Source organism: Lactuca virosa, chromosome 7 (assembly GCF_052849685.1).
Source record: "Lactuca virosa cultivar CGN04683 chromosome 7, Lactuca_virosa_CGN04683_v6, whole genome shotgun sequence".
Classification (NCBI taxonomy): domain Eukaryota; kingdom Viridiplantae; phylum Streptophyta; class Magnoliopsida; order Asterales; family Asteraceae; genus Lactuca; species Lactuca virosa.
Window position 1 is genome coordinate 212,187,152 of NC_136432.1, and position 72,089 is coordinate 212,259,240.

Genomic DNA, 72,089 nt, shown 5'->3' on the forward strand with positions numbered 1-72,089 from the left:
TTCCTTAATGGGAAGTTGGCTGAGGATGTTTACATGGCTCAGCCAGAGGGTTTTGTCAATGCGAAACATCCCAATAGAGTGTGTAAGCTTGAGAAGTCCATTTATGGACTTAAGCAAGCATCTCGCAGATGGAATCTTTGCTTCAATGAGAAAGTCAAAGAGTTTGGTTTTGTACGAAGTGAAGATGAATCATGTGTATATGTCAAAGCCAGTGGGAGTATAATAAGCTTCCTCGTTTTGTATGTCGATGACATACTGCTCATGGGAAACGACATCCCGACTCTGCAGGAGGTTAAGTCCTGGCTCGGGAAGTGTTTCGCTATGAAGGACCTCGGAGAGGCTTCCTATATTTTAGGGATAAGGATAGTGAGAGAACGAAGTAAGAGACTAATGAGACTTAGTCAGAATACTTACTTGGATAAAGTACTAAAACGTTTTTGTATGGAAAACTCAAAGAAGGGAGAACTACCGATACAGAGTAATACCAAATTGAGTAAGACTCAAAGCCCTAGTACAGAAGCCGAGATAGCTGAGATGAGCCGAGTACCATATGCTTCCGCAGTTGGCTCAATCATGTACGCTATGACTTGTACTCGCCCTGATGTGGCCTTTGCTTTGAGCATGGTCAGTAGATATCAGGGGAACCCAGGTAGAGCTCATTGGATTGCAGTCAAGAATATACTTAAGTACCTTCGGAGGACCAAGGAATGGTTTTTAGTCCTCGGAGGGAGTGATGACTTAAAGGTACGAGGGTATAGTCACGCCAGCTTTCAGACCGACAGGGACAACTACCGTTCGCAGTCGGGCTGGGTCTTTACCCTTAATGGGGGAGCGGTGACTTGGAAAAGTTCCAAGCAAGAAACAGTAGCTGATTCAACGTGCGAATCAGAGTACATTGCAGCGAGCGAAGCGTCAAAGGAGGCTATGTGGTTGAAGAACTTCATTGGTGATCTTGGAGTTGTGCCTACCATAAAGGAGCCTATGGAAATTTTCTGTGATAATGAAGGAGCGGTTGCCTTGACCAAGGAACCGAGGGATCATGGTAGATCTCGACATATCGACAGAAAATATCATTTTATTAGACATCGAGTAGAAGAAGGACACCTCGTCGTAAAGAGGGTATCGTCAGAGGATAACCCAGCAGATCCGCTTACGAAGGGACTTAGCAGGGTTAAGCATTTGCAGCATGCTAGGAGCATTGGGCTAAAGGACGATATTAGTTTAGATTAGATAGTTTGGAAACGTGTAATAGATAAATGTAATTGACATTTGATGATTAAATAAAGGAGTATTATTTATAAGTAAAGCTACTGTCTTATGTTAATTGTTTAACTATTGTTTCATTTTGCATGTTTTGACTTCCTGAGTAATTAATTATTTGATAATAATCGAATTATTTGAATAGTCCATAGTCGTTCATATGTTGGAAGTAGGTATGAATGAAGACTGTCATGAATTGGTGTGTAGATTGTCTAAAGTGTATTAGACATTGCAAAGGTTAGCTGCAACGTTCATGAGTGCTTATGAACTTGATTTGAGCATTGGAATAAACACGCACTTGTTGGAATCACTTCATGGAATTTATCACGAGTGATCACAAGATGGTAATATCATATAGTCTTAAAACCTAGATATATGGTTTATTGTTTGTTAATTGGTTATGCATTGATAATGCGCAAACGCATCAGTAACTTGATGTTATAAAACGTATTGTTGTGTGTAATTTGATTAGTGGATAATAAATGCATATAAGTCGAAGTTTATCTGTTCCTTTTATCCTAAGAGGGTAAAAGCGATATCAGGGCCCCTCGATGATTTGATTTGACTTATGTGTCGGGCCCGGTCAGAATTAAATTGATGTGTTCGATTAAGTTCTATGTCAAATGAATCTGAGATCGAGAAACAAATTGCAGGACAATAAGTATGACCATGTTCCATGTAATTGTCCGCACGATATCTAGAACAGAGGATTATACGATCCCTTATCTAAAGGACAGGATACCGATAAGATCAGAGTTGACAGCATCTTTGAGAGCTACGATTGCTAATCGGATTGTGTTTGCATATATAGTTACTAGACTTATCCAAGTGGGAGACTGTTGGATTAGTGTCTAAGGCTGTAACTATATTTGGTAAGTACTTGACCCGGTTATGCATGGTCCTTTTGGGTTGCCTTCACCATAGCAACTTGACAGGATGATTTGTTAAGAGAGAAGAGATATTATTAATATATTATGAGAATAATATATATTTAAGGAATAATAATATTATTTGATTAATATAAGTCATATATTAATTGAGAATTAATTTGGTGACTTAAAGAGGTTAATTGAATAAAGGGCATAAACTGTCAAATGTGTGATAGTTGTATTTTGGGTTATGTATCCTTATGGATATTGGGGTGGACGAAATTTAGGGTTTGGGAACCTTAAATTCGTCCAAGCCTTGTATCTAGAAGGATCTTGGATTGCTTAGGGCCTAAGTCATTCAATTAGGGTTAAAGGAGAAACCCTAATAGCTCATAGTATAAATAGAACCCTTGGGGTGGAGAAATCGGCACTCTTGCAAGCCAAGGAACCCTAGGGCCGATTTCTATCCCTCCTCCCTCTCTCTCAAGATCATCTTCTTGCTAGTTGGTGTTTGTAAGCCATTAGAGGAGTGACAATTGTGACTCTAAGCTCCAAGAAGAAGAAGTATCAAGCAAGTAATTCAAGGTATTCTTTCAGATCTGATTTCATATGATTAGATTCAATATATTACATTTGATCTAGTATTGCAAGTCTTGGATTCAATGCATGTTCAATTAGAGAAACCTAGATCCAAGCAATTAGGGTTTGCATGTGCACATAGGAAAGTTCTTATGGCTCAAATCCATCAAGAATAACCCTTTGCAACCAGTCGTGCCTTATAAGTGTGTACATTACCATCCATGTCGGTCTTCTTCTTGAAGATCCATTTGCACCCAACTATCTTACGATCAGGTACATTGTCAACCAAGTTCCAAACTTGATTGTCATACATGGACTGTATCTCGCTATCCATAGCCTCTTTCCATTTAGCAGCCTCAGGGCCTGCCATGGCTTCTGTGTAGCTGTTAGGCTCATCCAGATTTACCAGTGTGTTATCACTGATAAGTGTCTCACCTTCTGCAGTAATATGAAAACCATAATAATGCTCAGGTGCATTCCTAACTCTGGTGGAATGCCTCAGAGGTATAGATTCTTCAGTCGGCTCAACAGGAGTTTCCTCCTCAGGTTGAGGGCTAGGGTTTGAGGTTCCTTCACCACTTGACTCTTGAATTTCCTCAAGGTCAATTTTCCTCCCACTGTCTCCTTGGCTCATGAATTCTCTCTCTCGAAAGAATCATCTTCTTGCTACAAAGACCACATTATCACTGGGTCTGTAGAAGATGTAACCAAAGGATTTTTGTGGGTAGCCGATGAAAATACACCTTTCGCTTCGGGGTTCGAGCTTATCGTGAGTCTCGCGTCTCACGAAAGCCTCGCAACCCCAAATCTTGATGTGGTCTAGATTGGGAACTTTTCCAGTCCACACCTCATGAGGTGTTTTGGCAACCTTCTTTGTAGGGACTAGATTAAGGATATGGGCGGCAGTCTCTAAGGCATACCCCCAAAATGAGATTGGTAGCGAAGCTCGACTCATCATGGAATGAACCATGTCCAACAAGGTCCGATTGCGCCTCTCAGCTACACCATTCAACTGTGGTGTCCTAGGAGGTGTCAATTGTGAGACAATCCCACATTCCTTAAGATAGTCAAGGAACTCAGTACTAAGATACTCACCACCACGATCGGATCGAAGCATCTTAATGTTCCTGCCCAACTGATTCTCCACTTCTTGCTTAAACTCTTTGAATTTCTCAAAGGTTTCTGACTTATGCTTGATTAGGTAGACATATCCATATCTACTAAAATCATCAGTAAAAGTCACATAGAACCGATTAGCATCTCTTGTGGCGGTTCTGAAGGGTCCACACACATCCGTGTGTATGAGGTCCAACAAACCTTCACCCCTGGCACAAGTGCCAGTAAAAGGTGACTTTGTCATTTTACCAAGCAAACAAGATTCACAATTATCATCTGACTTTAGGTCAAATGACTCCATGACTCCATCATTTTGGAGTTGGCCTATGCGTTTCTTGCTTACATGTCCAAGACGACAATGCCATAAGGATGCTTTATCTAAGCTAGTGGAAGAGTTAAGACACAATATATTATTTCCTAGACTATCTACAACAGATACAGTTTCATACACGCCATCACAAGGTAATGCTTTAAAATAAAGAACATTATTAAAGAACGCATCAATACTACCATTATTATTATCAAAATAAAAGGTAAAACCTTGTTTATACAATGCATGAAAGGAAATAACATTTCTTGCCATTTCTGGCGAATAATAACATTTATTCAAATCTAATGTAAACCCACTATTTAGCACTAAGGAATAAACTCCTATCTTGGTGACAGGTGAAGCTTTCCTGTTTCCCATGATCAAGTTTATCTTTCCCTGCTCCACATTCTCACTTCTTTTTAGTCCCTGCAAATCACAACATATGTGAATACCACAACCTGTATCAAGGACCCAAGACTTAGAATGATGTGAGTTATTAGACAATATAGTGTATATACCTGCATGGTTGGGTTTTACTTTCCCATCCTTCAAATCTTGCTGGTACTTTGGGCAGTTTCGCTTCCAGTGCGACTTTTCATGGCAATAGAAGCATTCAGCCTCATTAGGGTTAGCAGAAGGAGTGACAAAACCTTTCTTGGTTTTGCTTGAAGAGGAGCCTTCAAGGGTCTTACCCTTGGTACCCTTAGAAGGGTTCTTTCTCTTCTTTCCTTTGCCATGCCCAATTGCCAAGACATTGGCCGCAGTTGGAGTAGGAGTAGGAGTAGTAACAACCGACTTACCCTTTAGACCACTTTTGGCGGTCTTCAAGAGTCCTTGAAGTTTGCTGAGGGTGACTTCTTCCTTGTTCATGTGATATGTCATGCGGAATTGATCATAACACGATGACAAGGAGTGCAAAATGATGTCTATTGCTAACTCCTCAGGGAAGTTCACATTCAGCTTCAGTAAACGGTCCACATACCTTTGCATTTTCTGCATGTGGCCCGTGATGGGTTCACCATCCTTCATTCGGGTTGTTATCATGGAGGAGATTATTTCATATCGCTCTTGACGAGCACTTTGATGGTAGCAGTTCATCAAGTCCTGGTGCATCTCAAAAGGATAATAGTCCTCATAGGATTTTTGGAGCTCGGCTGTCATGGTGGCCATCATGATGCATGCCACTTTTGTAGCATCTCTTTCATGTACCTTATATTCATCAAGCTCTTCAGGAGTAGCAGTTGGCTCGGGTACCTTCAGCTCCTTGTCGAGAACATATTCTTTGTTCTTATACCGAGTGAGCATCCTGATGTTTCTGATCCAATCTGTAAAGTTGGACCCATCAAATATGACTCTCCCACAAAGATTCATGAGAGAGAAGGAGCTAGTAGGGTTTGAGCCAGAAGCATTTTTATTGGAAGACATCTTGTAAAGAAGAGGGAATATATTAGATTAGATATAGAGATAGTCCTTAACAAAACACCCAAATGTAATATTAAGGCTAGGACCCAACACAATATTTTATAACTTAGAAGAGGGATGCCGTAATCTAAGCTATAAGATATTTGAAGGTAGGTGAATGACGATTCACCAATTTCCACCATGAAAAACGAAATATTTAATTAGGTTTTAATTGGTTTAGAAACTCCTAGATTCTTTGAGATTCATTGAACTTTCTTCAATGGCATGTTTCAATCTCGAGTGTGCCCTTCATGTTTTGTGACTGGGATGCCGAGGATCACAAAACAAGGTGTGAAGTAACCATGCAAATTACTTGGTACCCTTAATGTATTACCCCTCAATCGATGTGCCGGTTAACCACACACGCTCCATCGATACTATGATAAACATTAAGTCACCCTTTACCTACCTTGTTAAGTTCAAGTTGGTGTGCCGGTTAACCACACACGCTCCACTAACGACTTAAACAAAGTGTAAAGTGTAATTTCATGGATTAGCACCTTATTCACATTTTCCTAAAATAACTAAGATTGGGAATTCAATAAAGTTTAGTTACTTTAGTATTATCATTATACTTTTAATGAGAATTTATAAGTCCTTGTCCTACCCGTTCGGCTAACGACCCTCCACCGATCAAGGAAGCGGTGGGTGAGAGTGGACACCCATTAAGTTGTCATTTTATAGGCAACAACCTTATACCCCCCTTATAGACCGGCTTCGTGAATGAGGCGTACTAGCGGTAAGACGACTTGATCTAATACATATATAAATATTATTAAACTTATAATATTATAAAGTATAAGGGTTGAATTTTAACTTTTAAAATTCTAGGGGTTGGAACTAAAGTTTTTAATATGACTTTACATGTTCCAAAACTTGAGGGCAAGTTTTGTAAACTTTCAAAACTTTTCATTTCTCATAACTTATGAGTTAATGGTTATTAAAAATGAAGACTCTTCATTTTTTGTAACCTATGTGTTCTTTTAATGGTTATTTATAAATGTGACTTTTGGTTATCCATAACTAAAGAACTAGTTATGGACTCCATTAAAACACATAAAGATCAAGAATTAATCTAATCAATTATTAGCACATAATTTCTATGATCTTCTAAACTCATATGTTTATGAATGTTCATATCAAAAATTTCAAGAATCGTAAGTACATATACAAAACTTGAAATTTTGATACGAGCTTTTGAACAAAACTTCGATTTTCAAGTTTTTTTTTTTTTTTTTTTTTTTTTTTTTTTTTTTTTTGCATCAAGTATCAAATAAACAAACCAGGCTCTGATACCACTGATGGGTTTTGAGCATTCTAACACTCCTATGGTGTACATGCAACCCTAGAAACCTTGGATCTATGTTCAACTAAGATACATGCAAATAATTATTTTTCCAAGGTTCTTATCCTAACTAGCATGGCATGAGATACTTGAATCAAATAAAACTAGTAGAATTACTTACCTTGTAGTAGTAGTTGATTGCTTGGAGTTTGAGAGCCTAGCACCAATAATGTGGATGCCTCAAATGGAAGTCACAAATCACCACAAACTTGGAAACTTGAGAGAATAGTCACAAACTTCTTGAAATCGGCCCTCTTGGTTTACACACACCAACTAGTGCAATTTCAAGAACCAAAAGCCTCCTTTATATAGTGTGGTGGATTAGGGTTACATCCATGTAAACCCTAATACCCATGTCTTTTCATTTCCATGAGATCCATGGGTTAAAGCTCCATGGAGTATCCATGGACTTTCCATGCAAGCCTAGCCCATTCAAAATAAGCATTAGCCCACACTATATAATTACAAGAGCCCATATTTAATTAGTCATACTTTTGATCTCTAAATTAATTCTAAATTAATTATAGATCAATAGTAATTAAATAATATGATTTTATATTAATATATTAGGACTTATAATATATTAATAAATCATAACTTATACTATTCTCAAACGATTATCCATAAATTGTTCGGGTGAAGTGCAACCCAAATGGACCATGCCGGGTCGCGTCAAGTACATACCAAATATAATTATGGACTTAGACACTATATCCAACAGAATTAGCTACAGTCTCCTGCTTGGAACGTTTCCAAGTCACTGCTCCTCCATTTAGGGTAAACACCCAGCCCGACTGAGAGCGGAAATTATCTCGGGCGGTCTGAAAACTGGCGTCACTATACCCTCGCACTCTCAAGTCAACACTCCCACCAAGGATAAGGAACCCGTCCTTAGTCCTTCGTAGGTACTTAAGAATGTTCTTTACCGCAGTCCAATGAGCTTTACCAGGATTCCCATGATATCTGTTGACCATGCTCAAAACAAAGGCCACATCAGGTCAAGTACACATCATAGCATACATGATCGAGCCAACGGCGGACGCATAAGGTACTCGACTCATTTCTGCTATCTCAACATTGGTACTCGGACTCTGAGTCTTACTTAGTTTGGTATTGATTTGGATTGGTAACTCCCCTTTCTTGGAATTCTCCATGCTAAAACGTTTCAACACTTTATCCAAGTAAGTACTTTGACTAAGTCCTTTTAGTCTTTTACTCCTATTTCTCAATATCCTTATCCCTAGAATATAAGCAGCTTCTCCGAAGTCCTTTATAGCAAAGCACTTCCCAAGCCATGACTTAACTTCCTGCAAGGTTGGGATGTCGTTTCCTATAAGCACTATGTCATCCACAAACAAAATGAGAAAACTAACTATACTCCCACTGGCTTTGACATATACACATGACTCATCCTCGCTTCTCAAAAAACCAAACTCTTTGACTTTCTCATCGAAACAAAGATTCCATCTGCGAGACGCTTGTTTTAATCCATAGATGGATTTCTCTAGCTTAAACACTCTATTAGGGTGCTTCGCATTGACAAAACCCTCTGGCTGACTCATGTAAACATCTTCAGCTAACTTTCCATTTAGGAAAGCGGTTTTGACATCCATCTGCCATATTTCATAATCATGAAACGCAGCTATGGCTAGCATAACCCTTATAGATTTAATCTTAGCTACTGACGAGAAGGTCTCATCATAGTCAACTCCGGGAGTTTGAGTAAATCCCTTCGCAACCAATCGTGCCTTATATGTGTGTAGTTTCCCATCCATGTCGGTCTTCTTCTTGAAGATCAATTTGCATCCGACCGTCTTACGACCTGGCACATTGTCAACCAAGTTCCAAACTTGATTGTCATACATGGACTGAATCTCGCAGTCCATAGCCTCTTTCCATTTCGCAGACTCTGGGCCTTCCATAGCTTCCTTGTAGTTGTTAAGTTCATCCATATTTATTAGTGTACTATCACTAATAAACATATCACCCTCAGCAGTTATATGGAAACCATATAATACGGGTGGAACACTAACTCTACTGGAACGTCTAAGAGGTAATGACTCGTCAATCGGTTCAACAGGAGTTTCCTCCTCGGGTTGAGTGTCAGTGTTAGAGGTTCCTTCATCGTTTGTTTATTGAAACTCTTCAAGATCAATTTTCCTCCCACTATCCTCTTGGCATATGAGTTCTCTCTCTCTCTCTCGAAAAACCCCTCTCCTCGCAACTAAGACAACATTGTCACTCGGTCTATAGAAGAGATATCCAAAGGACTTCTGCGGGTATCCGATGAAAATACATCACCCACTACGAGGTTCAAGCTTGTCGTGAGTCTCTCGTCTTACGAAAGCCTCGCAACCCTAAACCTTGATATGTGCCAATGAGGGAACCTTCCCTGTCCACATCTCGTGAGGTGTTTTGGAAACCTTCTTAGTTGGGACTAGATTAAGGATATGGGCGGAAGTCTCTAAGGCATACCCCCAAAATAAGATAGGTAACAAAGCTCGACTCATCATGGAACGAACCATGCCCACAAAGTTTCGATTGCGCCTCTCAGCCATACCATTCAACTGCGGTGTCCTAGGCGGCGTCAATTGCGAAGTAATTCCACATTCCTTGAGATAGTCGTGGAACTCGATACTAAGATACTCACCACCTCGATCGAATCGGAGCATCTTTATCTTCCTACCCAGCTAATTCTCCACTTCTTGCTTAAACTCCTTGAACTTTTCAAAGGTTTCTGACTTGTGCTTGATTAAGAAGATATACCCATATATGCTATAATCATCGGTAAAAGTCACATAGAAGCGGTTCACATCCCTTGTGGTGGATCTAAAGGGCCCACATACATCCGTTTGTATGAGATCCAATAAACCCTCACCCTTTCACAAGTACCAGTGAAGTGTGACTTGTTCATCTTTCCAAGTAAACAAGATTCGCACATGTCATCGTACCTAAGGTCAAATGACTCCAAGACTCCATCCTTTCGGAGTTGGGCTATGCGCTTCATGTTGACATGTCCAAGACGACAATGCCACAAGCATACTTTGTCCAAACCATTGGAAGAATCGATATGCAACACATTATTTTCTAAGTCGTCTACAACCATCACAGTTTCATATATACCATTACAAGGCAATGCTTCAAAATAGAAATTACCATTCAAAAAAGCATTAATAGAACCAATTTCATTGTTAAATGAAAATCTAAAACCTTGTTTATACAAACCATGAAAAGAAATAATGTTTCGTGTCATTTCTGACGAGTAGCAACAATTATTCAACTCTAAACCTAACCGACTACTAAGCACTAAAGAATAAACTCCAATCTTGGTGACAGGCGACACTTTCCTATTCCCCATGATAGTGTTCATCTCCCATGCTCCACATCCCTACTTCTTCTTAGACCCTGCAAATCAAAACAAATGTGAAAACCACATCCTGTATCAAGGACCCAAGAAATTGTTGGATTAGGTGTCTAAGCCCATAACTATAATTGGGATGTACTTGACCCAATAGTAGCATGGTCCTTTTGAGTTGCCTACACCAGTGCAATTTGATAGGATGGACTTTTGAGAATAAGGTTATTTATGATTTATTAATATATTACAAGTATAATATATTAATATGAAATCATATTATTTAATTAGTATTGATCAAGAATTAGTTTGGAATTAATTTTGTGATCAAAGGAGACTAATTAAATATGTGAGGATTGATTGCGTAAAACAATGATTCTCATAGTGTGGGCTAATGATCCATGGTTATTTAGGATGGGATAAACCAATGAGATAGTCCATGGAGGTTTAACTCATGGAGCCTAAGTAATATGAAAGGTCATTAGGGTTTACAAGGTGTAACCCTAGCATTTGCTACACAATAAAGGCACACCCTAGAACCAAAATCGGTTACACCATCATTCTAAGAAGTTTGATATTGGTTTTGTGCTAAGTAACTTATTCTCTCAAGCCTCCTCTTGCATTTGGTGTTTGTGACACATTAGAGGCATCACACTTGAGGTGCTCAAGCTTTCAAAGGTCAACAACTACAAGTCCTTGTAAGAGGTAAGTTATCTAACTAGTTGTATTGCTCAATTGTCAATTTGTATGCTAGTTAGGATGTATGCTTTGGAAAATTGAAAATATGCATGTATAATTAGGGAAAACATAGATCCAAATCATCTAGGGTTGCATGTGCACCATAGGAGTGTTATAGTGCTCAAAACCCAACAGTGGTATCAGAGCCTAGGATTGTTTTCTGTGATACTTGATGCTTGTTAGTTTTCCAAGTTGAAAAATCGATTTTCTGGCCACTGACTGATGAACTCGCCGAGTCCACTGGCTGACTCAACGAGTCCACTCAGTAAATGACCAACTCGACGAGTCATGTTCATGCACTCGCCAAGTTGAAGGCTCTGGGTGTAGAATTTCGAGTTTTTGGCCAAAATTGGATTACGATCATTACCACAAACTGTTTTTTGAAACATAAAATCTATTTTTTTGATATGGTAGTGATCATGCTCATCCAATTAAAAGATAATTGTCAAAATTTCAAGATTTGTATTAGTTTATATGATTAGGCTAATTTCTTGCAAATTGTTGATATGAATTGTCTTGAGTTATGTTTTTAGTAGATCACAGATAAATTACTTCATAATTTTTGTTAGTTAAAATGTTGATCTTAATGCTTTGAATGACCTCCATAACTTGTCCTCAAGTTATGGAAAATGAAAGGTCTCATCCATTAAAATGCAATTAAACTCATAAGTTATAGAAATGAAGAGTTTTGACAAGTTTCAAAACTTGCCCACAAGTTTTGGCATTTGTAAAGTCCCACTAATGAAACTTTAATTCCAAACCCTAGAGTTTTAAAAGTTAAAATTCAACCCTTATACTTTATAATATTATAAGTTTTATATATATATATATATATATATATATATATATATATATATATATATATATATATATATATATATATATATGTGTGTGTGTCTGTGTGTGTGTGTGTGTGTTTGTGTGTGTATAAGACAAGTCAGTCTTGCCGTTTGTAGGTCTCATTCACGAAGCCCGTCTATAAGGTGGGTATAAGGTTACTGCCCATAAAATGGTGGTTTAATGGGTGTCCACTCTCACCCACCGCTTCCTTGACTGGTGGAGGGTCGTTAGCCGAATGGGTAGGATAGGACATTAATTATCATTAAAAAGTATAATGATAGATATAAAGTAACTAAACATTTATTAAATTCCCAATCTTAGTTACTTTAGGAAAATTTGAAAATGGTGCTAATCCATGAAATTACACTTTGCACCTTGTTAAGTCATTAGTGGAGCGTGTGTGGTTAACCGACACACTAATTTGGGATTGACAATGTGTGGCAAAGGGTAGCTTTATGTTAATCATAGATCAATGGAGCGTGTGTGGTTAACCGGCACATTGATTAGGTGATTTGTAACATTGAGTGTACCAAGCTAATTTGCATGGTTATTCACACCTTGTTTGTGATCCTCGGCATCCCAGTCACAAACTTGAAGGGCACGATCGAGATTTAAACATGTCATTAAAGTTTAATGAATCTCAAAGTATCTAGGAATTTCAATCCAATTAAAACTTAATAATTTATTTCGTTTTTCATGGTGGAAATTGGTGAATCGTCATTTACCTACCTTCAAATATTTTACAATTGGATTACGACATCCCTTTTCACAATTGTAGAATATTGTGTTGGGTCCTAGCCTTAATATTTAATTTGGGTGTAATATTAAGGATTATCATCTAACCTAAACTTTGTTCTTCTTCTTTTTTAGATGTCTATCCCAAACAATGCTTCCAACCCAATCCCTTAATGCTCTTTCTCCCTCATGAACCTATATAGGAGGGTCATTTTCGATGGCTCGCACTTCAATGACTGGATTCGAAACATCCGATGGCTATTCGCTATGAGGACAAAGAATATGTCCTAGATAAAGAGCTTAAGGAGATTTATGTAACCACTGCTACTCCCGAACAGATCGTTGAACACACTACTCATGAGAGGGATGCGACAAAGGTGTCGTGTCTTATAATTGCAACCATGACTACAGAGCTACAGAAGTCCTATGAGGACTACTATCCCTATAAAATGTATCATGATTTGATGGAAAGATAACATCAAAGTGCTCGGCAGGATAGGTATGAGATCATTGCCTCCATGATCACAACCAAGATGAAGGATGGAGAACCCATCACGGCCCACTTGCAAAAGATGTAGAGATATGTGGACCGCTTGCTTAAATTGAATGTCAATTTTGATGAAGAGTTGGCCATAGATATTATTCTACACTCTTTACCTTCTTGTTATGATCAGTTTCGTATGACTTATCATATGAACAAGGAGGAGGTCACTCTTAGCAAGCTTCAAGGCCTTCTAAGAACTGCAGAAAGCAACTTGAATGGCAAGTTGGTTGTGTCTACTCCTACTACTACTACTTTTGCCCCTGTTCTGGCAATTGGACATGGGAAGGGAAAGAAGAGGAAGGCTCCCTAGAAGAGCTGCAAGGGAAGGTCTCTTGATGGATCCTCTTCTAGTGGGACCAAAGTTGGTTCTGCTAATCCCTCTTCCAATCCGAAGGATACAAAGTGCTTCCAGTGTCATGAAAAAGGGCACTGGAAACGAAGCTGCCCCAAGTACTTGCAGGACATAAAGGATGGCAAGATCAAGCCCTCCTTTGCAGGTATTTACACTATTCAATCTAATACTTCATCACATGCTTATTCATGGGTCCTTGATACAGGTTGTGGATTTCACATTTGTTCTGATTTTCAGGGACTAAAAAGAAGTAGGGATGTGGAGCACGGGAAGATAAACTTAATCATGGGAAACAGGAAAGTGTCATCTGTAACCAAGATTGGAGTTCATTCTTTATTTCTTAGTAATGGTTTAAATTTAGATTTGAATAATTGTTGTTACTCGGCCGATATGGTGAGAAACATTATTTCCTTTCATAGTTTGTAAAAAAAACGTTTTACCTTTTCTGTTAATAATGAAGTTGGTAGTATTAATGATTATTATAATGATGTATTTTATTTTGAAGCATTACCTTGCAATGGTATATATGAAACTGTGATGGTTGTAGATAACCTAGGAAATAATGTGTTGAATATTTATTCGTCCAATATTTTGGACAAGGCATGCTTGTGGCATTGTCGTCTTGGACATGTCAACAACAAGCGCATAACCCAACTCCAAAAGGATGGACTCTTGGAGTCATTCGACTTGAAGTCGGATGACACTTGAGAATCTAGTTTACTTGGAAAGATGACCAAGTCACCCTTCCGCGAGAACAAGATCGATCTGATGCGTAGGGACAAGGTTTGAGAACTCAAACCTTGAGTGAATGCTTAAGATCAATGTCTGCTTGCTAATAAATTTTCAAGTCAAGCCTGGAAAGACCAGTCAAGTCTTAGATAATGGATTCAACAAAATGATCAAGTCATTTAATGAGCAATGTGAATAAATGATCAAGGTAAATCTAATAAATGATGAACAAGAAGAATGTTTGAAAGAGGTTTGAAATATCTTAGTAAATGCCAAAAGTTGAGTGAAAGATTCGTGGTTGACTTGAATTGAATGCTCCTATAAATAGGAGTGAAGGATACAACGAATTAACTAGAATACTTACATAGGACTGGACAATAGAAATGTTTCTGACATTCTGATTGTCTAATACAACAAAAGACTAAGTCCTATGAAATGTCACATCAATACAAAGAAAAACTAAATAAATGCGCAAAGACAAAATAGAGTTGCTCCGGATCAGCATCCATTCCGGACATGAGAGTCATTCCGGAATGCCTTCAGCTTCGCATCTTCTTCTTTCCTAGTCCGGACAGATTCCGGACCACTCTTCACATTTCACTCTGGACCACATGTTCCGGAATGCAAGTACTTCCGAATCCAGACTCAGGATTGCTAGAGGTTCACTTTCAGGTTCCAACAATCTCCCCCTATATGAACTTAGCACTCCATCCAATTACATTGCTTCTTCCTTGATAAAGGTGAAAGCTCGGAACAGTCATTCTCTGACTTTAATGTACCAGGTCAGTTGACTTACAAACGTTGCTTTGACCTGTTCCGGAGCTTTAGACTTTGATGCTCGAGAGATGAACTTCCAGAGTGCTTTGGTCGGGACTAGGTGTTTTTCAAGGACACGTAAAAAGTCCTTCTTGTTTGTCTTCTTGGTTGTGTAGACAAACCCTAGAACCGGGTCATCAATTGGACCATCTTCAAGCAGATCAGCTTCCGGAAGAACGTAGGTGATCTTAGCAACGTAGTCTTCAGTTCCGTAGAGATGAGCCAGCTCATAGTCGCATCTGCAAAATTCTGCGACGTAATCCTTGAGGAAGCTTAGAGCAGCATGGAAAGCACCCATGCTGATATCGTTGTTTTGCATTCCTCGAAAGTGAGCAGCTAGAGTCAGAATGTCGTTCGGATTCATGGAAGGGAAGTCCGCATCAGTTATGGTTCGGTAGTTAGGCTTGTTCCGGAAGACGTGAAATCGAAATAGTGGGCAGTTGAGTTCGAATTTCACTAGGATTTTTCTTGCAAATCCATGGACTTTGGTGATTCTCTTTCTAGTCTATAATTCCTTGAACGGTTGAGCATTCTTGGAGTAGAATGTCTTAAGCCTTTCTCTTTCAGTCCGGAGGATCACTTCTGGATCATCGTTTGGGTGAAGAGGAGCCAATTTGATGTAATACTTGCTGTATGGAGAGAGAGAGGAAGATCGAGCTGTTCGGAATCTTTGGTAGGAACATCGTAGTATATATACAGAATGATTTCTTGATCCCGGAGAATGCCTTCACGGCAAAGAGGAGAGATTCCACGCATCGGATCAGGATTGTCCTTAAGAGCTTGGATCCGGATGCTGTCCTCTAACGCCTTGTTGATTTTCTCCTGAGACCATCCTTGCTTTTGCTTGAGAGGATGTCCGGAGTGGAAGGCTTGTTGTTCAGCAGTCATTGGCATTTTGCCTTTGTTTCTTTTTAATGTATCCATGATGAGCTTCATGTTTTCATCCACCACAAATTCCGGAGTGGGGTTCAGAAGAGGGTCTTCCGGAATGTCATCAGGGATCCGGAGTGGAGAGCCCTCGTCTATTGGAGCAATTTTTGGAGCCGGAATTGGTGGGAGCATAGACGGAGTGGCTCGGAAGGCTTCAGTTGTGAGGGAGGATTTGGCTTTGGCCATTTGAATGGCCTTTTGAAAAGCATTTGGTAAAGAGGATGGCCAAGAGGTTGCAGACCATATCCTCTTCTCTTCCTCAGTCAACACCTTTGGAAATATTTTCTTTGGAGCTTCGAAGTGACATATTTTTCTTCGTCACTGTCTTCTTCATCATCAGCAGAGGAACTTCCTAGAAGTCCGGACACAATTTGGACTTCATCGTCGGAATTCAAGTCTTCATCTCGGAGTGTGAACTCCGAGGCAGGTTTCCATGGTTTGCTTGGACCTTCTCCCCCTCTGCATCGGTGGATCTTGGAACCGGTGAAAGTACTAATGCATCCTTGAGATCATCAAACCCGGAGAAGACTTTCTGAAGGCCCGTATTGAGTTGAAGAGTGAGAGTATCGTATGCTTCGAAAGTGGGGGCTTGAGCAGCAAGGTGATCGAACATGTGACCGAGAACAGCTAGCATCTCATCAAACTTTCGATTCGGAACATCAACGATGTTCCAAGTGGATCGAAGTAGCTTGATGAGGACTTGTTGAAATATAAGGTTCATCTCGTCCTTCTTCTTGATATCCTTCTCCAGCCTTTAAATTTGTTTCTCATGACGAATGTGGGTCTTTTTAATGAGATTGTTGATTGCAGACACCAAGTCGTCATGTAGTTTGATCATAGAGGTGATTGTGTCGAGATAGTGGTCGACCGAAGCATCATATCGGGCTTCAACTTCTTCTATTGAATGCTTGAGCCGGAGAGAAATTAATTGATCAAGTTGGACTTCTCGTTCCGCAACTGAAGGTCCGGACTGTTGAGAGAGAGAGACTGAATAATGGCATCGAGTTTGGAATCAAGTCCGGAAACCTTTTGATCCATTTTTGTGTTGAGCTCTGTTACGGATGTTTCGATTGAGGAGACCTTCTTCATCATATCTGACACATTGGTTTGAATGTCAAGGTGAGCAAAGGGGTCAATGTGATCACCAGCAGAGGATTCAGAGTCAGAATCTGAATGTTGCGGAGGATCTTGATGTGATGAAGTATGTGTGGAGGGACCAGGTTTGGTGATAGCATCATCTTCATGTAGTTTGGAGCTGGGTTCACCATCCGGAGTGGTTGAAGAAGATGATCTGAAGTCAAAAGCAGACGTGGAGGTTGATGGATTGGATTGAAAACGGATGGATGACATGAAGTTGGGGTCCGAAACAGAGTTGCCTTCATCAGTGATCATTATTTCTTCGGAGATTTCTTCATCCGAATCAGTTTGGAATACGTTGGTATGAGTGGTGATTAGAGGTTATTCCGAAGCAAGTTCCCAATTGGCATCATCATCTGTAGGAGGAACATACGGATGATTGCTTTGATGAGCTCTGTTGTACATTGAAGTGAGAGTGGCCTCTACTTGAGCTCTAGTCAGATCCGGACGTCTGGAAACAGCCATGTTAACATAATCTTCCCGTTGAGGATCATTAGCACCTGGTCGTCCTGTACACCTTCCGGGTATCAGACCAGTTGGGGAATCCGGATTCGGAGTGACTGCTCCAGCTCCGGAGTGCTTAGGGTCCGGAACAAGGGTTCCGGAGTGTGTGCTTGTGTGAGAAACGATAGGGATATCAAATGAGACTCGTGGGTGTGTTCCAGGGGGCTTAAAGGAACTATTGTCAACACCGGCTTCACCTTTTTGGGAAGGTGAGGGTGGATTATGTGGAGACTCCCCGTGAGTGTGTGCAGGTGATGTTGAAACATTGAGGGGTACCTCAGATGAGTGGGTAGGAGGGGTGTTCGGACGGCCAGAGTCAGCCTGAATGTCATGAGCATCTTCCTTTGGAGAGGAAGAGCTAACTTTGGTTCTCTTTTTAGGCTTTGGCTTGGTGGGAGAACTCTTTTGTTTGGCATATTTCTTAACCTTAGGTCCGGACGTGGTAGGATTGGCCTCTTCCGAAGTGGGCTCAACTGAGACTGGGGCAGGTTGTGTTGGGTCAAACACAACCGAAGTCTCTAAGTATTGTTTCAGATAAATGGAATCGGAAGGGATTAAGGCCATCATGTGGTCCGGACGTCGTCTAACCGGACCAAAGGCAGATTGGTTCGGAATTCTATAGGCCTTGACAACTTTGAAGGAAACACATACCTCCGGAGGAATTATGGAGACCGGAATTGGTTTGGAAAGCTCGTTGAATATTTGTTGAATCGTCAGTGCCCAGAATCTAGGGCTCGAAATTCCGTTGTCCTTCCTTTTGATGGCAAACTTGCAGAAATATTGCCATAAGACCTCCAGAAGATCAACCGCGTTGTCACGTCCGGAGTAGATGCTATAGACAACATAAAGCCAGTCCTTGCTAAGTGTATCGGTTCCTCCGTGCTTGCCAGATAGCCCGCGAATGATGAAGTGCATCAGCACAGTCCAGAGTCCTGAGACGGCTAATTTCTTGAAGTCTTTGGCCATGTAATCTTGATTGTAGCCAATGTGATTCAGAAAGGTCTGAAACTCTTTAGTGGTTGGTTCTTGGACTGTGAATCCTTTGCGGTTTGGTTTAACACCGATTGCTTTGAGAAAGGTTGATTTGTAGATGGGAACGATTCGATCTCCAATGATTTGCGTCTCCAACGCACCGTCGACTTCTTTGATTCTTGTGAAAGCCCTGTGAAGATGATGAAGAGGAAGAGGTGGCTCAGGAACTTTAGTGATAGAGATGGAGATGGGATGATTTGCGATGAACTCCACCATAACACAGACATATTCATCATAATCTTCAGGGTTTAGGGAAAACAGTTTCGTCGTGTCCCTTAGAAACGGTTCAAGGGAGGATGATGAAGATGAACCTTTTGATCGTTTCTTCTTGGCAATGGACTTCTTGGGAGTTGAAGCGGTTGGAGCAGTTTTTGGTGGTGAAGGAGGGGAAGCCATTGTTGCAGAGTGATGAGTGCTTGATGAACACGAAGAACTCAGAGAGAAATTAAGTGTTTTGGAAGTATTGGGCACGTAAAAAGGTAAAAGGGGGTGTTAATTGGTATTTATAGGTAAGGGAAGTGGGTCGGGTCGGTGGATGTAATGATGAGGATCCGAGTTCGAAACGGGTTGCATTAAATGAGGTACTAGATTAGGAGGCTGAATTGACCTGGGAGGTGAAGGTGTTTTGTAGCTTGAAATGGAAAACCCTAACCGGCGATTCGATGGTTGCTTTATGGGGGCGTGCAATGGTGTCACGCAATTTGAGGAGTATAGGATAAGGATCTTCCTAAAAAGTAACCGTTGAGAAAAACGTTTCACCTTATTATCCTTTGGAATTCCGGAAGAACGGTTCCGGACAGAGTATGATCCGGAGGATAAGAGGTTGTGTTCCGGAACATGCTTGTTTTGAAAAGAGATCCGGAATGAGAAATAATCCGGAGAGAGTTTCGATTCCAGAGTCAAAAATTTAGTGTCATTTTGGAAAAGATGTGTGATTCCGGAACAGAAATTCAGGCCGATTTTGGAAAGGTTAGTGATTCTGGAGCAGAAATTTCGGAATAGTGATTTTCAAGAATTTCCGGAGTGAATTTGAAAAAGCTTCCGGAACATAATTGGGAAAGCATTCCGGAGTGAGAGTTTAAATAAAATTCCGGAGAAAGATTTGCAAAACATTCCGGGGTGAGATATAAGAAACCTTCCGGAGTGAATTTTGAAATTCCGGAGTGCAGAATGTAATACCTTTCCGGAGTGGAATTCCGGGATGCCATTATGAAGTATATTCCGAGATGAGAATTTGAGCACTATGACAATGTGGACTTCAGATAACAAATAATCAGGATGAACTGTACAGCTTAAAAACTCAAGTAATGGTCAGAAATAAAGACAAGTAAAATGATCCTATGTATTCAGAAAGAAAGTAGTTCCGAGATGAAAAATTTAGTTCGGAACTAATTTTCTTTTGAGTACGTCTATCAAAGAGAACAAGTCTCTTAAAAGAGCTAAGGATCTGGTATCATCATACCCATCTTGTTCAGAAAACCATTGAATTTGGTTTCGTCTAATACCTTGGTAAAGACATCAGCAATCTCATCGTCAGATGGAACAAAAATGAGTTCAATGTTACCATTTAGTACATGATCTTTTATGAAATGGTACCTTATATCGATGTGCTTAGTCATTGAGTGCTGAATTGGATTGTGGGAAATCGCAATGGCACTTTGAGAATCACAATAGATAGGAATGCGTTGGAAACGGTAACCATAATCCAAGAGTTGAGATTTCATCCACAAAACCTGAGATGTACAACTGGCAGCAGCAATGTATTCGGCTTCGGCTGTAGATAGTGCAATGCAGTTCTGTTTCTTGGATGACCAACTGACCAATCGACCACCTAAGAATTGACAGCCACCTGAAGTGCTTTTTCTATCAAGTTGGAGACCACCATAGTTTGAATCTAAATAGGCTTGAAGTAGAAAGCTCTAGTTTGCTGGGTACCAGATTCCGAGACTCTTTGTACCTTTGAGGTATCGGAAAATTTGTTTCACAGCCAAGAGATGAGACATCTTTGGGTTGACTTGAAATCTGGCACATAAACATCTGGAAAACATGATATCAGGACGACTTGCTGTGAGATAGAGTAGGGATCCAATCAGTTCGCGGTACTTCTTTTCATCAACTGAAACACCTGAAGGGTCGGCAAAGATCTTGTGTCCGAAGCCCATGGGTACCTTGGCTGAGGCACAGGTGTCCATTGAGTATTTCTTGAGGAGTTCCGAAATGTACTTCTATTGGTGAATAAAGATTCCCCTGTTAGTCTGTTTGACTTGAAGGCCAAGAAAGAAGCTTAACTCCCGATTCATGCTCATTTGGAATCGATTGATCATAAGTTTAGCAAAGTCAGCAACCATAGATGAATCCGTAGATCCAAAAATGATGTCGTCCACATAAATTTGTACCAGCATGAGATGCTTTCATTAGATCTTCGGAATAGGGTAGGATCTAGAATTCCTCTTTGGAAACCGGATCGTTTGACGAAATCAGTGAGGGTCTCGTACCAAGCCCGAGGAGCCTTCTTGAGTCCGTAGACAGCCTTCCGGAGTTTGTAACAGTAGTTCGGAAAGGAGAGATTAACAAAATCGGGGGGCTGTTGAAGGTACAATTCAGTGTCAAGTTCACCGTTAAGAAAGGGACTCTTAACATCCATTTGGTAAACTTTGAAGCCTTTATGAGCAGCATAAGCAAGAAAGATTCTGATGACTTCAAGACGTGCAACGGGAGCAAAGGTCTCATCGTAGTCGAGCCCTTCGATCTGTGTAAATCCTTTTGCCACCAATCTTGCTTTATTTCGAATAATAACTCCTGCGTCATCTAGTTTGTTGTGAAATACCCATCTCGTACCGACAATGGGATGATTCTGAGGAGGAGGCACAAGAGTCCAAACTTCATTTCGGTCAAATTCTGCCAGTTCTTCTTGCATGGCTGTAATCCAGTCAGCATACTCCAATGCGTCCTTAATGGATTTGGGTTCAACCATGGATATAAATGCTGAAAAATGGCATTCATTTTGGATACTTGTAGCTGAACGAGTCTGTACACCAGCATTGGGGTTTCCGGTTACTTGGTTTGGAGGATGATCCTTTGTCCAAACATGTAACCTTGGGAGTTCTTGTGCAGCCGTCGATACGATATCAATAGTGGAATTGATTTGCTCCCCCTGAATGGTTTGAATGTGAGGATGATGCTCCTCCTGAACTTCTGAACCAGAGAGATTGACATCATCGTCAGAAGGGAACTCAAAGAAGTTTTCATTTTCATCAATGTTGAGAGGATTGGAGTCGTCGAAATCAGCAGCTGCATCTTGGAAGCCATCCACATTTGATTCTAGAGAGGGATGAGCATTCTCCCCCTCAACCTAAGAAGGTTGAAATGGTTCGGAATCAAATGGAGGGAGGCTAGGGATCGGACCGGAGACGTTTTGCGAGACAGGAGCTTCCGAAGGAGAGATTGGAATGAGAGTTGGCCTTGATCGAGATTCCGAATCAAGAGTGGTTTCGGAAGGACCAAAGAGAGTTTCAAAATCAACTTCAAGAATTGTTTGATGGTTCGTACATCCTGGCGGAGGACCATCGGACTCCATAATGTGAGTTGTAATATGGGTTGGGCCAGAATTTCGAACGTAGTTGTCATCGAAAGTAATGTCAAAGCTTTCTTCCAGAACACGAGTTCTCCGGTTAAGAACTCTGTAAGCTTTCGATTTATAGGAGTACCCAAGGAAGATGGCTTCATCACGGTTGTTAAGCTTTAGGTTGTTCTTGATGAAGCATCTGCATCAGCTTTAGGTTGGAACTTGGTAAGCTGATCACAATTTTTCTTGATGAAGCATCTGCATCCGAAAACATGCAAAAAAGAGATTGTTGGCTTCCGACCATTCATTGCTTCGTACGGTGTCATGTTGAGGCGTCGATTTATGATACTTCGATTTTGAGTGAAACATGCATTAGATACGGCTTCAGCCTAAAGGTAGAGTGGTAGATTTGCGAAGTTCATCATGGATCGAGCGGCTTCAACGAGAGTTCTGTTGCGTCTGTCGACTACACCATTTTGTTGTGGAGTATAAGGAGCAGAGAAGTTGTGGTCGATCCCTTTTTCAGTGAGAAATTTCTCAATTGTGGAATTAGTGAATTCCAATCCATTATCACTTCGGATTCTCCTAACTGGGAGTTTAATAATAACTTCTATTCCTTTGATAAAATTGATGAGCTCTGAGGCTGTTTCGGATTTCAGCCTTAGAAAGAATACCCAAGTGAACCTTGTAAAATCATCAACAATCACAAGAATGTATTTCCTATGATGAAGACTTTCAACAGTGGATGGTCCACAAAGATCAATGTCTAGAAGCTCCAATGGTTCCGAAATGGATTTTTCGATGATAACAGGATGACCCTTTTTCGATTGCTTACCACACTCACAAAGAGCACACAAGTGATCATTTAAGAAGAGGTAAACCTCTCACCATTTCGCCTGATACGAGATCATTCATGTACCGAAAGTTTAGATGAGCGAGCCTTCGGTGCCATAACCAACTGACGTCAGGAACAACTTTGGATAGAAGGCAGAGTTGTGGTTTGCCAACAATCATGTTAATGTCGAGTGGGTACATGTTCTTGTTGCGAAGCGACTTGATTAAACACTCTTGCCGGTCTTCAGTCATTACGTAGCTGTACTTTTTGCAAAATTTCACACGTCGATTTGAATCAGTGAGTTGAGCAACACTTATCAAATTATGTTTTAGATCAGCTACATAAGCCACATGTGAGATAGAGAAGTTTCCATTGGTGAGGATCCCATAACCACGTATTTGAGAGTTGGAGTTGTTTCCATATGTTACGTAACCAGCGTTTGGAGAAAGCTTTAGATATCGCAGAAAATCTTTATGCCCCGTCATGTGCATGGAGCAAGCACTATCAATATACCATATTGTTTCTTGCTCTGAAGCACAGAGTGCCTGCAAAATTAGTGAGTAATGGAGTTTATAGGCTCCGAATTAGATTTTGGGACGTAGCCACGGGCTATGGACTTTGTGTTTCTGGGTGGTATTCTTCGAATTCTTTGGAAATAGACAGAAGGCTAATGTCTTTTCATCTATCCAGTAGTCATATTCAATGACTAGGAGGTGCCGAACGGTCTTCTTCGGAACTTTGACTTCCGGAGTGTTGGTAACATTTGTAACCTCCGGAATTGTTGTTTCATCGATGGGAGATTTGATTTTCCACACAAGATTTTTCTTTGAAGATTTAGAAAAAGTTGTTTTCTTTGCATTTGTGGATTTGCTTGATGACACATTGGTTTTTGAAAGATTGGGTTTAAAAAGTGTGCCATCAGATTTTGCAATAAAAACATATGAAATAGTCTGAGGAGAAGTATTTTGGACTGTTGTGGCATTCACACGAGATTTAGGCTGAGTAGAACTGTCTACTTTCTTGGGTTCTACACGCTTAGGAGATTCAGAAGGTCTTTTGAGGATCTTAGTAGGAACAAAGGAGTTTTGACTATGCGTTGAAGCATGAGAATTCCGAGATATAATCCGTTTGGAGTTTTCAATGAACTTGGAATTTTGTCTAGTCTTAACTTCCTTTTTATATGCATTTCGAGCTTCTACTTTGGGATCTACAATATCCTTCCTATTTAGCATTGGTTTTCTCTTAGGATGAGACGAGGATTTTGAGGTTTCTCCTACGGATGGATTACTAAACTCAGGAGTAATGGGAACCAATTTAGTTTTTGAGACGATTAAGGAATCCGATTCGCAAGAATCAGAGGACACACAACTTGAGACTTCAACTTTATCATCTAAGGATGCCCATATAAACTCAGGGGAAACAGTTTCAGTTGTTAGTGAAGGAATTTCTTCAACAACACAGTTGTTGGGAGGGTTACTCCTAGGAACGTAATCTATGCAATTTGAAACACTGTGATGAAATTCCATGGTACGATTCAGGTCCAGGTTTATCAGAGGCAGAAGAGGCGTGGAATCGGGACATTTGACAACAATTGGTTGAAACTCAGAAATTAAGGATTCAAAATGGTCTGTGGTCTTATGAAGAGGAGACAAGGGAGAAACGGGGGTGTCCGAATGTTTGATGTTCGGAACCTCTCCCATGAAGGTCAAATTTTGTAATTCTTTTAAGGGACGAGCAATAGGTTTCGGATACTCGCTTCCGAGACCTGGTGCTTTTGACCATGGATGACGAAAATTATGACTCATCTGAAGATTTGATTCAAGAATGTCAATTGAATTATGCAAAGCATCCATCTTAGCATTGAGACATTTGTTATCAGTGATCAAAATATTTCTTTCAGAATAGGTGATTTCGCATTTGTCTTTCAAAATGATACATTCATCTTTTGACATTACAAGCTCATGTTCTAATCTCGATTTTCAATTTTTTTTATCCTCAAAACGTAGCCTAAGACGATTTAGTTCACAGTCCTTCTTCTCACCGGCTTCTATGGCAGACTCATAGGCTTTATAAATGGTGCTCATATCTGTTTGGATTTGGGTCAGATAAGGTTCACAAAGAGATAAATCAAAATTATTATCAGTAATCATAGATTTTACCTACTGAACAATGCTTCGACCGGGTGGATCATTGGTGGCCATGTAGCAGTAGTGAGGTTCAGCAACATCATCTTCATCTTCTGACCCAGAAGACCAATACCCTTCATCACATTCAACCGTTTGTCTTTCCATCAAGCACATGTTCCTCCCAGTTACCATGTCATCATCATCTCCGGATGACCAATATCCTTCAACATCTCTTGAAACCGTTGTTACAACGGCTTTTTCGCTTTCAGCCATCTCTTGGGCTCTTCGGACGTAGTAAGCAGAATCCTTGATTTTTGGTTTCTGCGGAGCATCAGCCAAGCAATCTTTACCAAAGTGATTTGCATGTCCACACTTATGACACACAATTTTTGGTTTGTCCGATTTGGAACTCTGAGAGGGTTCCAGAGTAGAGTTTGGCTTGGTGATATTTGGTTTGTATGCAGGAGGATTTTCCGAAGTTGGTTTAGGTTCCGGAGCTGAGTATGGTTGAGGATTGTTCTGGTGGGGAGCATGGAATCGGTTTTGGTATGCTTTGTAAGAAGGATAGAAAGGACATTTGTATTTCATTGAGAGTAGAGCAAACTCCTGTTGGAAACAGAGTTCAGAGTCCATGGCTTCAGAATCATCAACAGGATAGGTTTGAGTGGGTAAGATGGGTGCGGAAGTTTGAACGGATGGAACAATGGGTTTAAAGGGATCCGAGGTAGATGAGTTCGGAATGGCTGATTTGAAAGAACTGACAAGGGCAAGAGGACCTCCGGAGAGTTCCCTTATGGTTTGAGCAACATTAGACTCATGTCCTTGAAGTTCATCAAAAAGTTGATAGAGCTTCAACTTTTTCAAGGAACCATTGCTTTGGAGACAAGATTTTACATTTCCCCATCCTTTGCCGAGACTGTTTATGAATTTGAGATTGTACTCCAAAGGAGTTCGGACAATCCCATGAGCATTCATGTTGTTGACCATTATTCGGTAACGGTTAGAGGCTGAGGCCACTGATTCACCAGGAGTGGTAATGAAGGTGTCGAAGTCGTTGACAACTGAGGTGAGGCACTTGTCTTTCATATTTTCAGAGCCTTCAATCAGGTCTTGAAGAGTGTCCCAAATCTCTTTGGCTGATTTTCGTAGCTTGATGTGCTCGAAGAATGAAGGAGGAACACCAAACACCATTTCTGAGAAAGCAACTTGATTAGCATGCAGCTTCTCGATATCATCTGCAGTTAGAGGAGCTGGGCGAGTTTCATCTTCTCGCATGAGCTGAGCAGCTGCATCTCTTACAACTGTTCTTACAGGAACATGTGGACCTTCTTTGACGAATCTCCAGATTTCTTCACCTTTATCCTTGGCAAGTAAAAATCTTTCCATTCTAACTTTCCAGTGATCATATTCTTCCACAACTAGTAATGGGGCACGTATAGGGCCACCCACACTATTTGCGATTTGCATTGAAATAATTTGTTGAGGATTAGAAGCTTCCATTGAAGTTAAGATATCTTCAAGCTAAAGTGGTATATAGAAGAACTTTTATCCTCAACACAGAAATGGTTGAAATACCAAGGTAATTTCAAACAAGCTATAATCTGATCTTATGGATTCAAAGGACAACCACTCAAGCTCTGATACCAATTATGAGAACAAGATCGATCTGATGCGCAGGGACAAGGTTTGAGAACTCAAACCTTGAGTGAATGCTTAAGATCAATGTCTGCTTGCTAATAAATGTTCAAGTCAAGCCTGGAAAGACCAGTCAAGTCTTAGATAATGGATTCAGCAAAATGATCAAGTCATTTAATGAGCAATGTGAATAAATGATCAAGGTAAAGCTAATAAATGATGAACAAGAAGAATGTTTGAAAGTGGTTTGAAATATCTTAGTAAATGCCAAAAGTTGAGTGAAAGATCCGTGGTTGACTTGAATTGAATGCTCCTATAAATAGGAGTGAAGGATACAGCGAATTAACTAGAATACTTACATAGGACTGGAAAATAGAAATATTTCTGACATTTTGATTGTCTAATACATCAAAAGACTAAGTCCTATGAAATGTCACATCAATACAAAGACAAACTAAATAAATGCACAAAGACAAAATAGAGTTGCTCCGGATCAGCATCCATTCCGGACATGAGAGTCATTCCAGAATGCCTTCAGCTTCGCATCTTCTTCTTTCCTGGTCCGGACATATTCCGGACCACTCATCACATTTCACTCCGGACACGTGTTCCGGAATGCAAGTACTTCCGAATCCGGACTCAAGATTGCTAGAGTTTCACTTTCAGGTTCCAACACCTTCACTGGTACTTGTGAAAGGGGTGAAGGTTTGTTGGATCTCATACACACTGATATGTGTGTGGACCATTCAGAACCGCCACAAGGGATGCTAACCTCTTCTATGTGACTTTCATTGAGGATTACAGTAGGTATGGCTATATCTACTTAATCAAGCATAATGCGGAAACTTTTGAAAAGTTCAAGGAGTTTAAGCAAGAAGTGGAGAATCAATTGGGCAGGAAGATAAAGATGTTGCGATTCGATCGAGGAGGAGAGTATCTTAGTATCGAGTTCCTAGACTATCTTAAGGAATGTGGAATTGTTTCGCAATTGACACCACCTAGGACACCACAGCTTAATGGTGTGGCTGAAAGGCGCAATCGAACCTTGCTACACATGGTTCGTTCCATGATGAGTCGAGCTTCGTTACCTATCTCATTCTGGGGGTATGCCTTAGAGACTTCCGCCATATCCTTAATCTAGTCCCTACCAAAAAGGTTTCCAAAACACCTCACGAAATGTGGATAGGGAAGGTTCCCTCGTTAGATCACATCAAATTTTGGGGTTGCGAGGCTTTCGTGAGACGTGAGACTCACGACAAGCTCAAACCTCGGAGTGAGCAATGTATTTTCATCGGCTACCCATAGAAGTCCTTTGGATATCTCTTCTATAGACCGAGTGACAATGTTGTCTTTGTTGCGAGGAGAGGAGTCTTTCGCGAGAGAGAACTCATATGCTAAGAGGACAGTAGGAGGCAAATTGACCTTGAAGATCTTCAAGAGTTAAGCGGTGAAGGAACCTCAAACACTAGCACTCAACCTGAGAAGGAAACTCCGGTTGAAGACGAGTTCGTACCTCTGAGGCGTTCCAGTAGAGTTAGTGTTCCACCTGTGTTATATGGTTTTCATATAACAGCTGAAGGTGATACATTTATCAGTGATAGCACACTGGTAAATCTGGACGAACTTAATAACTACAAGGAAGCCATGCCAGGCCCCAAGTCTACAAAATGGAAAGAGGATATGGACAGCGAGATTCAGTCCATGTATGACAATCAAGTTTGGAACTTGGTTGACAATGTACCGGGTCGTAAGACAGTCGGGTGCAAATGGATCTTCAAGAACAAGACCGACATAGATGGGAAAGTACACACATATAAGGTGCGACTGGTTCTGAATGGCTTTACTCAAACTCATGGAGTTGACTATGATGAGACCTTCTCACCAGTAGCGAATATTAAATCTATAAGGGTTATGCTAGCCATAGCTGCATTTCATGACTATGAAATATGGCAAATAGATGTCAAAACCGCTTTCCTTAATGGAAAGTTGGTTGAAGATGTTTACATGAGTCAGCCAGAGGATTTTGTCAATTCATAGTACCCTAATAGAGTGTGTAAGCTTGAAAAACCCATCTATGGATTAAAACAAGCATCTCGCAGATGGAATCTTTGTTTTGATGAGAAAGTCAAAAAGTTTGGATTTTCGAGAAGCGAGGATGAGTCCTGTGTATATGTCAAAGCTAGTGGAAGTATAGTGAGCTTTTTGGTATTGTATGTAGATGACATACTGCTCATAGGAAACGACATCCCAACCTTGCAGGAGGTTAAGTCCTGGCTTGGGAAGTGTTTTGCTATGAAGGACCTTGGGGAAGCTGCTTACATCCTAGGGATAAGGATATTGAGAAACAGGAGTAAAAGACTAATAGGACCTAGTCAAAGTACCTACTTGGACAAGGTGTTGAAGCGTTTCAGCATGGAGAACTCCAAGAAACGTGACTTACCTTTACAAGGAAATGCCAAACTGAGTAAGACTCAGAGTCCGAGTACAGAGGCTGAGATAGCAGAGATGAGTCGAATACCATATGCTTCCGCAGTTGGCTCGATCATGTATTCTATGACTTGTACTTGCCCTGGTGTGGCATTTGCTATGAGCATGGTCAGCAGATATCAAGGGAATCCTGGTAAAGCTCATTGGACTGCGATTAAGAACATTCCTAAGTACCTGCGGAGGACTAAGGATTGGGTCCTTACCCTCGGTGGGAGTGATGACTTGAGAGTGACAGGGTATAGCGACGCCAGCTTTCAAACCGATAGAGATAATTTCGGCTCTCAGTCGGGCTGGTTGTTTACCCTGAATGGAGGAGCAGTAACATGGAAAAGTTCCAAGCAGGAGACTATAGCTGATTCAATGTGTGAATCAGAGTACATAGCAGCAAGCGAAGCATCGAAGGAGGCGATATGGTTGAAAAACTTCATCGGAGACCTTGGAATCATACAATCCATAAAGGAGCCTGTGGAGATCTTCTGCGATAATGAAGGGGCGGTTGCCTTAACCAAGGAACCGAGAGATCATGGTAGATCCAGGCATATCGACAGAAAGTACCACTTCATAAGACATCAAGTAGAAGAAGGACACCTAGTGGTGAAGAGGATATCGTCAGAGGACAACCCAACAGATCCCCTTACGAAGGCAGTGACTAGGGTTAAGCACTTGCAGCATGCAAGGGGCATTGGGCTAACAGACGATATTAGTTTTAGTGTTTAGATAAATAGAAACTTGTAATAGCTAAATTGTAATTGAAATTTGATGATTAAATAAAAGGAGTTTTTATTTATAAGTAAAGTTAATGTCTTGTGTCAATTATTTACTATTGTTTCACTTTGCATGTTTTGACTTCCAGAATAATAAGATTATTCAAACCATCCACAGTCGATCATACTTTGGAAGTAGGTAATGAGACTAGACTGTCATGAGTTGGATTGTAGACTGTCTAAGGCGTTAGACATAGCAAAAGTTTGCTGCACCATTCATAAGTACTCCTGAAATAGGGATTTGAGTATTGGATTCAACCCGCGCCCACCTGAATTACTTCATGGAATTTATCACGATTAATTATGAGACGATAATATCATATAATCTTCAAACCAAGATATATGAGTTGTTGACTACGAGTTGGTTTTGCATTGATGGCATGAAAACGCATCAGTAACTTGATGTTATAAAACGTGTCGTTGTGCATGATTTGATGAGTAGCTAGTACAAGCATATAATGTCGAAGTTTATATGTTCCTTTTATCCTTAGAGGATTAAAAGCGACATCTTGGGCCCCTCGATGATTCTGTTTTGACTATGTGTTGGGCCTGGTCAGAACTAAATTGATGTGATCAGTTATGTTCTATGTCAGACGAATCAGAAATCGGGAAACAAATTGCAGGACAATAAGTATGACTATGTTCCATGTATTTATCCGCATAGATATCATGAGAATAGAGGAATATATGATCCCTTATCTAAAGGATGTGTCACTGACTGGGTCAGAGTTCGACAACGGCTTTTGAGAGCTACGATTGCTAATCGGATTTTGAAGTTGCATTGGCAGTTATAGTTATTAGACTTATCCAAGTGGGAGACTGTTGGATTAGGTGTCTAAGCCCATAACTATAACTGGGATGTACTTGACCCGATGGTAGCATGGTCCTTTTGGGTTGCCTTCACCAATGTAATTTGATAGGATGGACTTTTAAGAATAAGGTTATTTATGATTTATTAATATATTACAAGTATAATATATTAATATGAAATCATATTATTTAATTAGTATTGATCAAGAATTAATTTGGAATTAATTTGTGATCAAAAGAGACTAATTAAATATATGGGGATTGATTGTGTAAATCAATGATTCTTATATTGTGGGCTAATGATCCATGGTTATTTAGGATGGGCAAAACCAATGAGATAGTCCATGGAGGTTTAACCCATGGAGCCTAAGTAATATGAAAGGTCATTAGGGTTTACAAGGTGTAACCCTAGCATTTGCTACACTATAAAAGCACACCCCTAGAACCAAAATCGGTTACACCATCATTCTAAGAAGTTTGATATTGATTTTGTGTTACGTAACTTATTCTCTCAAGCCTCCTCTTGCATTTGGTGTTTGTGACACATTAGAGGCATCACACTTGAGGTGCTCAAGCTTTCAAAGGTCAAGAACTACAAGTCCTTGTAAGAGGTAAGTTATCTAACTAGTTGTATTTCTCAATTGTCAATTTGTATGCTAGTTAGGATGTATGCTTTGGAAAATTGAAAATATGCATGTATAATTAGAGAAAACATAGATCCAAAGCATATAGGGTTGCATGTGCACCATAGGAGTGTTATAGTGCTCAAAACCCAACATAAATAGCATGTGATGAGTTATTAGATTGAATAGTATAAATACCTGCGAAGGTGAGCTTTATCTTCCCATCCTTGATGTCTTGCAAATACTTCGGGTAGCTTCATATCCAATGCCCTTTTTCGTGACAGTGGAAGCACTCTGCATCCTTCGGATTGGAAGAGGGAGCAGCGGAACCACATTTGGTCCTACTAGAAGAGGATCCATCATGAGACTTTTCCTTGTGGCTCTTAGAAGGAGCCTTTCTCTTCTTCCCTTTCCCTTGTCCAATAGCCAATACAGGGGCATCATCAGTAGGAGTAGATGCAACAGATTTTCCTTTCAAAGTAATCTCAACATTTCGTAGAAGGCCTTGGAGCTTGCTTAGAGTGACCTCCTCGTTGTTCATATGATAAATCATACGAAATTGATCATAACAAGGAGGTAAAGAGTGTAGAATAATATCTATGGCCAACTGTTCGTCGAAGTTGACATTCAACTTCAGCAAGCGGTCCACAAATCTCTGCATCTTCTGTAAGTGAGTCGTGATGGACTCTCCATCCTTCATCTTCGTAGTGATCATGGAGGCGATGATCTCGTACCTTTCCTGCCTCGCACTTTGATGGTACCTTTCCATCAAATCTTGGTGCATCTCATAAGGATAGTAGTCCTCGTAGGACTTTTGGAGTTCGACAGTCATGGTCGCAAGCATGATACACGACACCTTTGTCGCGTCCCTCTCATGAGCATCATATTGAGCGATTTGCTCAGGAGTAGCAGTATTATGGTCAATCTCCTTCAGCTCATTGTCGAGAACATACTCCTTGTCCTCGTAGCAGGTGACCATGTGAATGTTGCGAATCCAGTCGTTAGAATTGGATCCATCAAAGATCACCCTCCCACATAAGTTCATGAGGGAGAAAGAGCCAGAAGGATTGGAGCCAGAAGTGTTATGGTTTGAGGTAGACGTCTGAAAAATAAAAGAGACAAAGTTTAGATTAGATAAGAATCCCCAATTTAACACCCAAATGAAAAATTAGGGCTAGGACCCAACACAATTTTTTACAATTCAGAAAAGGGATACCGTAATCTAATTGCAAATAATTTGAAGGTAGGTAAATGACGATTTACCAATTTCCACCATGAAAAACGAAAAATAATATTAAGTTTTAAATGAACTGAAATTCCTAGATTCTTTTGAGATTCATTGAACTTTTCAATGACATGTTTAAATCTCGATTATGTCCTTCAAGTTTGTGACTGGGATACCGAGGATCACATACAAGGTGTGAATAACCATGAAAATGTGCTTGGTACTCACGATGTCATTTATCACCTAATCAATGTGTCGGTTAACCACACACGCTCCATTGATCTATGATAAACATCGAGCTACCCTTTGCCACCATTGCTAGTCCCAAATTAGTGTGTCGATTAGCCACACACGCTCCACTAATGACTTGGCAAGGTGTAAACTCCAATTTCATGGAATAGCATCATTTTCACATGTTTCCTAAAGTAACTAAGATTGGGAATTTTATGAAAACATTTAGTTACTTTATAATTCATTATACTTATTAATGAGGAATTAGTTTGTCCTATCCTACCCGTTTGGCTAACGACTCTCCACTAGTCAAGAGTGCAGTGGGTAAGAATGGATACCCAATGGCGGTCATTTTATAGGTCGCTTCCTTAAACACCCCTTATAGACCAACTTCGTGAATGAGGCCTATTAACGGTAAGACTGACTCGTCTTATACATATACATATATATATATATATATATATATATATATAATTATTAACCTTTTAATATTATAATAGTATAAGGGTTGAATTTTAAACTTTTAAAACCCTAGGGTTTAGAATTTAAATATTTCAAAATTAAAAATTTTTAATTAAAATTTAAATTCCAAAACTTGAGGGAAAATTTTGAAACTTTTCAAAATATCTTTTAGATCAAATTTAAAAAATAATTAAATAATCATATAATTAATATTTATCACATAATTTGACCTAATCTACTTTCAAGACAGGATAATTCAAATCAAATAATACAAATAATTAATTGTATCATATAAACTAGTAATTATCTTATAGTTTGACAATTATCTTCTAATTGGATGAGGATAATCAAAACCATATAATAAAATTCGAATTTTATTAGTCAAAAACGTTTTTGGTAATTATCCTAATCCAATTCTGGTCAAAATCCCGAAAAATCTGCCAACTGACAAGCCGACTCGCCGAGTCAAACTTTGGACTCGTCGAGTTCATTAGAGGACTCGACGAGTTCATCAACAGATTACAGAATTTCGAATTTTTCAGCTAAGAACAATTAAGCAATAACATCAAGTACAAATAGAAAAACGACCTAGGCTCTGATACCACTGATGGGTTTTGAGCATTACATCAATCCTATGGTGCACATGCAACCCTAAAGCTTTGGATCTAGGTTTTCTCTAATTGTATATGCAATAATAATCATCCAAAGCTACAGCCCTAATCTAGCATGCAAAAATCGAAATTTATATCTAAAACAAAGTTAGAACCTTACCTTTCAATTATAGCTAGCTTGATCTTCAACCTTTGAGAACTTAGCACCTCAAATGTGATGCCTCTAATAGATCACAAACACCACAAGCAATGGAAGAATATTAGAGAGAGAGGGATAGGCACAAAATCGGCTCAAGATCCTTCTAGGGTTTCTAGTGTCCGATTTCTGTATGCCCAAGGGTTCCTTATATAGTTGAGCAACTAGGGTTTCAGTCAAAACCCTAATCCAGTTGCTTAGTCCTTAAGCAGCCCATAGGATCCTTCCAGAAGGCCCCTTGGATGAATTCTATGAGGACTCCTACATAAATTTCATCCATTCCTTCCTTATGGACCCTAAGCCCAACTTTGTAACTATCTTATAATTACAGTACCAGTCCCCTTAATTTAATTAATATCTTTTAACCACAAAATTAGTTCTAAATTAATTCTTGACCAATATTAATTAAATAATATGATTTCTCTTTTAATATATTATTCCTATAATATATTAATAAATCATAATTAACCTCTTTCTCCATAATACATCCAGTCAAGTTGCTATGGTGAAGGCAACCCAAAAGGACCATGCTACTATCGGGTCAAGTACATACCAATTATAGTTATAGGCTTAGACACCTAATCCAACAGAAGGCACCAAGGTCGGCCCATTGGTTTGATAACCTGTTATATTGATTGATGATATGTTCCGTATGTGGTAGATTTGTATGATTATATGATAGTTGATGATACGTGTTAGACTGGTAGATCTGTAGGACCACCTGTGATTACTGGCTGTATGAGTATCTGTTTGTTGAGTATGTTTGTTGTTTGTTATATGTCGACATGTTATGTTGGGTTTGAAACTACTGCTTTGTGATGTCAGTCAACAGACCGGGGCAATCCAACCGTAAGGTTGTGGGTCGCGGCATTTCAACCTAAAGGTTGTGGGCCAGGGGTAATCCACCCAGGAGGTTGTGGACCCGTTATGTATTGGGTATTCCAACCGTAAGGTTGTGGGTTGGGGCATTCCAACCAAAAGGTTGTTGGCCAGGGGTAATACAACCGGGAGGTTGTAGACCCGATATTTGTTTGATTATATGTTTGTGTGGTGATACTTTGGGGGAACTCACTAAGCTTCGTGCTTATAGTTTTAGTTTATTGTTTCAAGTACTCCAGATGATCGTGGCAAGACCAAGGTGTGATCATGCACATCCTTTGGTTTTATGTTGTTTGGATTTTGGGATACTCTGATTACTAAATTACACTTTTGAAACAATGCTTTTGTAAACATTTATGGTTATGGGTTGTTTTTGAAAAGTTAAAATTTATTGTGATTTTTTGGATGGTACAACGAGTATTAACAGAAATCAGAGATTGATTTTGGAGAATTGTTGAATAAGAATGTGAAGAAACGGAAGTTGAAGGAACGGTGTGTGTGTGTGTGTATGTGTGTGTGAGTGTGTGTGTGAGAGAGAGAGAGAGGTGGGGCCCTTATTTTATTTCTAATTAATTAACAATATTAATATAAATATAAAATTATAAAATTAAAAATATAAGGGGTATAATAGTCTTTTTAAGTTGATAGGGACCAAAACCAATAAAAATATCTAACGTTGGACCATTGGTGCACCACCAAAACGTTTTGGACTCAACCATATAATTTTGCCAACCATAGAAACCATTTTTGCAATTTTGTCATCTATGAGATATCACTTTTACATATTAGAAATGGAAATGCTAAGGTATACTCATTGTTCATGTGATAGCAATAGTGAAATCAACAGGGTTAGTTTGCAAATTATCACCATTTTCTTCATTTCTTTTTCATGTCAATGGTGTATCAATCAAAATAAGAATGGAAATAGTGTATCCTCTTATAACTTGATTAGAATGGAAAGTGTCGAAGTAAGTAATGATCAACAACCTCCACCCATAAGAACCTCATTCCGTTATATAATTGAATTATATTTTGTGGAGAAAAACATTATCTTCATTACAAATTCTAGAATTGTTGGGTTAAACCTAATTATTTAATGAGTCAACTGTTATCAATTAGCTGTAATATTAGCAAAGTTGGCTGCTTTAGTGTGTGTCTATGATGACAACCTCATCATGAAGATTTGAAGATTCTATAGCATGGCTAAGGAAACTTGTACATCAAGTGTTTGATCCTAAGTTTTATGATAACTATTAGATCTAATTCAATTGAGGTTAGAGTTTCCCTATATAAGGAAGTGTCTTTGATTCTTGGAGATTGCTTATGAAGATTGGACCTACTATTAATTTAATACAGGGTTTATTGGTAGATAGTCTTTTTTATATTTGTATTAAGATAACTTTTTCTGTGAAAATATTCTACATAGTATGTTCTTTAATCATAATACGCTTGTAGCATCCCTACTCCCAGGTATTACATTTATTTATTTATTTGGTTTTGGGATTTAATGAGTGACTCGACGAGTTGTGTGTCCGACTCGTCGAGTAGAGTTGGATGCGTCATGTGGGTTTAATGACCGACTCGACGAGTCAGAGAGCCGACTTGCCGAGTTGGCGCTATGTTAGGAAACCCTAAATCCCCGGGTTTGTGACCTATTTAAGGGGCCTTAAGCCCTCATTTCTGCCTCACCAGTCACCTTACACCCTTGAGAGAAACCCTAGTCGTCCACTTGAGCTAGAGAGTGAGAGAGGAGCTAATCTTGTGGGTATTAGTGCACTTTTGAAGGAGAAGAGGAGAGTATCAAAGCTTGGATCAAGAGGAGCCTTTGAATCTAGAGGTTCATTAGAGTTTTGCTTCAGTTGGAGGTAAAAAGATGCAAACTTGATCATTTCCTTATGAGATCTTGGGTTAGGGAGTATCTAGGGTTTTCTCCCATACCTTTTGTGTCATTTGAGTCCTTTGAGCATGATTTGAGGTTGAAACCTCAAATCTAGAGTGTAGGAGATCTTGTGATTCCAAAGACCCGAACTTTATTGAGCTAGAGATAAGATCTTGTGCATCTAACCCTTGTTGGAGCTTGAATTGGAATTATGGAGCAAATATGCCATGCATGAACGTAAAGATTGAAACTTTACGTCATAATCGAGCCTTAGGAATTCAGATTTGGAGTATGGGGCATGGGTTCTTCCTTAAAATGTCTGAATGAGAATTTGACTTAAGGGACTCGACGAGTTAAGGAGCTGACTCGACGAGTCGGCTAGGGTTTTCCCCAATGAGTCTGGACAAGGGTAACTTGGCGAGTTGATGAGACAACTCGACGAGTTAAGTTGGGTTTTCGCGATGTTCTGAGGAACAATGGGGACTCGGCGAGTCACACAGGTGCACTCGGCGAGTCAGGTCAACATGGACAGTTGACTCGAGTGTTGACTTATGTTGACTTTAGGGTATGGTCAAGGCAGGGATTATGGGGACCATAGAGGGGTAAAATGGTCTTTTACCCATCCCAAGAGTTAGAGAGGGATTAGCATGAGTTTATATAAAGTTGTGATCATTAAATGTTAATTAGAGATGCTTATTGCGTGTAGGCAGAGATTAGGATGTTCGAGGGGTATCCAGTTTCCTTACTTGCTTACGAGGTGAGTCTTCTCACTATACTTACCCGAGTGGTAATACTTAGTGACCGTAGGGTCTTAAATGAGTTATCGACCGGAGGGTCATATGTGCTTATATTGAGTTATGTGATATTATGCATTTTGTCTTTGTGATATATGCTATGATACTCTGTGTTTTACTGAGATCGGACCGGAGGGTCCAAACCGAGTTGTGAGACTGGAGGGTCTTCACTAAGATATAGGACTGGAGGGTCCAACCCGAGCTGTGAGATCGGAGGGTCCTCGCTGAGACACATGACCGGAGGGTCCACACTGATCCGTGAGACTGGAGGGTCTCACCGAGACGTATGAGACCGGAGGCTCCATGCCGAGTTATATCCATGAGAGGCTTATTATTTGTGTATGTGGTATTTTGGGGAACTCACTAAGCTTTGTGATTACTGTGTTGTGTGATATGTGTTTCAGGTACTTCTCAGGATCGCGGAAAGGCGTCGGCTTGATTGTACACACCGATTCGAGACTATGTGGATGATTCTGGGATAGTGACATTTTTATGTGGATTTGTGTTGAGACTTGAAACAATTATGTTTTTGAGAAATATATTATGAGTTTTTATGTGTTTTAAAAATGAAAATTTTGGTTTGAAAATTTACGGTGTTACAAGTTGGTATCAGAGCCTTGGTTTGAGGGATTCGGATGTACCTTCGGGTGTGTCTGGACTCAAACTGAGGATTTAAGAAAAAATTTCAAAAGAAATGATATTTTTTCAAAATAAGAAAGAGTTTTAAGAGAAAAACGAGTTGGAGCAGTGTGTACAATCAGCCAGAGCCCGAACGGTGATTTCCTAAAATACCCTTACTTATTTGTGTTATGAGATATTCATGAGATATTAGGGATGCATGCTAGAGGATAGGCTAGGTATTTCATATCTTAGGGCTAGAGTTGCCTGATTTGTGATGCCTTAGCCTAGGGAATGCTATTGATTGATATTATTTGCTATTTGCTCTTTGTATGTGCTAAGTAAGAGTACCTAGCAAGAATCTGTTAGAGAGAGCTTAAGTAGAGGAGTAATCTAGGAGAGATACCTAGATGTGCATTTGAGGAATCTACTAAGAGAGTAGTGAGATACCCATGAAAGGTAGGGTTACCTGAGTTTGGTAATGACTTTTTGAGTCGCGAATAGAGCGAGTGGAGTTGTGTGCTAGAGGGGTTTTAGGTGTTAGTTGAGGTTATTCGATGCCCGAATGCTGCTTGCTTTGTGCTTTGTGGGACTCTAGATGATGGGAGACAACTACTAAGTGAATATGAAGATATTCAGGAGGTAGATGGTTGGCATCATGAGGAGTTCTTCAGTAGCTAATGGCATAGAAGTGTGAGAACCTAGGAAGAGCCTAGGGAGATACCTTAGTCAGATGAGTACGCTGATAAAGGAGAGTATTCACTGTAGAGCGATCATGTGTGATGGGATTGGTGATCGAGAAGGTTGAGCAGCTACTTAGGAAATTTGGGACGATCTGTGTGGAAAGTATGAGTAGATGTGGCAGGTAGTATGGGCCCATACTACTAAAAGCAGAGGACCCATACTCGAAACGAGGACGATTCCAGAGGTTCTATATAGCGGGTAGTAGGGAGATAACATGGTTCGAGTACCATGATTCGTAGCAGAGTGTGTTTCCATTTTTACCAGTTATCTGACGATGGGTGTTCAGACTGAGAATGGATATGGTAAACTGTGGGGCCAGGGGGCCATGTCGGTTGAGCTTCGATAGAGTGTACCTTGTGAGGAGACTGAGTTTAGATCCCGGGGAGTTGACTGGTGGGCTACCAGTTAGAGACACAGAACTTGAGGAAAAGTGGAGGTGATACGCTGAGGAGGATTGCGGACTGAGTCGAGTGATGGACCGATGTTTGAGATGCCACATCCTGTTATGAGAATTACACTATTCCACTTCTCGTGTGAAGCGAACGAGATAACGAGTTGCCGGTTCCAGAGTTTGGAGGTAACCCCGATGGGTAGCACATAACTGCAATACTTTCACCAGAGTAATTGTGGTATGTTTGCTGCAAGGTATTTCCTATTCCGTGAGAGAGTCATCCGTGAGAACCGAGATGGATGATGACAAGGAGATGCCTTAGTTGAGTGAGGCATACTTTTTAGTAGCAGCTCTAGGTGATCAAGAGGAGTATATTGGGGCGGCGGCCCTCATTGTCGCATTGTGTATCGACTGTGAGAGTGAGGTCTCTTGCTTCTATGATGATCCACGCGATGGAATGTTGGTTGAGAGATCGGAGACGAGGTGTGTTATAGTGCATTATTTCCAGATCGAGAGTCGTGAGTAATTCGGGACAGTTGGGATGTCCGGCGATGTGTCGGCATGAGATTTCGAGATGACTAGAGACAGTCACGTGGGGAGGATTCCAAGAATTTCATCTGAGGTTCGGGGTATTTGGAGTTGTTTAGTCTCTATCGGGAAGAACATCGAGCGTTACAGTGTACGTTCTAAGAGTCAAGTGTGATGTACCTAGTGAAACAGTCAGTGGAGTAGACTGTTGGTATGCCAATTAGTGATACTTCGAACCCTGAGTGGGGGAGAACTGGGTATTCTATTGAGAAAGATCAGCAGTATGTTCAAGTGCGGTTAGAGAACTGGCTATGGAGATCTGTGGTACGGACACATGAGAGTTGGGTTATGGGTGGATGAGGCAAGGTGGAGAGCGAGATGATGCATGTTGTATGCGTTCAGGAAAAGATGATTGTATCCGCAGCATGTAACCGTTGGTCAGGGACCTTTTTGTCGTTAGGAATTCTTCCAGTTTGTAGTGGTTGAGTTCGAGGTGGTTGGCTCGTGAGGTCCAGATTCGACTGTAGAGAATTTCTAGTTCGATGCATGGATTGTTATATGCACTCCGGGAAGGGGAAACGGTTGATTTTGAAACCAACGTCAGAGTCGGTATAAGTATTCTGCATGAGTTTTGAGCAGTAGAGGATGTGTTTTGGATTGTCGTCAACGTGTTCTTAGTCATTGGCGACTCCTCCGTGTTTCAAATCGTGGGTTGGAGTATTTCGAGGTTATGAGTTGTACGAGAGGGAAATCAGTGATCGTATCTAGACATCATGATATTTTGAAATGTTGTATCGGAGTATCCAAGTATGATGCCCTAGATTGTTGGATCATTATGAAATCTGGGTTGTCAGACGGTAAGTGGAACCTCTGGTGACTATATTTCCGAGTAAGAGGTCGTCAGTTAATTGTCGCCAGATGGGGATTGTCCAAGGGTGTGACTGTGCTGAGAAAAGTGCCTTGTCTACGGGAATTTACATCAAGATTGGTGGTGCATAATCTGGGGAAGTGTGTGCACCTATCTATGTTGGCCACGAAGTATGAGTTAGTGAACGCAGTGTGGTGATGACCTGAGGATGAGATGGTGGAGTGATAAGAGAATATTGTAAGACTACGGGGAGCTGTAGCATCCATGAGTCGTGAGAGGGAGTCTTGTAAGACTATGGGGAGCCGTAGCATCCATGAGTCCGTAAGAGAGAGTACTGTAATATTTCGGGGAGCCGTAGTACTCACTAGTCACCGAGAGAGTGTCGTGATACTGCGAGCAGCCGTAGTATTCACTAGTCAGCGAGAGAATGACGTGATACTGCGGGGAGCCGTAGTAATCTCTAGTCAGCGAGAGAGTGTCATGATACTGCGGGTAGCCATAGTACTCACTAGTCAGCGAGGGAGTGTCGTGATACTGCGGGGAGCCGTAGTAATCACTAGTCAGCGAGGGAGTGTCATGATACTGCGGCGAGCCGTAGTACTCACTAGTCAGCGAGGGAGTGTAGTGATACTGCGGGGAGCCGTAGTACTCACTAGTCAGCGAGAGAGTGTCGTGATACTGCGTGGAGTCGTTGTATTCACTGGTTAGCGAGAGGGTGTCGTAAGTCTGCGGGGAGCCATAACATTCACGAGTTAGTGAGAGGGTGTCGTAAGTCTGCGGGGAGCCGTAGCATTCATGAGTCAATGAAGGAGTGTCTTAAGACTACGGGCAAATCGTAGCACTGAGTAGTCGATAAGAGAGAATATTGTCACTACGGGGAGCTGTAGTATTCACTAGTCAGAGCATGATGCAGAGGAGTTCTTAGGCTTGGGTAGCCTTACCACTTGAGTCTTCGGGAACCGGGTAGCCGGACCAGGGGTGAGATTGGGGTCTCCGTGACGGTCGGGAATCATTATATCCCGAGTTGAGGAGGGGTTATCGCAATTGGAAGGAATTAGAGAGATGGTGTGTGCATGAATTCGTCAATCTCGGGTCATGGGTTGAGTATCAGATTGGAAATGAGTGGTTCCAATTCTACTGTTGAATCACACTCTCGAGTTTGAGTTTGGGCCAATTTGAGTATTGACTAGGTAGGATAAGATTCTGGATTCATAGATGGGATTCATTTTGAGGGGTATTGATTTCCATCTGATGTCTTAGACCTGAGTGGGTCAGTTCGTTGGTATGGGAAGGAAGCCTGTAAAGTCGTTTTATTGGGAGTGCAATGGTAACCTTGGAGGTTCGACTGCTAGGTCGGGAGCCGACCTGGTGCTCAGTGTTGGAAGGGATATGTGAGAGGGAGCTGGGGCTAATGTTCATAGAGGTCTGAGGATACTTCTAAGCGGGCACGATCATTTTCTTGTGTTGAGAACAGAGTATTGGGGTTCGTTTTGTTCAGATGGGTTCTGATAGCAGTTCAGTTGATGGGTCTCTGGTGAGATGTGACCCTTTCGTTCCTTTGTTGTACGATCTGGATCGATTGGTATGTCAGGTATGAGTGTTCGGCAGATGTTATGGTTAATGATCTGATTTCATCAGTCGCATAAAGATAATTAGAACTGGAGGTATGATTTTGAGATCGGTCATTCGATGAGCGAGTGACGTGATGATATCTTGCATGGGCGGTCATGCAGGGAGTCAGACTACTAGAGTTTCCAAGTTCTGAAGAGTCAGAACTGTCAGGTTTTAGTATACTACAACATCCTATGGTGCACATACAACCCTAAATGCTTTGGATCTATGTTTTCTCTAATTATACATGCAATATTGTTTCCAAAGCATTAAGCCTACAACTAGCATACAATTGAAATAAACAACATAAAATACTAGTTAGGAGTTTACCTCTTTATGTAGCTTGTAGAACTTGTTGTATTTGGCCTTTAAGAACTTAGCACCCCAAGTGTAATGCCTCAAATGGTTCACAACACACCTAGGACAAAGGAGAACTTGACAGAGATGTTGCTAGCTCCAAAATCGGCTCTAATGAACTCCAAGAACTCTAGTGTACAATTTTGGGTGCTAAGGGAGTCCTTTTATAGTGTGGCAAAGTCTAGGATTACATCCATGCAAACCCTAATGCCCATGACCTTTCTTATTACTTAGGATCCATGGGTTAAACCTCCATGGACTATCCATGGACTACCATATTGGTTTAGCCCATCGTAAATAACAATTGGCCCACATTATAAGAATCATTGATTTACCAAATCAATCCCCATATATTTAATTAGTCTCTTTTGATCACATAATTAATTTCAAATTAATTCTTGATCAATACTAATTAAATTGTCACACCCCCGAACCTGGACGGCGGAAACGTCCGGGGGTTGACGACTCGTGTACAGTATCATAACAATTGAATATGAATGAAACATAGCAACCAAACATCATACATTGGAAATACACACTTACATAGTTTACATATTGAATCTTGTTCATCAGTTACACAAAAGTAAGAAAGTAAAATTTCTTGAAGTCGCACCACTTGATCTTATAGTCGAACTTATTACCTGCTACTGGAATTCCTGAGAATACAAGTCGTTTTGAAAAGCGTCAACTAAAAAGTTGGTGAGTTCATAAGCAGTTTTGAATAAAAATGGTTTTTGTACTTGTTTAGAATCGTTTTCAAAGTGCTTTCAAAAATATCTGATACTTTCTAAAAAGAAATGGTTTGAAATATTTGTGTTTGATCTTATATTAATGCATGTGTGTTAATGTTTACGAAAATAGAAAGAGAATGATTTCCAGACAACCCGATGTTGTCTGCAATAGATAATGCTGAAATCTCAACCCCGGTGGTTGAGTACCGATGCTTATAGATTGTCGTTTTATCAAAAGAAGGTTTCCCGTTTTATCCCAAAAAGAAAATAGAATGCTTTCCTGTTTTATCCCAAAAAGAAAATAGAATGGTTTCCTGTAAATCTTATAACGTTAATTCCTCTAAATGAGTCGTTATAACCATACTAAATAATGACAATTTCGCCTGTCTTTGCGTCTTTGGGACGCCGACGGAATAGAATAAGGTTTTTGTCACCCTAGACTGGCCTAGTCTAACTGTAGTGAATAGCTCAGGTGTGGGTGTCACCCCCGTATAGATCTATACACAAACTCCCGCTTTCCCTCCAGGAAACTCTGGTTATAACTACAGGCTACGATTGTACACTCAAAGGTGCCAACCGACAGGTCTCACTAGATCCTTAATCGAAAATTTACACGGAAAAGAAAGAAGAACACATATAAAACTCATTCCCAGGCCCAATAAACATGTAAGTGGACCACTAAGGCCCACTATACGTATCTATTATTTCCAGGCACAAAAGGAATGTGAATGTCTACCCTGAGCCCAATATACATGTAAAAGGACACTAAGGCCCACTAAACATGTATATTATTTCCAGGCCCAAATAAGGATAAGAATATCGTTTTTAACCCGTTTGTTATTGTTTTGTTTATTTTAACTCGATTATTTACAAAATTGATATAAAAAGCCCACTTTTTGTAAAAATGACGTTCTTGGCCATATAAGCCACAAAGTTTTCAATTAAGGCCCAATTATAGTAAAAATAACACTTTAGCCCCCATTTTGTTCGAAACTTGTGTTTTTGACTAGTTTGTGGTAAAAATAACATTTTTAAACTCATTTTTGTCGAAAATATCAGTTTTGGCTTGATTTTTGTGAAATACATATTTTTCTGGTTTTTGGCTTTTCTGACCTAGTTGTTGGAAAATTTCTAGAAAAATTATCGTAAGTCGAAATTTGGATCCGTAAATTTTGGAAGTTTGGAAATTGTGTCTACTTTGTTCACAATTTTTCTCATAATTTTTATTGGCATCTAACAAGTGTGAAATTGCTCACCTTCACAGGTTGGTCCGAAATTATTTCAAATCTGATAGGCAGTTTTGTACAATTCGCCAAAAATAGTAGAAAAATCGTATGAAAACGTGAGAGTAGTCATTGTAAAGGTAATAACCTGAACTTTTTGCATGTAAAACAGTTTTGAAAAATATTACCATTAAGGAGACAGTTCGATATTGGACTAAAACTTTTCTGTCAAGGGCTGATTTTTGAGTTTAAGTTATCTAAGTTTGTTCACAACACTTGTTTTTGCTATTTTAAGTGGATAAATCCCAGATCTAAAAGTTTACAAGTATTATATGTGAGGACACATACTTTTCTCAAGGTTTATATGAAGATCCAAGTGTTAATCTTCATTTTCAAGTAAAGATCTAAAAGTTAAACACATAAACATGCATATATACATAGATCTAACACAAAAGCACTTGTATTCTCCCCCAAAAACATTATAAAACCGAAAACAAGGGGGTATGAACTCACCTTGGGGGGTTTTGAGATGTAGAAGAAGAAGATGATGAAACGTTGAACCTAGCTTCAGTTTTTGGTGAGATCTTGAGATGGAGGTGGTTCTAAGGTCCAAAATCACGAAAATGAAGTTGTAAGAGGAAGGATCTTAGCATAGACTTGAAATATAACATCTAGAGATGAATATGAACTTACCAAGTTATGATACTTGAGGAAAATCTTGAGGATGGCACCCCACCCACGAATTTTGAGAGAAATGAAGGAGATTTGAGAGGAAAAGGAGTTATATGCAACTTTGAAATGAGAGTGGTGATGGAGAGGTGGTATGGATGAGTTTTAAGGAGATAAGGGAGGGTGGATGGTGCTTGGAAGTATGATGGACAAATACTCCCTTCCTAAAAGTATGTAAGATAATTACCATGGATACATGTTGGGTAATTTTGATGTGGCGACAATTTGTGAACTCTTTTTTTTTTTAATAAATGGGCTAACCAACCCAAAAGGAGTTTTTGGGCCCAATATAAAAGGATTTTCGGTTTTTTTTTAAAGCCCAAAGATAGGAGGTTTCAGCTCAATGATGTTCTAGGAATGGTATTGGCCCAAACGAGGTTGTTGGATTGAGTATTTGTGTTTAAGGCCCAAAAATGATTGGACTTGGCTTTATAGATCGAGTTTCGGGTTTATATGAGATTGTTTTGACCTAAATGTCAATGTATAAAGGTAGAATTTTAATGGCATTGAAGTTTTGAAGTTCGCTAGATGAGATGTTGTAAGGTTACACAAGGAGGTTATATTGTACATGAATTTTCACATTTTAACCTAATTTTTCCAGTTGTGACATCATCCCCCCGTTAGAGGGAATTTCGTCCCGAAATTCATTCTAAAGCAGCATCTCAAGTACTAAGGAAAAGGTGCGGATATCTCAGGTTCGCTTTCCTATGTTCTTTCCAAAGCTTATTATCTCTTTCCAAATAGGGTTTTTAGTAGTACATGGTCACTAACTTGGGATTCCAAAGACTTCTATCGCTCACTTGCGTAGTTCTTTTGTCAGTTTCTAGATGACTCTTGTCGTGCTTGAATTTGGGTAATCTCTTCGGTTGTCTCCCTGATGATTTCGGGGCTGGTGACAGCGTCGTAGGGTACTTGCCCTTTGGCTAGCTGGGTGTTGATCATCTCAGCCCAACACAGAGGTATTCTGACCTTGCGTCCTGTATGGTGAAGTGAAAATGGGTGGTTATGGCTATTGATAATTTGTGTACTTGACGTCCCAACAGTAGTGTCTCTAAACCTTAGGGCGAACACGTTTGTTACCAGAGTTAAAGTTTTGTGCGGTATGGTTGGCCTCATACTTCTTAAGTTGCCATGGGAGTTTCTTACTAAGAGATTTTGAACTAGTGGGAGGTTGATCTTTGCTTGTTTCTAGGAGTAGGTCGAGTAAATCTTCGATTCGGGATAAGGGATATCGATCCTTGAGGATGGTTTCGTTTGATCCGTAGTAGTCAGTGGTCCTATGGACACTTAGCCTTTCCTATTTATGAGTTGGATAGACGTTCTCTAAGGCTCAAGTCTTGGTTTGATAACCTCATACTTACTGGGTCGTTCCATTGACTGGATACCTTCGGTGTTTATGTTGGTGCTAAGTGGTCTTGGTGGTCTGGCTACGAGAATGGCTCCATGAGTTGAGTCGATCTCCGAACTCAACTTGGCATGTAGGTGATTTTTTCGAAAGGACTTTGGAGAAATCTTAGGGGTGTTATAAATCTCTAGGTTACCCTCGGTGGCCTTTGCTTCTTGTTTCCTTATCCCTATTAAGGGCTAGGAAAGAGTGTGGTATTACTTGCACGGGTACCTAAGGGTCTAGATGCCCGAGATAATTCGAGTATTGTCGTTACAAATTGTAAGGGTTCCGTTAATTGATTGGTTAAGTTGAAGAGTCTCGTTGGTACATGAATTTCGTATGGTGAGGATCAAGTCAGCCCATGTCAATTGACACCGTTGGGCTCCTTATTGTAATAGATGTTGGATTGATCTGAAAGGGGTGGTTTTTCAAAATGTACACGTTTGTAATGCTACCCATTTCGTTCTTGGTATTACTACTGTGGTTGTCTCGGTCTGAATCTTTGGGTGCCCTAGCAACACGAGTTCCTTGGTATAAACGATGTGATTTCATAGTCTGATTTATATTAGACCTCTCTATGATGGTTTGATGTAGCTTAGTTGTACGTAATTCAAGATTGAAAAGGTTGTAGACTGAGTGGTTATGCCCTAAATCCACAGTCAACCAAGGAATAAGAATTAAGGCGGGTCTACGCACTCTAAGTTTTTAGAATCTTAATTACACACTGCCTTACGTTTACACTAAGTTATCATAACTTTTGCAAGGATCTTTAGTTTCTCTATGAATGATATGATAAGTTCGGATGAGGGAGTACTTTATGATTATGAATTTTAATTGGCAAAAAGTTTGTGAAAAATGCAATGCTTAACTTTTGTTGTTTTGAAACGTACCGGTAATCCCAGTAGGGTTCCTTGTTGCTTCATCATGTCCCGTTGTTAAACTCCTCCCGGTCCTCCGTCATTCTTCTCTGTTGGACAATTCATTTTGAAGTGTCCCGTCTCACCGCATGCGTGGCATACTGGACTTACTTATGGGTTGAGGGTTGGAGTGACGCATGGGGCCGGGGCCCTACAGATGCGGGAGATGTGCCCCTTCCTGTTGCACCTATTGCAATGCAATTCCCGGAAGACTCCATGATGATGGTAGCGGCACTTGCTACAGAGCGGGAGGTTTCCATGATATGGTTTTCTCGGTGCTGGGGTAGGGGGGATAGTGGGGTTAGGGGCTGCTACAACTTGTTGCCTTTTGGTAGGCTCTTGAGTCGATCCACTTCCTTTCTTGTTCCCTAGCTTTCGCCTCATGACCTTAGGTTTGGAGTTTGGGGTGTCTGGGTAAGTTGTCCCTCGTTGGTTTCCTTGGTTGATACTACGGTTGGAGTTATCGACACCATTTCCATTTCCATTTGGATTGTTGGCGTTGAGTTGCGCCATGACGGCTGTCACGGCAGCCGTTACAGCGGCTTGGAAGGTTGCGGGGTCCATCTGCAGAGCTGGTGTTTCGCCGGCTAGCTGGTTGTTTCCATGGGAAGACATGATTTTGTGGCATGATGAGAAACTGGTTCGTGAGTAACTATGGTTATATCTAGTCGTATCTCATCTATGATTATAGATATGAACTTAGGCATGTACGCATATGAATCACATGTTTTGTTGTAAGATTCTCGTTGTTTTGACCTACATCCCTATGATGTATTAATGGTAGTATGTAGAAATAGGTATTGTACAAATGTTAAGTTACCCTAATAAATTATAGATATCAGATCCTTAAGCTGGCTCAGGTTACATGAGTTCTCATACGGCGTACCTCTCTCGATTTACTACTACTAGTTGTGAAGAATTATATGGTAGACCTAGGACTTAGTGTGATGACTCTCATATGCCTAAATAGCATAAAGGTGTCCAACCATTTCGCTCATCTCACGAGTGGCCTCCTCCGCTCTCAGCTCTGCTAAGGCTGCTCTAGCCTCAGCTTCCATGAGCTATTGCCTTAGGGTGGTCATCTCCTCTTCTAAGGGGCGGAGATGATTGGTAAGGTCTTCCTGTTCTGCGTGTTGGTTCGGTATTGCATTCCGAGGGGGTAAGGCTCGCTAAGGATCTCTCTGGCGCCTTCATCCATGTCTGACTCCTCATCAGAATCCTCTCCCTCGTGGTCCATCTCTTGGTATTCTTTAAGACCCATTTCTGGGTTCTCCCTTTGCACTTCCTTTGGTTCTCCCTCGATCCATTCGTTGGCTATTACTGCAGGGTAGTAGGGGTTCTCGGGGTGAAGCTCAGTCTTGTTGTCTTCATGAGAGTGGAGGTATGAGATATATGTAAAAGATTTAAGTGTGGAGGTCATATGGTATTCTAAAATGCTACTATAGTATTACATGTTTGATCCTAGGACTTCCTGATGTACGAAATCGATATGTTTTTAGACTTGTTGTTATTGTTTAGTATCATAAAATACTCCTATAGTATTTTAAACCTTAGGTTTGGTTCTAATGCTCCTTTGCATGTAGGGTTTGTAAGTTTTAGACTTGTTGCAACACCACCATCACTCCCACACACATGTTGGTCGTATCTCGAATAAATACAGTTGATCAGGCTCCATTTATTCCAAATATGATTACATAACTGCCCAGGTTTGCCTGTAGTGTTCAACATCTAATTACTTTTGTTTCGGGTCATGGGTTGAGTATCAGATTGGAAATGAGTGGTTCCAATTCTACTGTTGAATCACACTCTCGAGTTTGAGTTTGGGCCAATTTGAGTATTGACTAGGTAGGATAAGATTTTGGATTCATAGATGGGATTCATTTTGAGGGGTATTGATTTCCATCTGATGTCTTAGAACTGAGTGGGTCAGTTCGTTGGTATGGGAAGGAAGCCTGTAAAGTCGTTTTATTGGGAGTGCAATGGTAACCTTGGAGGTTCGACTGCTAGGTCGGGAGCCGACCTGGTGCTCAGTGTTGGAAGGGATATGTGAGAGGGAGCTGGGGCTAATGTTCATAGAGGTCTGAGGATACTTCTAAGCGGGCACGATCATTTTCTTGTGTTGAGAACAGAGTATTGGGGTTCGTTTTGTTCAGATGGGTTCTGATAGCAGTTCAGTTGATGGGTCTCTGGTGAGATGTGACCCTTTCGTTCCTTTGTTGTACGATCTGGATCGACTGGTATGTCAGGTATGAGTGTTCGGCAGATGTTATGGTTAATGATCTGATTTCATCAGTCGCATCAAGATAATTAGAACTGGAGGTATGATTTTGAGATCGGTCATTCGATGAGCGAGTGACGTGATGATATCTTGCATGGGCGGTCATGCAGGGAGTCAGACTACTAGAGTTTCCAAGTTCTGAAGAGTCAGAACTGTCAGGTTTTAGTATACTACAACATCCTATGGTGCACATACAACCCTAAATGCTTTGGATCTATGTTTTCTCTAATTATACATGCAATATTGTTTCCAAAGCATTAAGCCTACAACTAGCATACAATTGAAATAAACAACATAAAATACTAGTTAGGAGTTTACCTCTTTATGTAGCTTGTAGAACTAGTTGTATTTGGCCTTTAAGAACTTAGCACCCCAAGTGTGATGCCTCAAATGGTTCACAACACACCTAGGACAAAGGAGAACTTGACAGAGATGTTGCTAGCTCCAAAATCGGCTCTAATGAACTCCAAGAACTCTAGTGTACGATTTTGGGTGCTAAGGGAGTCCTTTTATAGTGTGGCAAAGTCTAGGATTACATCCATGCAAACCCTAATGCCCATGACCTTTCTTATTACTTAGGATCCATGGGTTAAACCTCCATGGACTATCCATGGACTACCATATTGGTTTAGCCCATCGTAAATAACAATTGGCCCACATTATAAGAATCATTGATTTACCAAATCAATCCCCATATATTTAATTAGTCTCTTTTGATCACATAATTAATTCCAAATTAATTCTTGATCAATACTAATTAAATTGTCACACCCCCGAACCTGGACGGCGGAAACGTCCGGGGGTGGACGACTCGTGTACAATATCATAACAATTGAATATGAATGAAACATAGCAACCAAACATCATACATTGGAAATACACACTTACATAGTTTACATATTGAATCTTGTTCATCAGTTACACAAAAGTAAGAAAGTAAAATTTCTTGAAGTCGCACCACTTGATCTTATAGTCGAACTTATTACCTGCTACTGGAATTCCTGAGAATACAAGTCGTTTTGAAAAGCGTCAACTAAAAAGTTGGTGAGTTCATAAGCAGTTTTGAATAAAAATGGTTTTTGTACTTGTTTAGAATCGTTTTCAAAGTGCTTTCAAAAATATCTGATACTTTCTAAAAAGAAATGGTTTGAAATATTTGTGTTTGATCTTATATTAATGCATGTGTGTTAATGTTTACGAAAATAGAAAGAGAATGATTTCCAGACAACCCGATGTTGTCTGCAATAGATAATGCTGAAATCTCAACCCCGGTGGTTGAGTACCGATGCTTATAGATTGTCGTTTTATCAAAAGAAGGTTTCCCGTTTTATCCCAAAAAGAAAATAGAATGCTTTCCTGTTTTATCCCAAAAAGAAAATAGAATGGTTTCCTGTAAATCTTATAACGTTAATTCCTCTAAATGAGTCGTTATAACCATACTAAATAATGACAATTTCGCCTGTCTTTGCGTCTTTGGGACGCCGACGGAATAGAATAAGGTTTTTGTCACCCTAGACTGGCCTAGTCTAACTGTAGTGAATAGCTCAGGTGTGGGTGTCACCCCCGTATAGATCTATACACAAACTCCCGCTTTCCCTCCAGGAAACTCTGGTTATAACTACAGGCTACGATTGTACACTCAAAGGTGCCAACCGACAGGTCTCACTAGATCCTTAATCGAAAATTTACACGGAAAAGAAAGAAGAACACATATAAAACTCATTCCCAGGCCCAATAAACATGTAAGTGGACCACTAAGGCCCACTATACGTATCTATTATTTCCAGGCACAAAAGGAATGTGAATGTCTACCCTGAGCCCAATATACATGTAAAAGGACACTAAGGCCCACTAAACATGTATATTATTTCCAGGCCCAAATAAGGATAAGAATATCGTTTTTAACCCGTTTGTTATTGTTTTGTTTATTTTAACTCGATTATTTACAAAATTGATATAAAAAGCCCACTTTTTGTAAAAATGACGTTCTTGGCCATATAAGCCACAAAGTTTTCAATTAAGGCCCAATTATAGTAAAAATAACACTTTAGCCCCCATTTTGTTCGAAACTTGTGTTTTTGACTAGTTTGTGGTAAAAATAACATTTTTAAACTCATTTTTGTCGAAAATATCATTTTTGGCTTGATTTTTGTGAAATACATATTTTTCTGGTTTTTGGCTTTTCTGACCTAGTTGTTGGAAAATTTGTAGAAATATTATCGTAAGTCGAAATTTGGATCCGTAAATTTTGGAAGTTTGGAAATTTTGTCCACATTGTTCATAATTTTTCTCATAATTTTTATTGGCATCTAACAAGTGTGAAATTGCTCACCTTCACAGGTTGGTCCGAAATTATTTCAAATCTGATAGGCAGTTTTGTAAAATTCGCCAAAAATAGTAGACAAATCGTATGAAAACGTGAGAGTAGTCATTTTAAAGGTAATAACCTGAACTTTTTGCATGTAAAACAGTTTTGAAAAATATTACCATTAAGGAGGTCAAAACAGTTCAAGATTGGACTAAAACTTTTCTGTCAAGGGCTGTATTTTGAGTTTAAGTTATCTAAGTTTGTTCACAACACTTGTTTTTGCTATTTTAAGTGGATAAATCCCAGATCTACAAGTTTACAAGTATTATATGTGAGGACACATACTTTTCTCAAGGTTTATATGAAGATCCAAGTGATAAACTTCATTTTCAAGTAAAGATCTAAAAGTTAAACACATAAACATGCATATATACATAGATCTAACACAAAAGCACTTGTATTCTCCCCCAAAAACATTATAAAACCGAAAACAAGGGGGTATGAACTCACCTTGGGGGTTTTTGAGATGTAGAAGAAGAAGATGATGAAACTTTGAACCTAGCTTGAGTTTTTGGTGAGATCTTGAGATGGAGGTGGTTCTAAGGTCCAAAATCACGAAAATAAAGTTGTAAGAGGAAGGATCTTAGCATAGACTTGAAATATAACATCTAGAGATGAATATGGACTTACCAAGTTATGATACTTGAGTAAAATCTTGAGGATGGCACCCCACCCACGAATTTTGAGAGAAATGAAGGAGATTTGAGAGGAAAAGGAGTTATATGCAACTTTGAAATGAGAGTGGTGATGGAGAGGTGGTATGGACGAGTTTTAAGGAGATAAGGGAGGGTGGATGGTGCTTGGAAGTATGATGGACAAATACTCCCTTCCTAAAAGTATGTAAGATAATTACCATGGATACATGTTGGGTAATTTTGATGTGGCGACAATTTGTGAACTCTTTTTTTTTTAATAAATGGGCTAACCAACCCAAAAGGAGTTTTTGGGCCCAATATAAAAGGATTTTTCGGTTTTTTTTTAAAGCCCAAGGATAGGAGGTTTCAGCTCAATGATGTTCTAGGAATGGTATTGGCCCAAACGAGGTTGTTGGATTGAGTATTTGTGTTTAAGGCCCAAAAATGATTGGACTTGGCTTTATAGATCGAGTTTTGGGTTTATATGAGATTGTTTTGACCTAAATGTCAATGTATAAAAGTAGAATTTTAATGGCATTGAAGTTTTGAAGTTCGCTAGATAAGATGTTGTAAGGTTACACAAGGAGGTTATATTGTACATGAATTTTCACATTTTAACCTAATTTTTCCAGTTGTGACATAAATAATATGATTTCATATTAATATATTAGAACTTATAATATATTAATAAATCATAAGTAACCTCTTACTCAAGTATCCATCCTGTCAAATTGTCATGGTGATATGCAACCCGAAATGGACCATGCTACTCTCGGGTCAAGTACATACCAATTATAGTTATGGGCTTAGACACCTAATCCAACAGTCTCCCACTTGGATAAGTCTAATAACTATTATTGCAAGTACCACTCCACAACCCGACTAGCAATCATAGCTCTTAAAAGTCGTTGTCGAACTCTGACCTAGTCAATGACATGTCCATTAGATAAGGGATCATATATTCCTCCATTCTAGATATTGTATGGACATGAGACATGGATTATAATCATTCTCTCTGTCCATATGTTGTTTCCCGATTTCTAATTTATGACGACTGACTAATTGAACAAATCAAATCAGTCCAGGATTGGCCAAGCGCTTCGGGTGTCATAACTAAATCATCGAGGGGCCCACAGATATCGCTTTTATCCCACTTTGGGTAAAAGGAATGGATAAACTTCGACTCAAATGCTTGCTTGTACTTACTCATCAAATCATACACAACAATATGTTTTATAACACCAAGTTACTGGTGCGTTTACATATGTCAATGTGCAACCGACTTGTAAACTACAACTCACATGTCTTGGTGTTAAGAATATAAGATATTATCGTCTCACAATCACTCGTGATAAAATTCATGAAGTGATTAGATGAGCGTGGGTTTAATCCAATACTCGAATCTTATTCCAGGAGTACTCATGAACACTGCAGCAAACTTGTGCTATGTCTAAAACACCTAGACAATCTATAGTTAGATTCATGACAGTCTTGCCTCAATACCTACTTCGAAAGTATGATCGATTGTGGATAGTTTGAATAACCTAGTTATTCGGGAAGTCAAAACATGCAAAGTGAAACACAAGAATAATCGAATCCAATATGGTCTCAGAACTTATGAATATAAATAAAACACCTTTTATTTAATCACCATATTGATTACACATTATTCATTGTATAATGTTTCGATTAATCAACTTAATACTTGAAATAAAACAATAGTTATCCCATGCTCCAAGCATGCACACTATGTTTTCCTATGGTCCTTTCTTTGTGAAATAGATCAATTGAACACATCTTCAATGAAACTTATTTCACAATTCCAAATCCTTACCGTAAATGTAAGAATACCAAATTCTTGCCATTTACTGTAATCTGTTAGATTCTAAACTTATATGCAATGATCCTCTTGTAATTACTATGCAAAAAAATCACAGAGACTTGGCAACATATATTACAAAGTATTCCAACGGAGAGCAATTCCATGGAAACGAAGTCTCACATTCAAAGTACATTCCTTTGAACATCCTTCTTGCATTAAGCTTTCTAATCTTACACAAATTTAATGAATAACTTCCACCTATGGAAACATTTCCATATTCCCATTTTAACTATCATTTCTGAACAAGAGTTGCCTCTTTTCAGAATATGTCAATATGGTCCTTCCAAAATTTACACTATACTTCCAACTGTCCATGAGCAATCAATCTTTGGTAAACCTCAGATTGTCCTCGACAATTGCTTAATCACTTTAGTCATATCCAGTTCTAGTCTATTTCCCTCTTAATGCCCTAGGCATTTGGAAAAATGGATCACTTAAATATTATAGCATATGAAATCGATCCTATACCCGAAGCATATGGGATACGATTCATAATGTCTCACATAAAGACGTCATACTTTACCAGTCTCTTGCTACAATATTTCCACATATAGAATTTCCTTATGTTGAACCATTTCAACATAACATCCATATATGTTCTTGACTAAATTTGATTAAAATCTCAATCTAAGCTTTTAGATTTGAAATGATGTATGAATTCCTCTCCCTTAATTATAGCAAAACAACTTTTCAAACCCTGCAACTTTGCGAATTGAAACTTTTGTTTTCTATATTACATTGCTAACTCGCAACACTTAACGTAATAATTGTGCTCCCACTAGCATAATAATTACATTCTTATGAGCATAACACTTATGCTCCCACTAGCTTTGACATGTACCCAGAAATAAGTTGGACTTCTAGAAATCAATACTTGTTGACTTTCTTACCAAAGTTCAGATTTCTGATACGAGATGCTTTGATAAGACTTTATCTTGGCTTCTCAAACTCATACACCTTTCCTTAGATAGCTCACATGTGTGTCTAAACAATTTTAGAACTTACAGCAATAAGTCTCAAATGTTTAGACCTTTTTCCATTTCTCACAATTCAAACTATGAACAGGGATGCCGTAATCATAATCGAATTTGAGAATGCAAATATCATAATTTCTATCTCCTTAAAATCTACTTAGTGAAAGCGTTTTCTCACAATCATTTTCATGAATTGGAGAGAAACCTTATGTGTAACATTCCGTTTAAAATTAAATAAATAAATAAAATTAATTAAATAAATATAAACTAAATAAATAAAATGAATAAATAATAGCCCTAAAACAGTAATAATTTACCAATGTTAGCCATAGGAGTTGAAAGTTACATTTTCTTGATGTTAAGGGTTAAATGGTAACCTATGGACCTTTATTGAATAGCTTTTTCGAAGCGGGGGGCTAAAGGGAAAAATCTGGACTTAAATCGAAAAGGAACCTTGGGGAGGGACTGGATGTGTCATTTTGAGCATAAGTTTGGAGCTGGAGACGAGAGGGCTTATACCCGTTACTCCTCCTTTCCCCACGTCAGATATATCTTCACTAAACCCTAACCCTAGCATCGTTACCTTCAGCCGCCACCCCTGTTTCCCCAACCTCCATCCGCCTCCACCTCCATTGTTGAGGTCGGAAACAACCAAGCCAAGCGTCGCCGCTGCTGCACCGCTGACGTCGAAGCCGAAGAACCACCAAGTAGCCATCATTATCCTGCTGCCGGCAAAGACCGCTACACTTCAGCAAACGTCCGTCGCTGCTGTTTCTACTGTCGGCGAAGTCCATGACTGTCGGGAGAAGTTGTCTAGATCGAAGAGGGAGGCTGTGAACGACCGCAAGTTGCGGTTTGTTGCATCTGTTCTCGGTAAGGCAACCACGAATCACCCTCCTCCGCTTCTTTTCTGTTAAACAGCGGTATACCCGACGAATACTGCCGCCGCCGCTCGTACGGATCTTCTCCCATTTCTCCGGTCGTCGTATCACCCCCCGAAGAGGGTTGTTGGGGATGTGTTGTGCGTGTGTTTCTGTGTTTCTTCCCGTGGTATGCGAGTTGTTGGCCGGAAGTCAAGTAGAAAGACCACCATGGCAGCCAACCATGGTGGTCACCGCCGGTCTGCCGTCGTTCTCGTTTTTCTGCCACCATCAGCCACCATATGTGGGTGGCTGTATGCGTTTATTAGTGTGTGGGTCACGTGTATGAGTGTGTTGTGTTGTTGTTCATGTATTAGTGTGTTTGCTTGACCTAGAACCAAAAGAGACCCACCACCACCACCGTGAGGTGGTGGCTGCCACCTCCTGCCGCTGCCAACCACCATTTTTGGTGGTTTTGTTCGGCCTTTTCTTACTCTCTTGGTGCTAGTGTGTGTGCATGTGTTGTAATACATTCTATGTGTGTTGGATTGTTGGATCTATTACTCAAACTTCTGCCGTGTGCGGGTGGCTGCCGCCTCCTACCGCCATGGACCGCCGCCGACCACCACTGCCCGAGGTGGCAGTGGATGGTGCCCAATTTATTAATTAGATATTTATTTAATTAGATAATAATTTAACTTTAGGGGTTGGAAACCCTAATTAGGGTTTAGAAAACCCAAATATTAAGAAGCCCTAATTTTAGAGTTGGTCGGGACCCACGTTAAAACTATTAGTTGAACCTAAAATAATAACTTAATAATTCCCTACAATTACCTCAATGCAATATTGGACTTAATGGATTAAGTCCTTAATGGGTTAAGTGAGGAACACTAACCCTAGTTATCATTTTATGTAAAAACCCTAGAATCGAGGAGCTTTGTTTTGGGCAATAATCGGGTGCGTATTTGGGCTGCTGACTGGATTATTATTTCAACCGAAAACAACTAAGTCAAACATTAATCAATCATATCCTTAAGTTATTAAGTCCTTAATGGGTTAAGTGTTCTTACTTAACCATAATCGTCATTTCATGTGAAACCCTAGTCGTCATTTCATGTGAAACCCTAATCGTCATTTCATGAGAAGTGGTCACTGTTGCATGTGACTACGACCTGTGAACAGGTATTGACTCAAGTATCTTCCTGTAGGTGATTGGGAGTGAGTTGAAGCTGGTAGAGCCCTTCATTGCTATAGTGGTTTCTGCACGCACATCCAGGTGAGTTTCGCCTCACTGTACCGTGGGTCGAAGGAACCAATACCGACCCACTAGTATTGATTATATGCTAGTAGAGTGATGCCCTAGGGACTGTGTATAGTCATGTAGGATAGACTGAGGACTCTTGATCTAAGCTCTCTTACCTGTTCCTTGTTTGGTTGTGGTTTTAGAGTAGGGTCACCTGTCCGGGTGACTATCTCACCTCTGAGTATATACGGTTATGCATTCCTTGGATTGTTGATATTTAGTATGCTGTTATGCTGTAGTGATCTAGTAGATCTGTGTTCTGGTATTGAGTATGTTGTTATGCTGTTGTGAACTAGTAGATCTGTGCTCTGGTATTGAGTATGTTGTTATGCTGTAGTGATCTGCTAGACCTGTGTTTTGGTATTGAGTATGCTGATATGCTTTAGTGATCAGTTAGATCTGTCTCCTGGTATTGAGTATGTTGCTTTGTGGTAACAACCTGTAGAACTGTATATTATCTGTGTTTGCTGGTTATCATCCATGGGGTGCCCTTAGGGACTGTCGGTGGTTATGTAGGATATCCTGAGAACTCTTGGTCTAGGCTCTCTTGCATGTTCCCTGTTTGGTTGTGGCTCTAGAGTAGGACTATATGTTCTGGTGGCTATCTTACCTCTGGTTACTTATGGTTATGCATTCTATGGGGGTAGCTGGTGGCGGGATTGTATATGGTGAGAGGATTAGTAGGCAGTAGTGAGCTGTGTGATTGTTGTTGCATGTATTATGTGCCTACTTGATCATGATTGTTTATATGTCGACATATTGTGTTTGGTTGGGTTGAGGCGGTCCTGCTTGGTGCGGTAGGCCAAGATACCCGGTGCGGGCCGGCTATAAACCGTAGGCACGGAGGCTCGGGAGGAGCGGTAGGGTTGAGGCGGTAGGCCAACAAACCCTGGGTATTCCAACTCGATGGTTGATTGGACCCGACATACTGGTATTCTAGCCCGAGGCTGATCGGGCCAGGCATGAGTATTTGTGTTTATGCTTGTTTTGTGTAGGGGTATTTTGAGGGAACTCACTAAGCTTCGGGCTTACAGTTTCAGTTTTGGTTTCAAGTACATCAGATGATCACGGGAAGGCGAAGGCGTGATCGTACAGCTCCTCATGTTTATGACTTTTTTTTTGGGATACTCTGATATTATACTATTTTGAAAACAAGTTTTGTAATAATTAATGGTTTTGAAATGTTTTAAAAAAGTTCAAATGTGGCATGATTTTTATGGATGTTACATTATGACACTTAGATTTTATGGTTTATGTGTTCCTATCGGTGTGAATTTGTCAAAACCATGACCACAAGACAAAGTTAGTGACAAATCCAAACTCATACGGACTGAACTTGTTCAATCTCAATTTTTTGTCACCCGACAGCACGAGGGCCTACCATTGATTCCAGGTTGTTACGCAACCAATTGAGAACTCTCAGAACTCACATGCATAGTCAACTTTAACTGGAATGGGCACAGAAACAAGAATAAGTCAACACGATGGGTTACAGACCTCAAGTCGTGTGCTAGTGATTAATAACATGTTTATTCTTGATTAGTTCTTGAAACTTTTCAAGATATTTAAGACTCCCACTGACCTCTTGAAATATTAGTTTCACTTTGTCAAGAACATTCCTTGACAAACAAATATTCAAGAGTTAGTGCAGTTTCTTATCAAGACAAACACTTCTGACAATCGGTCTTAGTTGATCTTTGTTTTATCTAAAACATCACAACTTACCCATTTCAAATGTACAAGAGTAAGTAACATTTTACTCTAAATTTGATAAGTGTTATAAACCTTTATTAAGATTATTTCACTCAAGGCACAATCTTGGAGTGCAACTCTAAGACTTGATTTTGGAACGAAGTATGATTCATCTATTTGATTTAACCATTTCTACAATTCACGATTCCTTTTCTTAGCCATACAAATGCACTAAGATGTCCTTAGAGGATCAATTGTGATATGGTTTTCATAATCATTAAGATGATCATAAAACACGATACTCAAGTACTCTCCCTTCTTTTCAGATTGGAGAAACTTTTATCTTTCTGCCTAATTTGATTCTTCTTATTCGTTCTGCCATACATTGAAACTTTTTCAATGATTCAGAATTACACTTAATCTTGTAAGCATAACCATATTTACTAAACTTTAGTAAATCATAATGAATAGTCTTACCGTTCTTTGTGGTGGACCTGATCAGCGCACAACCGAGTGCACCCGATTTCCTAGTCCTTCACTTGACTCACATATACATGTGAACAAGGAATTAGTCTTAATTTCCCAAAGATGAAGTTCTCATTCATCACACAATACAAGTTGCATGATTCCAAGTTTCTATCCTACTGAACCTTGGGTGATGATAATCTTTCCTTATATGGTAAATTATGACACTACCACAAACGAAAGAATCAAATCCATTTTCCAATATTTCTATCAATGGAAACATATAAGCAACAATTTTTCACAAATGCCATTGTAAGGAAATTTAAAATAAGATAAAATTCAAAATTTTTTCTTTATTTATAAAAGTGCGGAAAACTTGTCCTTACAATACAAATACATATGAAAACTATGTTGTTATCTTATCCTAAGCCATCTATCATAACTCTTAAGCAGCAGCTCAAAGATCTGATCATCGAGCCATGCGATCGAAATCCATCTCTTCGTGATCAAAATCAGCTTACTCTTCCTTTAAGCTTCCTTTCTTTTCTTCGATTCTACAAAACATCAAAATGTAATTACATTACATCATGTATTAAGAATATCCAAATAGGAACTTAATAGAGTTAGACAGTGGACATACCTGAAGTAGAACCATACAATTTGATTAAAGTTCTCAGGTAGTTAGGGCAGCTTCACTTCCAATGTCCCTTTCCTTCGCAATAGAAACACACATGCTTATTTGGAATGGCACATGGAACAGTCTCAGAATTGGCCTTTCTCTTATGATCAAAACTTTTGACCATGGCCAATTCCTTTCCTTTAGGAGAAGGAATCATTGCTGGGATGTCCATGTCAGCTTGGGATGTAGATCTTCCAATCAAATTTGCTTGACCATTGCGCCAAATCATTGTTGATTCAACAGCAATTAGCAAATAGGTAAGATTAATAAGGGCCATGTCATGATCTGTCACATAGTAGTCTTTAACGAACTCACTATGTGACTCGGGAAGTGACTGAAGAACCAACTCAATAGCCAACTTCCTTGGGAACACGGCACCCAACATTCCCAGCCTGTCAATATGCAGCTTCATGTCCAAGACATGAGCACATATAGACTTTCCATCTTTGTGTTTGCTAGCCAATAGGGATTGAGTGATCTTGAACTTTTCAAGTCTTCGAGCTTGTGGGTCAGGGAGAACTATTGGAGGAGGTGGAGGAAGTGAAGTATGATTTCGGGGAACATCATCTTCATGAGGAAAGCTTTTTCTAAAATATTCAGGAAGACCATAGTTGTCTAAACTATACATCTACAGGGAGAAATTCAAATTTAGTTGATTTAAGTCCTTAATATAACACCCAAAATGAAATATTAAGGCTAGGACCCAACACAATATTTTACAATTCGGAAGAGGGATGTCGTAATCCAATTGGAAAATATTTGAAGGTAGGTAAATGACGATTTACCAATTTCCACCATGTAAAACGAAATTGATTATTAAGTTTTAAATGAATTGAAATTCCTAGATGTTTTGAGATTCACTGAACTTTTCAATGGCATGTTTAAATCTCGATTGTGCCCCTCAAGTCTGTGACTGGGATGCCGAGGATCACAAACAAGGTGTGAATAACCATGCAAATTAGCTTGGTACACTTAATGTTACAGATCACCTAATCAATGTGCCGGTTAACCACACACGCTTCATTGATCTATGATTAACATCAAGCTACCCTTTGCCACACACTGTCAGTCCCAGATTAGTGTGTCGGTTAACCACACGCGCTCCACTAACGACTTAAGAAGGTGCAGAGTGCAATTTCATGGGTTAGCACCAAATTCACATTTTTCCTAAGTAACTAAGATTGGGAATTTATAAGTGTTTAGTTACTTGGTATTTTCATTATACTTTTAATGAGAATTAATGTCCTATCCTACCCGTTCGGCTAACGACCCTCCACCAGTCAAGGAAGCGGAGGGTGAGAGTGGACACCCATTAAACCGCCATTTTATAGGTAGTAACCTTATACCCCCCTTATAGACCAGCTTCGTGAATGAGGGCTACTAACGGTAAGACCGACTTTTTACTTATACATATAATATATTAAACTTTTAATATTATAATAGTATAAGGGTGTATTTTAAACTTTTAAAATACTAAGTGGTTTAATCTATTAATTAAACTATACTCTTAATTTATTAAACTTAAACCATGTCATTATGAAATTATTAATTCTCTTTTAATTAAACACTTTAATTAACTATTAATAAAGTCCATAAAGATGTAATATGAATTATTCAAAACATCAAGATGCTAAAACAAAATTAAAACTATTTAATTTATTATTAAGTTATGAACTCATGAGTTATACTTTTGAAAACTTTTCAAATAACTTTAGTTTTAGAATTCAATGTCTCATAAAAAAAACTTTTCAAATTCCAAAACTTGAGGACAAGTTTTGGAACTCTTGAAAACTTTTAGAATTCCATAAAAGTGAGTTTCCAAATTCCATAACTTGAGGGCAAGTTATGAAACTCTTCAAAGCCATTTATAACAAATTTTGTAACCTTTGAAGACTCTTGGAATTCATAACTTAAAGAGTTAATGAATGAGACTTTTCACATCCATAACTTATGGAAGTTTCAAAACTCTTAAGATCATAACTTTTAAAAAAAACTTTTGAGTTCCAAAATTTTATGACAAAATTTGTAACTCCTTAAAAACATTTAGATCAAACTTTTAAAACAAATAAAATAATCATATCATTCTATCTTTTAATAAATTGACCTAATTCAACTCTTGTAGTAAAATGACTCAAATTTTACAAATAATTAGTTTTTCATAAAATCAAGTAATTATCTTAAAATATGACAAACTTCATGTTTTTTTTTCAACTTTGAAAATCAAACATTTGCATCAATATAACAGAAAACAACCCATGGCTCTGATACCACTGTTGTGTTTTAGTATACTACAACATCCTATGGTGCACATATAACCCTAAATGCTTTGGATCTATGTTTTCTCTAATTATACATGCAATATTGTTTCCAAAGCATTAAGCCTACAACTAGCATACAATTGACATAAACAACATAAAATACTAGTTAAGAGTTTAACTCTTTATGTAGCTTGTAGAACTTGTTGTATTTGGCCTTTAAGAACTTAGCACCCCAAGTGTAACGCCTCAAACGGTTCACAACACACCTAGGACAAAGGAGAACTTGAGAGAGATGTTGCTAGCTCAAAATCAGCTCTAATGAACTCCAAGAACTCTAGTGTACGATTTCGGGTGCTAAGGGAGTCCTTTTATAGTGTGGCAAAGCCTAGAGTTACATCCATGCAAACCCTAATGCCCATGACCTTTCATATTACTTAGGATCCATGGGTTAAACCTCCATGGACTATCCATGGACTACCATATTGGTTTAGCTCATCCTAAATAACAATTGGCCCACACTATAAGAATCATTGATTTACCAAATCAATCCCCATATATTTAATTAGTCTTTTTTGATCACATAATTAATTATTGATCAATACTAATTAAATAATATGATTTCATATTAATATATTTAGAACTTATAATATATTAATAAATCATAAGTAACCGCTTACTCAAGTATCCATCCTATCAAATTGTCATGGTGATATGCAACCCGAAATGGACCATGCTACTCTCGGGTCAAGTACATACCAATTATAGTTATGGGCTTAGACACCTAATCCAACAAGAACTGGAACCGCAACAGCAGACGGATCCGTCCTGTTGCGGGATAGGGAGTTCCTGTATGGGTTGGGTGTCTTACATGAGATGGCAGTGGTGCCATTGGAGGATATTCAGGTGGATGCGAGCCTGAATTATATTGAGTGACCGGTAGTGATCTTGGATAGAAAAGTGAAGGTTATTAGGAACAAAGGGGTACCCTTGGTTCAGGTCCAGTGGAAACATCGGAAGAGATCCGAGTGGACTTGGGAGCCGGAGTCCGAGATGCGCGAGCAATATCCAGAGTTATTTCTGGAGCATGACTTCGAGGGCGAATTCTGATTCTAGAGCGGGAGAATTGTAACATCCCGACTCCCAGGTATTACATTTATTTATTTATTTATTTATTTATTTATTTTTGGGATCTAATGAGTGACTCGACGAGTTGTGTGTCCGACTCGTCGAGTAGAGTTGGATGGGCCACGTGGGTTTAATGACCGACTCGACGAGTTAGAGACCCGACTCGCCGCGTTGGCGTTGTGTGAGGAAACCCTAAATCCCCGGGTTTGTGACCTATTTAAGGGGCCTTAAGCCCTCATTTCCGCCTCACCAGTCACCTTACACCCTTGAGAGAAATCCTAATCGTCGACTTGAGCTAGAGAGTGAGAGAGGAGCTAATCTTGTGGTTATTAGTGCACTTTTGAAGGAGAAGAGGAGAGTATCAAAGCTTGGATCAAGAGGAGGCTTTGGATCTAGAGGTTCATCAGAGTTTTACTTCAGTTAGAGGTAAAAAGATGCCAACTTGATCATTTCCTTATGAGATCTTGGGTTAGGGAGTATCTAGGGTTTTCTCCCATCCCTTTTGTATCATTTGAGTCCTTTGAGCATGATTTGAGGTTGAAACCTCAGATCTGGAGTGTAGGAGGTCTTGTGAGTCCAAAGACCCAAACTTTATTGAGCTAGAGATAAGATCTTGTGCATCTAATCCTTGTTGGAGCTTGAATTGGCATTATGGAGAAAATATGCCATGCATTAATGTAAATTTGACTTAAGGGACTCGACGAGTCGGCTAGGGTTTTCCCCGATGAGTCTGGACAAGGGTAACTCGGCGAGTTGATGAGACAACTCGACGAGTTAAGTTGGGTTTTCGCGATGTTCTGAGGAACAATGGGGACTCGGCGAGTCACATAGGTGCACTCGGCGAGTCAAGTCAACATGGACAGTTGACTCGAGTGTTGACTTCTGTTGACTTTAGGGTTTGGTCAAGGCAGAGATTATGGGGACCATAGAGGGGTAAAATGGTCTTTTACCCATCCCAAGAGTTAGAGAGGGATTAGCATGAGTTTATATAAAGTTGTGATCTTTAAGTGTTAATTAGAGATGCTTATTGCGTGTAGGCGGATATTAGGCTGTTCGAGGGGTATCCAGTTTCCTTGCTTGCTTACGAGGTGAGGCTTCTCACTATACTTACCTGAGTGGTAATACCGATTGACCGGAGGGTCTTAATTGAGTTATCGACCGGAGGGTCCTATGTGCTTATATTGAGTTATGTGATATTATGCATTTTGTCTTTGTGATATATGCTATGCTACTCTTTGTTTTACTGAGATCGGACCGGAGGGTCCAAACCGAGTTGTGAGACTGGAGGGTCTTCACTGAGATATAGGACTGAAGGGTCCAACCCGAGCTGTGAGACCGGAGGGTCCTCACTAAGACACATGACCGGAGGGTCCACACTGAGCCGTGAGACTGGAGGGTCTCACTGAGATACATGATACCGGAGGGTCCATGCCGATTTATAGCCATGAGAGGCTTATTATTTGTGTATGTGGTATTTTGGGGAACTCACTAAGCTTTGTGCTTACTGTTTTGTGTGATATGTGTTTCAGGTATTTCTCATGATCGCGGGAAGGCGTCGGCTTGATTGTACACACCGATTCGAGACTATGTGGATGATTCTGGGATAGTGACATTTTTATGTGGATTTGTGTTGAGACTTGAAACAAATATGTTTTTGAGAAATATATTATGAGTTTTTATGTGTTTTAAAAATGAAAAATTTGGTTTGAAAATTTACGGTGTTACAACGCTTCTGATTAATTCCCTTATATATGAAATTGGTTTCATCAAAATAATTAGTTTATGAGTATTCATATGTGTTCTTTATATATTATTGTTGGAAATAATGTCGAAGGTCATAACTATTTGTAATATTTTTAATAATAACAAGCTCATTTTGGGTTACCCTTAAATCCCAATTGAGCAATAAAATGACAAATGGAATTTGGCAGAAATTAATTTATTAATTTGTCATGTTATGATAAATTGATTAGAGGCTATTTTGGGAATAATAAGAAGTTAATTAATTGTAGACAACTGATGTTAATTAATTAAAAGGTTTAATCAATTGGAACAATCGAGAGGGAGATTTTAACAAAAAAGGCAGTTGCTTTGGAAATAAGCAACTCGATGCCTATAAATAGGGAGCTAAAGATCAAACCCTAATTGCTAAAAATCCTAGCTCTAGAATTGAACCCCTCCCTCTTGACGACGCAACTTAACCCTCTTAGGGTTTGTAGTTAGCGATTTTCCTCACCTCTCCAAAAGGGTTGTCTTGTTGCTTAGTTTATGTTCTTAAGTGTGATTTCATTAGAGGGATTCTCCTTTGGATCCTTGGAAACCAATCAATGTGGGAAAAACAAGATTGCAAGAAATGTGATCTTTGGCCAACAAAGAGGTATGTAATCTTAACTTTCTTGTAGTTGCAATAATAGTATGAACATAAGATCCTTGTAGGTTTGGATTGAACATTTGACTTGAAAATTATAATATGCGTCCGTTTCTATATGTTGTATTAATACGTTCAAAATCTTTCAGTGGTATCGGAGCCTTAGATCATAGCTATTTGCACTATTAGATCCAATTTGATTCGTATAAAATCTTGTTTGCATGTTAGAATTTTTCGAATTAAGGTTTAAGGTGCTTTTGTATTTAAACTCCCTGAAATATGGCAAGTAGATAAACATATATGTACTTTTTAGAAAACGATTAAAAGTAGCATCTTGGATTCTGGAAATCCGGTGAATATATGTGAAATGCGACAATAATGTTCTTTTTGTTTAAACCATAGGATATATAAGAAGGATAGAAACATATATGATGTTTTTTTGGTCGATACATTAAAAGCTAGTGTATCGGACTATGCAATCCAAAGAACGTGTCTAAAACGCAAAAATAATATTACAAGAACTCTAAAAGCTTACAAAAATCGAAATTCATTCCATAATAAGGGCATGAAACGATGTCATTTCGTTGAAAAAACAGTGATACGGAAAGATGTGTGGATAGAAAGAGTTTCTTTGAAAGTGTAAGTTGCAAATGAAAAAGAACACACTTAATATTTGTTTGAAATCTGAAATATCCACATTTGGTGAGAGTGGCCATTTCCAAAAAATGAATCAAGTACTTTTTTAGAATGGTGGATGCATTAGAACCAATTAGCAAAGAGTTAGCATGAACAAACAAAGACAATTTAGAAGTTACATGAAAGAAAAGGAGAACAACTCCAAACTTGTCGGTCTAAACAATAAACATTTGTCATATATATATATATATATATATATATATATATATATATATATATATATATATATATATATATATATATAATTGTTTTCGCCAAAAAAAATCTAATTATACAAATTAGGTTGTATATGGTCTTAGTCGTAATTTTAATCTTTTTAAAAAGGACTCTCTGGCTATATCAAATAAATATACTCTAGAATAACCGGTCGTCATTTTTTTCTAATTAGCCCTAAGAAATTTATACACCAATGATTAACCTTATTAATATCATATTGTTTTTTATAAATTATACTAACAAAAGTAAGTATAAATTAATAAAGAAGTATATTTTCCTAGAAAGAGCTAATGCATTTTATTCTTAATTTCGTGGTTTTGCTTTTGTTACCTAAAAGATGGAGAATATGATTTTCTTAAGAATGTTATGATTGCTGTATTCTTTAGAATATTTAAAAATGTAGAGAAACTAATAAACAGGAAAAGAAATATATGCGTTCAATGGTAGTAATGATGAGATGTGCGACAATGCGAGAATGATATGTTCATAAATGCGAGCAAAATATACGAACTCGACACAAGCTGCCCTTGTTTGACAAAGTTGTAAAAAACATTTATTGAAAATTTATTGTATGATAATTTAATACCAAATGCATCATCTCTGCCTATTTCTATAAAATTCTGGCTATTTTATCAGAACAAGTAAATATATGAGACGGTATCATTTTCATTGTTTCTTCTCAATTTTGGTCTTATTAATTTCTGAGAATTGTGTATCAAAGTATAAAACAACTATCAAACTAATTAAAAGTCTTAAAACCACTTTACATTTTAATTTTCAAAAGAATAGTAAACTGCAAATTTAATACCAAAAAATATATTCATCATCAATATCCCATCACATCTAATTATGGCATTCTGAAATAGAGTACTTCTGTAGTTAGAAATTATAAATTTGAATTGCATCTACTTTAGCATACAGGTTGTCACGAATTTTATGGACCACTTAAAATTATCTCTTGATGTAATAAGAACCGACTTTAATAGTCTTTTTATCTCTTGATGTAATAAGAACCGACTTTAATAGTCTTTTTCAATGAAAAGTTGGAATGATGGACAAAACTATGTTTTACTGTAAATGAGAAATGAAGTTTGATTGTCGTTTTGAAATGTGTATATCTTGATTCATTATGCAACATATATATATATATATATATATATATATATATATATATATATATATATATATATATATATATATATATATATATATATATATATATATATATATATATATAGGGTTAGGTTATTTTGTTTTTGTTAAGTATTGTGTGCTTGTGTAAAGGATTCTAGGCCAATCATTTATGGTAAATTAAGAAAGTGGTTTTCTTTTAAAATTAAATAGAAAAAAACAAATTAATAGGCTTTCATTAATTGACTGGTCACGGAATGGTAGAATGGTACATTCCTCGTCATTTTATTAGGAAACTGTCGATAACTATGGAAGTGATCAAACGATAATCCCAAATATCTCGCATATTCACAAAATCAAAAACCCAATTCCTTTGAAGGTTGAAACACATTCTGATTTTTTGTAATCAATCTTCAAAATCGGAAGATTCTTTGAAGGTTTTTCATATAAATATCGACACTTAACCCTAGAAGACGGAATCGGCATTTGGGGGCTTCTGTGAACGGTATTCTATAAGAATGAGGAGTACACGATCGACTTCATTCAAGTCGAAGTTCAAGAACACAGCAGCAACGACCTTGAATCTTGAAGATGACGATGATGATTTCGTTGCGCAACCTGAAGGTAACAATTTTTTTGTTTTAGTTGATGTTTATTGAGTTCGAAAAATGTATTATAGTGTAGGAAGTGTATTTAAAATCATTTATGCATGTATGATTTGTGGTTTGCAAGAAGAAGGTGTCATTTTTTTGGAATTTCTTAAGAATAATTACTGTTCATTACAGTATGCCTTGAAATAATAATAGTATGATAGAATGAAATAATTGTCCATGTTATTCTGCCCGAATGCCCTATTCATATGAACATAAAGATGTTTGTTATTCTCCTAGAATTAATCATGTTGTTTTATTAGTTAAAATTGTAATGAAAAATTCTATGAATAAGTAGTTAATTAGCAGGGTATAAAGATTTTATATTCTACTGAAATCAAAGTTTGTATATGATTAATGACTTAAACTGAAACATTCAAAATTCTAATAGATCGATTAAGTTTACATATGTAAAATTCTAGTAGAATGGTATGTTGTATATGAGTGTGACTATCCAAATATATAGTGGATTTTATGTCTTGTACTGAAATATAAATGATTCTGGTAGAATTCTAATTTATATGTAATATCATCTGATAGAGTTTAAAGAGAGTGTTTTTTTGTTAATTTTTCTTTTATACTGTTATCATTTAAACAAATTGTGTAATATGTTTACTGTCTGTTATTTAATTTTTATTAAGTTAGAAGTATGAGTTAAATTGAAACAGATACAATTATTTTTTTGTAATATGTCATTATTTTGTATTATGTTTGAATGGGAATTTTGTGTTTATGGTAGTTGTGTTATTGAAATAAATTTTTATTCTGTTAGAATATAGAGAATATCTTATATTTTAAAACATTAATATATAATATCTTATACTAAACATTATAATATTTATTGTGTGTTATAGCAGAACAAGTACATGAAGAAGAACAACATGTGAAACGAGAAAGAAGGTCAAAGAAAAAGCTTGATAAATCAGTTGAACCAAAGAAAAGTCCTAAACCTTTAAATGTACTGCTTTTGGAAAGAGATGTTAGGTCAAAGAGGAAATATGATAGAGTTCCAATTGTAAAAAATATAAAGAATAAGGGAATTGATGAATCTGTCAAAGAGGAACAAGAAGGTAATGTTAGAAAAACAAGTAAGGAATATCCACCTGGTTTAAGATACCTTCCAACCAGAATGAAATGTGATAACATCACTGCAGCTGTCAGGGGGATGTCACCGGAACAAAAACAAGCAATCTTGAGAATGGGTTTTGGGTCAATTCTGCAAGTGAATATTACAAGTTATCCGGGGCAACTAAGCTACTATCTTTTAGATGTGTATGATGCCGATAATAGAAGACTTGTCCTACAAAACTCTGTTATTGAGATAACAGAACAGACAGTGCATGATATGATGGGGTTGCCAATTGGTGGAGAAGACATGATTGAGTTGCCATTGTGTGATAATGGGAATCAAATTCTGGAAGAATGGATGGGACAATATACTTGTGATAAGTTCAATGGTGAGGAGTATTTAAGAAGGATTCAGGGTACATCAAAAGATAGTTTGATGTTTAGGCTTAATTTTTTGACTCTTTTTGTTAACAACTTCATAGAGTCAATGTTGATTGGAAAAAATCAAATAAAAGTGGTAAGGAAGTTGGTGTTGGTAGAAGACTTTTCAAAGTTAAATTGGTGTAAATATATGCTTGATTGTTTGGGATCAAGGAAAAAACTATGGAAAAGGGATCACAAATCAAGCTACTACAGTGGTCCTATTACACTCCTGATTGTAAGTTTGAAATATTGTTATATGAAAATTTAGATTTGGTAGTGATACAATGTCTCCGAACGAATTGTAGTTATACTTTGTTGTTTCATCAGCCCAGAAGCATTCAATCTTTTGTTCAATACTATATACTCAAAAGTAAATGATGGGACATTTTTCTTCCTGTCATTCATCTTGTCAACAAGGAATTTCGCGTCCCTCCCACCTATGTAACAATTAAGATTTCTCCTAGCATTCTTGAAATCAAAAACCAATCCACCTCGAACCGAAGGACCGACCTGAAGAGCACTATACAGTCTATGTGCTTTTACAGGACCAATATTTTGTTTTGACAAGTTATGAATGAAAATTTCCTGGGAATAATCAAGTTTTCTCTTTGAACGAGATAAGTACATATTGCCCTTGCTAAACAACTCGTGATTATGTTGCTCGACAAAATCAGTCACGGCATATCTAAGAGTACCGGGAATTATTTCTAAAACAACTTTCGCCTTACAATTCCTCCAAAATAAATCTTTCCTTCTTTGAGTCTTATTATGCTGAATGTCCATAGTATCTACTTTACTAGTATTTGGATTACCTTCCCGATTGCATACAAGATGTCTATTTGTAATAATCCCGTTTTTCCTTTTTTTGACTCTTCCAAGCCTGACATCGAAACCAGATTCTAATGCATAGTTTCTGTATATTGTTACTGCCTCACCATATGAATCAAATTTTGATGTAACTTTTGGTTTGATATTGTCTGAAACAATCGGGGTCCAGTACAAGGTGCCACCAGGAGAAACGTAATCATGTGTAACATGAGGTTGTCCTGTTTCAACATAGCAAATACAAAATTATTCTGAAAGAATTCTATAAATATTATTCTGAAACAATTTTATTATTCTGTAAAAATTTCAACATCC